This window comes from Dama dama, chromosome 10, assembly GCF_033118175.1.
Source record: "Dama dama isolate Ldn47 chromosome 10, ASM3311817v1, whole genome shotgun sequence".
NCBI lineage: Eukaryota > Metazoa > Chordata > Mammalia > Artiodactyla > Cervidae > Dama > Dama dama.
The window spans coordinates 26,618,280-26,687,974 of record NC_083690.1 but is presented as its reverse complement, the minus strand read 5'-3'; the positions used below and the strand labels follow the sequence as shown (position 1 = coordinate 26,687,974).

At 51.9% G+C, this 69,695-nt stretch overlaps 2 protein-coding genes across 6 annotated transcripts in view; one reads left to right on the top strand and one right to left on the bottom strand.

Moving 5' to 3' along the window:
• The window catches only part of LAT (linker for activation of T cells), a 4,521-nt gene extending 1,902 nt beyond the window's left edge, over window positions 1-2,619 (top strand). For all 5 annotated transcript variants that reach the window (XM_061153082.1, XM_061153081.1, XM_061153079.1 and 2 more), the window contains 4 exons: window positions 1,628-1,690; window positions 1,922-1,984; window positions 2,098-2,172; window positions 2,355-2,619. In XM_061153082.1, coding sequence (XP_061009065.1) covers window positions 1,628-1,690; window positions 1,922-1,984; window positions 2,098-2,156 — 185 coding nt within the window. In that variant the 3' untranslated portion in view covers window positions 2,157-2,172; window positions 2,355-2,619. The remainder of the gene's footprint in view (window positions 1-1,627; window positions 1,691-1,921; window positions 1,985-2,097; window positions 2,173-2,354) is intronic.
• A 38,265-nt stretch (window positions 2,620-40,884) lies between these two features.
• Window positions 40,885-64,587, bottom strand: SBK1 (SH3 domain binding kinase 1). Its single transcript, XM_061153997.1, has 4 exons — window positions 63,908-64,587; window positions 44,951-45,183; window positions 42,993-43,195; window positions 40,885-41,828 (listed from the first exon to the last, which is right to left on the bottom strand). The coding sequence occupies exons 2-4, from the start codon at window positions 45,174-45,176 to the stop codon at window positions 40,989-40,991; spliced, it is 1,269 nt and encodes a 422-aa protein (XP_061009980.1). The 5' UTR covers window positions 45,177-45,183; window positions 63,908-64,587; the 3' UTR covers window positions 40,885-40,988.
• Window positions 64,588-69,695: the final 5,108 nt, after the last annotated feature.

The following is a 69,695-nucleotide window of genomic DNA, read 5'->3' as shown; positions in this document are numbered from 1 at the left end:
GGGACTTCCGGCTCTGGTCTTCTTTTCTTTTCTCTCCTCTTCCCTCTTTGTCGTTTGCCTTTATTGTCTGCAAGATTTCCTTGACTCTATTCTTCTTTTGACTCTGAGCTTTTATTTTGTCTTTCTTGTCCAAAAGCTCTTTCTTCATCTCTGAATATTCCTTTCTCAGAGCCTCCTCTCTGGTTTCATGAAGGCAATATCATCTTGCAAGTCTCGAAGGATAGGGATGATCAGCTGTCTTTTTTAGGTTTCTTTGGAAAGTTTTCTTCTGCTTCCAGTGTTGTTTCAGTTTCCTTTGGGCTACTTTTCTCTCTTCGTTTTGGTTTCATCCTGCCTCTTGGAGGCTTTTATCAGTGTCTTGTGATCTTCAGTGTCCGTTACTCTTTTCCTTCTATGCTTGCTCTGTGCCATCATGTCCACACCCTGGCTTTATTTGCCATCCAGATCATCCCTAACTCATGGCCTCTCTCTTGGGCCCCAGACCATCTGTCTAAGTGCTTATTTTCATTCATTCATTCACTCACTCATGTTCATCCATCCACTCACGCAATTCATCCATCATACTTACTGGTTGCCCCTGAAATAATCATTGCTAATGAGATAGAGTTGTGATTAAAGCAGCTCACATTACTGAGGGCCTAGTACATGCGCTACTAAGAGTTTTATGTGTGTTCGTTGTCGTTGTCTAGTCGCTAAGTCATATCCGATTCTTTTGCAACCCCGTGGACTGTAGCCCGGCAGGCTCCTCTGTCCACGGAATTTCCCAGGCAAGAATCCTAGAGAGTGTTGCCATTTCCTTCTCTGGGGGATCTTCCCAACCAACTTATTAATATTAAACCTCGCACTTCCCAGGGGCTTTTGAGCTTCTCCCTTCCCCTCCTGCCTCTCACTTGTCCCATCTGTACAATGATTTGTGTTTTTAACAGAAGTCTTGGCAGCACTTACTATATGACAGACCTTATTTTATTTAACTCACCATTTTCACAACACCCCTCTGCGGTGAGTACCATTCCTCACCCTATCATACGAAACCTAGGGCCGGAGAGGTTAGGTAGATCGTCTGAGGTTAGTTAATGCTGAGGCTGGACTTGAACCTGGGCAGTCTGGCTCCGAAACCTGCTTGTCTCCAGCCTCATGGAGAAAATAAGTCAACCCCTGAAAGAATAAAATGGCGTCGATGGCGCGAGGGACCAGGAAGGAACGAGGACAGGAGCGGGGGTCAGGGCAGGCCTGGCTGAGGAGGAGGAGCCAGTGGGGCTGATGACACCCCAACAGCACCCAGCCTTGCGTGCTGTTTCCTTCTCCACACATGTCGCCCAGCCCCACCACCCCGAGCTGCTCCGTGTCCCTGCTCCCCTGGCCTGGGGGCCACGCTGGGGTCTGTTGCTGCTCCTCCCACAATTGTTTCCCCTCTTCAGTTCTGGTTAAGTTGCCCAGCTTCTCTCCATGGCCATGGGCATTGCAGGACCGGCCTCACTGTACCACTCTGGGCTGACGGTGGGCATGATCTCTGGGGGGGGGGTGGTCTGTGTGCAGGAGGCTCGGGCTGGTTGCGTGGGAAGTCTTGGGTGTCTGCATTTGGGGAGTCTGGGTAACAGCGCCTGGGGCGCCCATGCTTTTTCTCTAGTGGAGTCGGGGGAAGATTACGTGAATGTTCCTGAGAGTGAGGAGAGTGCCGACGCGTCTCTGAGTGAGTGGGGGGGCCTTCCTAGCGCCCTCCTGGGGTCTGCCATCCCTCCTCCCTCCCTCTTGCCCCCTCCCCCACCCCTCCTCTCACGCCATCCTGGGGTGGGTGTCTCCAGTCCCCTGACCCCCCGTGGCTCCCTCACCCTCTGCCTGGGTGTCCTCTTGCTCTCTCATCCTCCGTGTAACCTGTCCCCCTTTGGGTGTGGCTGTCCCTCCTTCTGACCTGTCCCCACAGATGGGAGCCGGGAATATGTGAACGTGTCCCAGGAGCTGCAGCCCGGGGCGAAAACCAAGCCTGGTGTGTGTGTGTGGAGGGGGTGGGGGAGGTGGGGCAGACCCTGAGGGAGCCGTCTTGGAGATGGGGGTGGGTTCGCTTTATGAGCTGAAGAGCAGCCTCCCCTTCCCTCACAGACACCCAGAATTCCCAGGAGGTGGAGGACGAGGAAGCTCCGGATTACGAAAATCTGTAGCTGAACTGAGGGCCTGGTGAGAGGGCCTGCCCACCCCAGCCCTGCCCTGGGCCTGTAGGCCCTTGACCCTTCCCTCCCCTCACCTTCCCACCCTCTCAGCCCTCTCTCTCTGACTCTGGGGACCCCCTCTGACCCCCATCGATGACCTCCCCACTGACTCACAGCCCGTCCCCATCTCCCTGTCCTCTTGTTTTTCAGCATGCGGCCGTGCCTGTTCTGGGACCAGCCTCGCCTGGGAATGCTGAGCTGGGCGGCTGGCGGTGGCTCTGCGGGGCCCCACTTGGCACCCTGCCCCGGCTGCGGCCTGACAAAAGCCTGAGAATTTTCCCCCTAACTTATTGTCACTTTGGGGTCCGGTCTCTGTGGCCCCTAAACTCTGCATCTTCTGACACAGCCTGAGAATGAACCACCCTGGCCCCAGCCCTGCTCTGTCAGAGAATAAAGGCTGGTGCGGTCTGCAGTACTCTTGGCTTTGGCTGGCCAATGGGTCGGAATCAGGGTGAGAGTGGGCTGTGTCTGAAGACTTGTGTGGTTGTGTGAATGCATGTGTGTTTCTGGATCTCCATTCTCACAGGCCCTTCGTGCTCCCAAGGGTCCCGACCAGGTATGTGTGAGTGACTGCATGAAGCCTGGGACACGTCGCCTTCTGAGTGAGGCCATTTCTGACCCCGGCTGGCACTCCTGGGGCTCGGACATGTCTCCCCACAAGATAGTCCTTGGAAGTGGCAGGCGACGGCTGTGATGATGGGAGAAGGGGGCGTGGGGAAGCACTGGGTGGGCGTCTGGAGTAAGACCTTCCCCGCTGGCTCCCAGTTTCCCCATCTTTAAAACAGAGGAGTTGACCCGCTGACCTCAGAGGACCTTCTTAATTCTTAATTTTTGTGGTTCTTAATAAAACAGAACTTTAAAAAATTGTCTAAGCGACTGAAAATGTTAACGGGCAGCACAGTCGTCTTCAGGCTTGGATGTACAAATGACTCTGGGGGTTTTGCTAAAATGCAGATTCAGATTCAGTCGATCTGGGATGGAGCCTGGATGGACTCTGCATTCCTAAGGAGCTCCCACGTGGTGGTTCTACGACTGCTGTTCTGAGACCCCATTCCGAGTCGCAGGGTCTGGTGGATACCCTGGTTGTTGTGACTGGCTTCCCTGCGCGAGCGTGTGACAACCTGGCCAGGGTGAGGCCCAGCGCTGGATGTGGGCGGGAAGCATCAGGAAGGAGAAGCTTTCTTGTTCATGGCAGTCGTGGAGCAGGGAGAACGTGGCCCTGGAGCCCCCCACCTGGAGAGTCTCTTGAGAACGAAGCCAGCGTGGAGGGGAGAGACGGCCTGGAGGTGGGCAGGGCTGGCTTCCTGGTGGCGTCAGAATGCTTGGACCCAGTCAGAGCTGAAGCAAGACGCCCCCTCTGACTGCCAGTTACTTGGGCCAATAAATGACCAGTTTCCTTCAACCGGCTTGATGGGGGGTTTCTGTCTCACACAACCAGAGTAGGCCTGAGTGAGATGCAGAGTCATTGGCATCCTCTGCAAAGCTGCAGGTTCCAAAGGTGATAGTCACAGCTCCTCTATGGAGCGCCTGTCGCATCTCCAGGCTTACTTTATCATCATCATGCCCCTGTTGTCAGTGAAAGTGCCTATCCTCTATCCCCATTTTGCAGGGGAGAAAATGCAGGCTCAGAGAGGAAAAGTGGTTTGCCCAGAGGCACATAGCCAGAATGGCAAATCTAGGGTGAGATGTTTGCCTGTTGGTCTTCAGAATCATTGCTGGCAACATCTTTGCTCTGGGTGTCATACTAGCCGCTGGCTGCCCCAGGCGGGCAGGTTGTGAGAGGCCTGTTGTAAAAGTGGGGGAAGGAGGTCTGGGGAGGGGCTTGACAAACTAGATGTCAGCAGGTGGAATTAAGTCATTTTGTTTGGAGGTAGTTAAAAGGCAGAGGGGGACTTCCCTGGCAGGCTACCGGTTAAGACTCTGGATTTCCACTGCAGGGGGTGTGGGTTTGATCCCTTGGCCTAGGGACTAAGATAACTGCAAGCTGTTTGGGAACGAACATCCCACATGCCATGTGCCACAGCCAAATAAATAAATAAATAAAACAACCCAAACCTGAAATAATTCTAAATGCCGTTAAAGGGCAGAGGCACCTTCCTGCCTGGGCACAGAAAGAGTTTACCAAAAGGTTATGTTGGTGCGGTCACCCTGAGGGTCATCTAGCAGTATCTGTCAAGCTGAAGATGGTGTGTCCCTTTGCCTAGCAAATCCCTGGGTATAAACCTGGACAAACCAGCACGTGGGCCCCAGGGGCTCAGGGCAGATTGTAATGGCCCACAGTGGACACGGCAGATGCTGTCACTGGGGGAGTGGACAGCGGAGGTGCAGTGGAAACCCACCACAGAGAAAACTGAATTGGAGTAACACCTGTCAACTCCAATGAATGTCACCAACAGGATGTGGAGTGGGCAAAGGAAAACAAATTGTTTTATTTATATAAACTTAAAAATGAAACATGGAAGATCTGTATGTGTTGTCCAGGGATACACATATATGCAAAGATACCAAGATAGGCAAACAAGGGAATTCTCAGGTTGTCCATTGGTTAAGGTTCCATACATTCACTGCTGTGGGCCTGGGTTCAATCCCTGGTCAGGGAACTGAGCTCCCACAAGCTATTCAGCCCAGTCGAAAAACAAAAGATAAGCAAAGGAATGAGGAATGCCAAACTCAGGCGAGTGGTTACCACAGGCCAGAGGGGGAGGGTGTGTGGGAAGGGGTTCAAGAAGGCCTCCATGATATGTATGACGTCTCGTTTTTAAGCAAGTTTGGATACACAGGTGTACGATGCCCTGAGGTGGCATCAGTGAGGTGGCTGCTGGATTCATCTACAAGAGAAACAGCAGGCCAGCCGAAGAAGTGGCAGGCATAGTGACGAGAGGAGGTGGTTCTACGAGAGGAAGTGTTTGAGAGGCAGAAGCAAGGGACGTGGTGATGGGTTGGCCATGGGCTGTGAGGCTCAGGAAAGTCCAAGGTGTCTCCGGTCCTTGCCTTGGTGGAATGCGGGGGGTGGGGGGTGGGTGTTCCTGGAGGGACCCAGCAGCTTCCCATTGATGTTTCTTGGATCAGCAAGAGAATGTGGCTTTGCTTCCACCAACAGGTGAGCTGGGAAGAACAGACAGTCAAGGCCAGGAGGTCTGCAGTGCTGGGGCTAGGGTTCTCACTTCACACCATGGAGGGAGTCAGGAGGTAGAGACCTGAAAGCTGGGAAGCAGAAATAATTTTTTTTTCCTTTAACTCTGTTGTTGGAGGAAAGGTAGATTTAGTGATAAGTCAGAGAATGTTTTCTGGAATTGCTGGGCAGACAACTGGGTGCTTTCAAAGGCCACTGGGGACTTCCCTGATGGTCCAGACTTCCCTGATGACTAAGACTCCACGCTCCCAATGCAGAAGGGCCTGGGTTTGATCCCTGGTCAGGGAACTAGATCCCACATGCCGCAACTAAGATTCCCCATGCCTCAACTGGAAGACCCCGAGTGCTGCAACTAGAGATCCTTCATGCCACAAGGAAGATTAACGAGCCTGCGTGCCGCAACTAAGGTCCAACACAGCCAAATAAATATAAAATAAATATAATTAAAAGTCTTCAGGGAAGTCCAGACCATCAGGGAAATAAATAAGATCCACTGGAGAAGGGAATGGCAACCCACTCCAGTATTCTTGCCTGGAGAATCCCATGGACAGAGGGGCCGGGCAGGCTACCGTCCTTGGGGTTGCAAGAGTCAGACATGACTTAGTGACTAAACCACCACCACCATAAAATTAAACATTAAAATAATAATAATAAATTAAAAGAAAAAAATGCCATCAGGAGGTAACAGCTCTCTTGATTTAGGGTCAGAAGCAGTCCTTGAGACAAGGGTCCCAGTAAAATAGTTTATTTGGGAGGTGGTCCCAAAAACAATGACAGGAAAGTGAGATAGGAAAGAGATGGCAGCTAGAAAGGGTGCATGAAAGAGCCAGCTACCCTTGCAGGCAACAGCCCAGTGAGGAGAGGAGCGGGGGCAGGCTGGGAGCCTAGTGAAGTGGGTGGGTGTGAGCCATGCTGCCCTGGGAGGGAGCTGCAGTGTTTGACAACATCTCCCACGAGTTACCACTGAGGGCAGTTTCAGGAGGAGCTGGGGCTGTTTATTCTCTGGAACTTCTGGCCTCCCACCCATACAGACACAGTGGGCTCTGTGGCCCCAGCAAGCCTGGAGCAGAGGAAGGCAGGTTCTGGCAGATGCGTGGGCAACTGCACCCCGAAATGGTGAGGAGGTGCAGACTGACAAGGCATTGTCAGTGCCTGCTACAAGAACTTGGGCTAAGATTTCCCTGGTGGTCCAGTGGTTAAGAATCCACTTGCCAATGCAGGGAACACAGGTTCAATCCCTGGTCCGGGAAGATCCCACATGCAGCAGAGTAAATAAGCCCATGCGCCACAACTATTGAACCTGTGCTCTAGAGTCCTGTGCTCTGCAACGAGAGAAGTCACTGCAGTGAGAAGCCTGCTCACCTCAACTAGGGGGTAGCCCCACTCTCTGCAACTAGAGAAAGCCTGCGTGCAGCAACAAAGACCCAGTGTAGCCATAAATAAATAAAGAGTTGGGGCAGTCCCATTTTTCTCAAAATGCACTGCATGGCCCATGAATCCTGGAAGAAGCCTCTCAAGAAAGCACTCTGCCTTCAGAAGATTTTGGGAGAAGCACCTTCTCTGAATCCTCCTGGCAGGGTCAGATGCACTTTTGATGAGTTTCTGGCTCTGAGGGCTCCTGTGACTCTTTGTCTAACTTAGTACTCCCCAAATATATTTGGCTTCAGAACCTTTAAAAAAATATTATTATTAGCATTTTGTTGGCCACCTTTTTAATGTCTACAGAAGACCTCTTTTGTTTTTCCTTGCCTGTATCCATGCCTTCTTCTTTCAATGATGCCACCTGGATTTGAAATGTCTATGTGGCTCAGGCGGAACTGAAGTCTTAGATGTGCCTATGACCCAGAACTGACCAATCATTCATTATATCCCACCTCCTGGCCACAGTCATTGGTTGATAGTAGTGTACATGCCCAAATTTAGGCCAATGAGACACATTCCTGAGACTTTGGGTAGAACTAATTGGGAAGAGTTCCTAGTAGGTTGTCCACTGGGGGTGTTAAACCCATAAGACATAGACCTAGAGCTTTTGCAGGCTTCCATTTGGCAGGAGCCTGCCTGAGAATGAAGACTCCAGAGAGAAAAGCAGAGTCAACAGAAATAAAAATAGAAAAACTGAGTTCTGCTGCTGCTGCTAAGTCACTTCAGTTGTGTCCAACTCTGTGCGACCCCGTAGACGGCAGCCCACAAGGCTCCCCCATCCCTGGGATTCTCCAGGCAAGAACACTGGAGTGGGTTGCCATTTCCTTCTCCAGCACATGAAAGTGAAAAGTGAAAGTGAAGTCGCTCAGTCGTGTCCTCTTCGCAACCCCATGGACTACAGCCTACCAGGCTCCTCCATCTGTGGGATTTTCCAGGCAAGAGTACTGGAGTGGGGTGCCGTTGCCTTCTCTGAAATTGAGTCCTAATAGCTGTATAAACTCCAGATCCAATGATCCATTGTGCCTGAAGGCATTACTCCTTGATGAGTCTTTTTTTTTTTTTCGGTTAAGCCAGTTTGAGCCAGGCTTTCTTTCACTTGCCACAAAACGATTCTTAGTGGATAGCCATGGCTCCTCTCATTTCCACCAAATCCCAGCCACAATCAGGCCAGCCTGGGCTGGTGATCAATGTGTGAAACTCACCTTTTTCTTCACCTTCTAACTACTCCTCAGAGACACCTGGGTGCACACTTTATGGCTGGTAACCCATCTGTCCTGTGCCTATCTTCCTCCTCAACCCTGTAGGGAAATACTTCTGTATTTTTCTTAACTTTTGCTTTACTTACTTGGTATTATTAGTCTTAGAGCTGATGAGCAAGAATTCCAGAAAAAGAACCAAGTTCGGTGGCAAGAGCACTGGAATACAAGTGAGGAAAATGAAGTTTGAATTCTAACTCTGCCACGAGATTTCTGGGCTTTGGGAATCTTTGAGGATGTTGAACTTACATTTTGTTTTTTTTTAAATATAAATTTATTTATTTTAATTGGATGCTAATTACTTAAAGCATGATTAAAAAAAAAAAAACTTATTTATTCATTTGGCTGTGCCAGGTCTTAGTTGTGGCATGCAGTAATCTTTTTAGCAGAATCTTTAGTTGCAGCAGGTGGGATCTATTCCCTGATCAGGGATTGAATCCAGGCCCCCTGCGATGGGAGTAAGGAGTCTTAGCCACTGGACCACCAGGGAAGTCCTGAACTTAAGTTTTAAAACCTTCTCATTCTGGGGTCCCTAGCCCCACAAGGTGTCCCTGAAAGTAAAAGAATGGAATCCCTTGTTGCTGAGAAGGTTGGAACTCAGGTATGGCTGGAGTCAGAGGCCTAAGTATCACCACCAATTTTTAGTTCCTCTTCATCTCTCCTTTCTCCACTGATTCTGTTTTCTCTCCCTTGTGGTCATGTGATGGTTCGAACAGCTGCAGGGAATATGTCCTTCCAATTTCCAGCCTTGGGGCGGTGGCAGGGTGGGGGGAGGGGAGGGATGTCCCAGCATCTCCAACAAAAGCCGTAAGCTTACTCTAATGACCTTAGCTTGTGTCACAAGGCTCCCTGGTCTTCCCAGGTGGCACGAGTGGTAAAGAACCTGCCTGACAATGCAGGAGACGTAAAAGATGTGGGTTCGATCCCTGGGTCGGGGAGATTCCCCTAGAGAAGGAAATGGCAACCCACTCTAGTATTCATGCCTGGAGAATCCCATGGACAGAGGAGCCTGGTGGGCTACAGTCCTTGGGATCTCAAAGAATCAGATATGACTGAAGCAACTTAGCACACACACACAAGACTGCCTGAACCAATCACTGGCCAGGAGAATGCCATCAGCTAACTGATTTGGGCCTGGGTCCTATGCTCCTCTCTGAGGGATTGGAAATGGGGAAGGTGCCCAAAGAAAATTAGGGCCTATTGCTGGTAGAAGGGAAGATGGTGGTTGGGATGACATCTCACATGTGGGGTTCTCACATTTTTTTGAGAACTGCACTCACGATTTCACCGAGTCTCATAACACTCTGTCTACAAGGTATGAGGAAGCCCCTCTTGTAGAAACAAGAAAGAGAAAGAGACTCAGGGAAGTTAAGTGATTTGCTTCAGGTCACACAGCAATCCCAAAGTTACTTACGGAAGCATGGCCTTCTTTGGAAGGGAGGGAGGGAGGCCATATTAGAATTTCATGTCTGAGCCACCAGGGAAGTTCCTAAAAGTTGGTGCAGAAGGTGAAAAGAGAGAGGCAAACCAAAGGAGAAATTCCACAGAGAGTAAATTCTGCTTGGCAGGACTTACCTGGTGGTCTAGTGGTTAAGGACGCACCTGCCAGTGCAGGGGACATGGGTTCAATCCCTGGTCCAGGAAGATTCCACATGCTGCAGAGCGACTAAGCCCAGGCCCCACAGCTACTGAGCCTGGTCCTGCAACTACTGAGGCCCATGTGCCTAGAACCCGTGCTCCACAACGAGAGGAGCCACCGTGATGAGAAGCCTGCGAACTGCAACCAAGAGTAGCCCCCGCTCGATGCAACTAGAGAAAACCTGCTCACAGCAAGGAAGACCAGTGCAACCTAAATAAATAAATAAAAGTAATTATAAAAGTCATTGGCATTGAGACTTCTGCTAACACTTTTGGAACTAAGGCTGTCTCTTTCTCTCTCTCTCCTGGGACCCCTTAACAGGGAGGATGTAGGCTTGGAGCTGCCAGGGACCACCATGTGAAGGGCGCCTGTGAGGGAGAAGGCAGTACAGAGATAAGCAGCCAGGTAGGGGAAAAAAGGCTTCTGAGACTGTGGGTTGAGGTCCTGGATCCATTCGTTCCTGAAGCTGGCGCCACCCGTGAACTGCTCAGCTACATGAGCTAATAACCACCCCTCATTTGGCTCAGCTCGAGCTGCGTTTCTGTCATTTGCAAATGAAAGGGCCCTGACTCATCTAGACAGGATGCTGTGGATCATCGACCTTCAACAATGCCCGCCTGCAGGCACTGACATTGGCCACGCAAGATGCCACACACTTCACATATGTTTGGTGGCTTCTGTGACCCTGAGCAAGTTCTGTTCATTATCACCCTTTTACAAATGAGGAGACTGAAGCTCAGAGAAGGCAGGTGGCCAGACCAAGCAGGGGATTGGCCGAGTGGTCCAAGCAGCCCCTGTTCCCGAGTGCTTCCATCTGTACCCACCAAATCCCCCCTCAGCCTCTCTGTCCACCTCTGTCGCTCAGCGGGTAGACGAGGATACTCAGAACTCACTCCCTGGCAGGACTTCAAATGGGCTGCTAGCTCTGGGGCTGTGAGCAGCTGGGCCTGAGCTGAGTCCCTCTTCTCGAGGACACAGTGACTACGTGAGCCTGAGGCGTGGATGCCTGGAGCATCTGTGGCCCTGTGGGGGCTGGGAGTCCTCTGAATTCTGCGAGAGAGGGGGACTCGGAGCCCCTCCTGCCTCCAGGCTAGGGGACCCTGCCTGCCTCCTCGTGCGCCCTGGCGGGGCCTCTGAGCACTTCCCACCCTCTCCCACTGGCTCTCAGGCCTGCCTTGTCTTTCTATTTCCGGATCCCCCCCAACACCCTGCACCCCAGGCTCTGACTCCAGCCCCCATCTCCCTGTGCCACTTTCCATTTTTGCCCTCCCGTCTCCCTTCGTCTTGGGTGCCTCTGGGTCCCTGTGTCCCGAGTCTGACTCTGTCTCCATCTCTGCGGGCCTCAATCTGTTTTTCTGTCTTGAAGCTATTCTCTCTCGTCTGTCTCTCTGCCCTGTCTCTCTCTCTCTCTGGTTCTCTGTCTCCCTCCTCCTCTCCCTGCCCCTCCCTCCCCACATCCTGAGCTGTCTTTGGGGAACCGGAAATTTGGGGGATCAGAGAGATACCCGGAGGCTCAGCTGCTGCCGCCTAGAGATAAAGTGCGTGTGGGGGGCGAGGGCTGGATGGGGGGTGGGGGAGCCCAGAATCCACCGCGTCTTCCTCCCGGCCCTGCTGCACGAAGAGACTGAAGGAATTATGTCACCCCTTTGGGGCTCAGCCCTACCCTCAGGGGCCTGGGCCTGATGAACCCGCCTCCCTCTCGGGGTTCCTGTGAGAATTCAACCAAGTCTCCTGGCTGGAGCAAGGGCTTGGGCTTGGGGGGCGGGAAATGGGGTGAGTGAGGGGCAGAGGGAGGGTGCAGGGTGGGGTGAGACTGGCTGGGGCTGGTGAGGAGCTGAGGGAAGGGGGGCTCCCAGATGCTCTGAGCTCCTCCATTCCCCTACTTGCGCCTCAGGAGTTCCACCTGTGACGTGGTGGGCTTATCTATTTCACAGGGATTTCTCAGCCCTGTCTCTATCGCAGGTTTCCTATTCCCGGCTTTAATCCTCACAGCACCCTGAGGAAGTGGGTTCTGTTATTTATCCTATTCTAGCGAGGGGGAAACTGAGGCACAGAGAAGTTGAGTGACCTGCCCAAGGTCACTCTGAAGGAACCGTCGATGTGACAGGACTCTGGTTGAATCAGACTGGTCGTTGCCAATGTCTAGGTGCACTGTATATGCACCTGTTTTAAATAGTGTCCTTGTTTAGTCGCTAAGTCATGTCCAGTTCTTTTGCAACCCCATGGACTGTAGCCTACCAGTCTCGTCTGTCCATGGGATTTCCCAGGCAAGGATACTGGAGTGGGCTGCCATGCCCTCCTTTAGTAGCATCACTAACTCGCCTTAAATCCTGGGGAAAGAGAAGTAATTTTCTTCTCAATTCTGATTATGGTTATGGAGAAATGCTCTCTGGGTGCTATTAATTACCCTTAGACACTTGCTTTGTTCAGTCATGTCGGATTCTTTGTGGACCCCTGGCTTCCCTGTTCTTTACTGTCTCCCAGAATTTGCTCAGACCCATGTCCAGAGTCGATGATGCCATCCAACATAGACACTTGCTAATCTCCCTTTTTGCAGTGAGAGGAAGCCTCAAGCTCTATGCCCTGTGAAGACAGCTGGATAGAATTTAATCATTTTGATTTTGCTGGATTTTTTTTTTTATGGTTTCCTTTTGTTTGAGGAAATTAATGCAGGTTTTCCATTTAGGAATATAGCATGTAGTTGCCTTTTAAACGAATTTGAGTTTTTTGTTTTGTTTGGGTTGTGTTGTGAAACTTGTGGGATCTTAGTTCCCCAATCAGGGAATGAACCTGTACCCCTTGCAGTGGAGGCATGGAGTCCTAACCACTGGGCCACCAGGGAAGTCCCTGAATTTAAGTTTTAAAGGGAAGTCATTTCAAAGAAAAATGGGAAGACTGAGTCCAGGCCGTTCTGGATATGGTAAAGATCCTGAATGTGGGTTCAGAACTGAATTTTAGGAAATCCTAAAAAAAGCCAGTCGGTGACTGAGAGCCCTTAACTTGCTCTGCCGATGTCCCTCCCAGCCTGGCAGAGCCCGAGGTTGCCTCTCCCAGACCACATAGCCAGTCAGTAACAGAGCTGAGACCCAAGCAGCTGTCGAAAGGGCTACAGGACTGACGATGGAAGCCCTGCAGCTTGGGAGACCCTCCACGTCCTGCAGAGTTCCTGACAGCAAGCAACAGAAACGAAGGGGGACTCTTGGCTTCAAAGAGCTGCGCTAGACAGGGAGCCAGGCCCAGAGGATCATGGGAGAGGGCCGAGGCGGGCTTGGAAAACCGGCAGGAAGTGAGGGGAAGGTCTGAGCACAAGTGGCTGTGCTCAGACCCTCCCGGCCCTGCCAGCAGGCCACTAGCTTGACCCTCAGCTGTTCCTCCCAGGCCCCACACTCATGCCCAGACTGCGGGGGTAGGTGAGGGAGAGGCTTCTCCCCATGCTGGAAGTGGGTTCAGGGCCCTCCAGTGTCCCACCACTCATGGCTCCTACCACGAAAGTAAGGGTCATGGGCTGTGGCCTGCTTCCTCTCCCATGCCCACCAAGCCCACACTGGGGAGAGGCGGGCCTCACCTGCAGGCCTAACTCCTGCTCTCCCCTGGCCTTACTTGGAGCTCCTTCTCTGCTCCGGGCCTCAGTACACCCAGCGGCTGAGTAGGGGTGATGGGACCCACGCAGATCAGTGGTTTTTAAATTATCCCAAGGAACTGGTTCAGAGATTCGGCAGACAGTGGATGTATTGAGGTAAATAGCAGACTTTGAGGGGTGTCTGTTGACCCAGTCTTTCTCTAAGACAAAATTATTGTTATAACTTATTTATTTTTGCCTGGTATTTTTCTTGTTGTTTCAAATTTATTTTTCATTGAAGGATAATGGTTTTACAATATCTATTTTTACCATAAAATCTAATGATATATCTGAACTCCCAAACCAAGTTTATGCTGATTTTAAAAAAAGAGTTTATGCTGATAAAACACTGCTTTTTCTCTGTTTCGGATATGTGGGCTTGCTGCCAGTACTTTAACCATTCACCTCCGCCTTGCTCTCTGAGTCAGTCACGCAGCCTTCCTGCCTCATCCTCCCCAAACAGGCCAGGCTCATTTCTGCCCCTGGGTCTTGGCACTTGCCCTCCCTTTCTGCCAGGAGCCCTTCTCCCATGTCCTCACATGGCCCCCTCCTTCCATCATTCGATCTTCAAGTAATCATGTCCCCCCTCAAAGTCACCCTGGATCCCGTCATCCCCCTGAATTGGCTGAAAAGTCAATAACACTGATCTTTTTATGCATTTGGTGTTTATCATTTGTCCCCTCTCTAGACTGTGAGCTACTTCATCTCTGTCACTCTAGGGCCTGGCATAGATATTGGCACAGAGTAAGTGCTCAATTAGTACTGTTGAATGAATGAATTAAAAGGGAGCTTAAGGGCTTTCCCTGGTGGTCCAGCAGTTAAGACTTCCTCTTCTCACGCAGGAGGTGTGGCTTCAATCCCTGGTCAGGGAGCGAAGATCCCACATGCCTTGTGACCAAAAAACCAAAATATGAAACAGAAGCAATATTATAACAAATTCAATCAAGACAGACAGAGAGAGCCTCAGAAAAGCATATGAGCCTCTAAGAGACAAGCTCCCCATTGCTCTTGCTGTCCTCATACATCCAGCCTCGGGGAAGCACTGTCTAAGAGGATGGCAACCTGGTGACTGACTTCAGTGTTTAATTTTTTTTTAAACTTGTGGTTTAAAAAAAAAAAAACACATGTAACAGAAGGTTCACCATCCTAACCATTTCTAAGTGTACAGTTGAGTAGTGTTAAGTAAATTCACATTGTTGTACAACAGGTCCCCTGAGCATTTTCACCTTGCAAAACCGAAATTAGGCCCATCAAAAACTCCCCATTCCCATTCCCCCAGCCCCTGGCAACCACCAGTTTACTTTCTGTTTCTATGCATTTGACTTGAGCAATCTTCTGTCAGTGGAGTCATACAGTATTTGTCCCTCTGTGATGGTCTTATTTTACTTAGCATATTGTCCTTGAGGTTCATCCTTGTTGTAGCATGAGACATGATTTCCTTCCTTTTTTTTTTTCTTTCAATAATTTATTTTTGGCTGTGCTGGGTCTTGCTTGCTGTGAGGTCTTTTCTGTAGCTGTGGCGAGCAGGGTCTGCTTCTCCGTGTGGTGTTCGGGCTTCTCACTGCGGTGGCTCCTCTGTGCTGCGGAGCCCACAGCACAGGCTCTAGGGCGCATGGACTTCAGTGGTTGCAGCACAGGGGCTCAACAGTTGCAGCTCCTGGGCTCTAGAGCATAGGTTCAATAACTGGGCCTACAGGCTTAGTTGCTTGAGGCGTGTGGGATCTTCCCAGACCAGGGATCAAATCTATGTCTCCTGTATGGCAGGAGGATTGGCAGGTGGATTCTTTACCCCTGAGCCACCACGGAAGCCCTTGATTTCCTTCCTTTTAAAGGCTGAATCATATTACATTGTATGTATACACCACATTTTGCTCATCCATTCATCTGTTGATGGACACAGGTTGCTTCCCCCTCTTGGCTATTGGGAATTGATGGATCATATGCTATTTTTTAAAGAACTGCAATATTGTTTTCTATAATGGCTGCACCATTTTGCATTCCTACCAACAGTGCACAAGGGTTCCAATTTCTCTACATCCTCCCCAACTCTTACTATTATTATTTTTTGTTTATTTGTTTGCTTTCTGGCTGTGCTACGTGGCTTGTAGGAACTTAGTTCCCCAACCAGGAATCGAACTGAGGCCCACAGGCAGTGAAAGCGCCAAGTCCTAACCACTTGGACTGCCAGGGAATTCCCTATTTTCTGATTAAAAAAAAAAATCTTCTTTATAGCAGCCATCTTAATAATTGTGAGCTGATATCTCATTGTGATTTTTCTGCATTCCCCTAATGATTAATGATGTGTATTGGCCATTTGTGTATCATCTTTGGAGAAATGTCTATTCAAGGCTTTGGTCCATTTTTAAAATCTGGCTATTTGTTTTTTGTTGTTGAGTTGTGGGATTCTTTATATATTTTTTCCCATTCTGTAGGTTGCCTTTTCACTCTGTTGATTATGTCTTTTGAGACGCTGAAGCTTTTAAGTTTGATGTAGTCCCTTTTATCTTTTTTTTTGCTTTTGTTGCTGTGCTTTTCGTGTCATATTCAAGAATTCATTGTCAGATCCGATTCATGAAGCTTTTCCCCTATGTTTTTTTTTTTTCTAGGAGTTTTTACAGTGTTAGGTGTTTAATCCAGTTTGAATTAATTTTTGTATATGGTATTATGTAGAGGCCTAACTTTAGTCTAATTCTTAAAAGATTTGTATTTATTTATTTTTGGCTAAGCTGGATTTTCACTGTGGTAGCTTCTCATTGTGGTGGCTTCTCTTGTTGCAGAGCATGCACTCTAGGCACATGGGTTTAGTTGCCCCTTGGCTTGTGGAATCTTCCTGGCCCAGGGATAAAACCTGTGCCTCCTGGATTGGCAGGCATATTCTTAACCACTGGACCACTAGGGAAGTCCCCAGTTTTATTCTTTTGCATGTGGATATCCACCTTTCTTAATACCATTTGTTGAAGAGACTATCCATTTCCCATTGAATGGTCTTAGCAACTTTGCTGAAAATCATTTGACCATATATGTGAGGATTCATTTTATTTCATTGGTCTATATGTCTGTCTTTATGGCAGTGCCACACTCTTTTGATTACTGTAGCTTTGTAATAAATTTTGAAATCAGAAAGTATGAGTCTTCTAAATTCATTCTTCATCAAGATTGTTTTGGCTATTCAGGGTTCCTTGAGATTTCATATGAATTTTAGGGTGGATTTTTTTCTATTTAATTTTTAAAAATTAGTTGCTGGGTTAGTTGAATTTACATTTGATTGAGACCTGACTATAGTAGCTTAGGCAAATAACAATCTAATTCTCTGTGCAAATTAGAGAAAGATACCCTATTCTCCAAGACTTTTGTCCACTTGTTGAAAAAAATTGTTGTGATTATGCTGATTTTGTTCAAACAAGACTTTCCACTATTGTAGTCTAGGAAATGGTCGCATACACATGTAAGCTATGTCACATGTCTACTATGTGAATGTGCCCTACAAGGCAAGTAGGCCCAGTCCAAGGAGGTGTGCCAGCTCCACAGTATTACCAAGGACCCAGCTTCCTTCTGTATTTCTGTGTTACCATCCTCAGCTCTTAGTTCCATCCTCAGAGTCACAAAATGGCAGCCAGTGCTCACATCTGTGCTTCAGCAGGAAGAAGAAGAGCTGGGTGAGGCAAAATGGGCTCTCCCACCAGCTCAAAGCCCCCATTCCAGATTTTGTGTATCTCCACTCAGGGAGACCACAGATTCTATTTCACTAGCCAATCCTAATGGCAAAGGAGGCCAGGAAATACTTTTTTTTTTTTTTTTTTTAATGTGATCATGTTGAGACTTCAAATCAGAGTTCTGTAACTAAGGGAGGAGCAAGTAATGAGCGTGCCACGGTGGGCGCTGCATTGTCGCCACCATGAACACAGGTGATTTCCATATGAAATTCAGTTCCAACTTCTTCTGGAAGCATGACAGGTCTAGCAAGACTGGTTTTGCGTTACCATGTGGCCATCACAGGCCAGAGTTGGGGAGAGCCTGCCCTGTTTTATTTTAATATCAAAGTTTTAAAATAAAAATGTAATATGTTTTTAAAAATAGGTATTAGATACACACATATGTAGGGCTGAGTCCCTTCACTGTTCACCCGAAACAGTCACAACATTGTTAATCAGGTGTACCCTAATACAAAATAAAAAGTTAAAAATAAGGTATTAGATTTCTGTGCTTCAAAATCCCAAAAGCACTAAAGGATTGTGTGGAAAGTCACAGTGGAAAGTGGAAAGTCACAGTGGAAAGTCTTCCTCTTTCACTCCATACCCTGCCACTAAGTTCCTGACGCAAGGCATCGTAGGTGTTATGTGACCTGGAGATCTTTCATACATATATAAGCAAATACATGTATGTGCATATTATCCACCCATCCTTTTTTAAATAAAGGGTATAATTCTATATGTTCTTTGTATGCTGCTTTTTTCATGCAACAGTGTATTAGAGATTGTTTTGTGCATATCCCCAAATTTTGCTCCTTCTTTGTTTTTTTTTTTTTTTATCAGATCCATAGTTTGTCACTATATGGATGTACTTTAGTTCTTTAGCGATAGCCACTTAGATTGTTTCCAGTAATTTACTTCATACACATTGAGAGGCAATAACGATCTTATTCGTGGGAGTATCTCTGTATAACAAATCCCTAGAAGTGGAGTCATTTGATCAAAGTGAACGAGCAAGTGTGATTTTGATAGATATTGCCAAATTCCCCTTTGGGGGAGGAGGGCAGTTGACACTCCCACAAGCGGTATCCACAACGCCTATCTCCCCACATCCTTGTCAGCTCAGTGCGATAGAACCCTTTCATCTTCTGCCAGACTGTCAGTTAAAAATTGGCATCTAACTGTAGCTGTAGTCTGCATTTCTCTTATTATAAGAAAAAGTTGAGCATCTTTTCATGTGTTTAAGAGTCATTTGTGAACTCTTCTGTGACTTGTCCATGGCCAGATTTTTGAGTAGTCTTTCTTGTTTATTTCTCAGAACATTTTACATATTGGGAAAAGACACTTCATCTATGATATGAGGAGCAAACATGTTGTCCCAATTTGTCATTTCCCTTTTTTTCAAAATAAAAACGTACAGGTTGTGCTGTGCTGTGCTTGGTCACTCAGCTGTGTCCGACTCTTTGGGTCCCCGTGGACTGTAGCCCACTAGGCTCCTCTGTCCATGGGGATTCTCCAGGCAAGAATACTGGGGTGGGTTGCCATGCCCTTCTCAATATATAAAATACTTGGTGTTAAATCAGAAGTGTGCAGCTTGATGAACCTTCACAAAATGGACCACCTGTGTCCCCAGTTGTTTATGACATTTATCATCATTTATCCTAGGCTTTGCCATGAGAAGTTTCTTACTGTTACACAGGTGAGTTTATCCATCTCCTATTTTATGACCGCTAGGTTCTGTGTCATAGCAAGACCTTTCCGACACTGAGATTAAAAACATTTTTTCTGACGATATATTTTAGTGTTGTTGCTGTTTTATTGTCTCCACTTAAATCGTGAATGTAATTTATGCTAGTGTAAGGTATGAAGTATGGAGCAGTCTCATAATTTTTTTCCTGGTGGCTAAATCTTGTCCCCATGCCATTTATGAAATAATCTATTTTTTCTGTCTATGGATTATACATATAACCTGACATTGTGCCATATCTTATACTAAATTCCCTGGGCCTGTTTCTGGATTTTTAGTCCACTTATTAGCATCTTTCTTTTCCTGGGCCATTTCAGTTGGTGATTCCTGATGTGGAGGTTTTTTGAGCACCTCTGTGCTGGGCAGTTTCCACATAAGAGCCTTGAGCCCCGAGAATTCCTGTGACCTCAGTGACCTTGAGTGAGTGACTTCATCTGTCTGCCTCACTTTGTTTGTTTCTTTTTCTTCCAACCATGCTGCACAGCTAACAGAATCTTCGTTCCTCGACCACGGATTGAATTCAAGCCCACAGCAGTGGAAGTGATGAGTCCTAGCCACCGGACCACCAGGAATTCCCTCTGCCTCAGTTTCTTCCCAGACCCCGATGCTGGGAAAGATGGAAGGCAGGAGGAGAAGGGGACGAATCCGCATCCCCTGCTTTGGAAGTGTGGGGTCTTAACCACGGGACCGACAGAAAAGTCTCTATTTATATTATTTAAGGCCATTTTTAACCCTTCCTTCAGGTCTGTGATGTAGCAAGTGTTGCTGATCCTATTGGGGGTGAGAAAACTGAGACTTGGAGTCATGAAATGACTTTCCTGGGACCTTGCTGAGTGGCGGCACTGGTTCCGAAAGGGGGCTTGTCCACTCCTGAGCCCCACGCACAGATTTCTCCAAGTTCCCATGGGTGCGAGGGGCCCCTCCTCCTCCCTCTCCCCTAGCCCCAAGGCAGTGGCTGATCCTCTGAGAGGAAATGTCACTCGAGGCCCCAGCTGCAGGGGGTGGGATGAGGCTTCACCAGGTGGCTGCAGCACCAGCTCCTGTGTGAACAGACGTCGAGGGCTGAGGGGCTGGGAGCCTCAGCCGCTCAGCCCCTCCCCGCAGGGCTTGATCACCTCTGTGGGGAGCCCAGCTCTCCGAGGAAGCGCGAGCTCGCTCTGGGCAACCCTGAAGTCCTTGAAAGAGACCTCGGCTCACCACTCACCAGCTGTGTGGCCTGGGTTGAGGCTGCCCTGACTTCTCTGAGCCTCAGTGTCCTCATCTGTTAAATGGGCAGGTTGTAGGGAGACTCAAAGGGGAGGACGTGTGCAGAGCAGGATGGTGTGCAGGGGTTGCAGGGGTTGATTTGTGGTGGCCTGCTCATGTGAGACTTCAAACAATGTGTTGTTTTCTACCACCCCCCACAAAGGCAGCTGGGAATGGAGACTGAGAGCCCGAACTGCCAGTTCGAAGGATTGTGCCAGGTGTGACCCAGAAGGGATGGGGAGGGGAGGCCAAGTGGGAGAAAAGGTTTTTTCCTTACCAGCAAGTGAGGAGATGTATCCGATCCAGAAAGGGGATAGACAGGGAGAGTTTGAGGTGATGGGACCTGTCCAGGGGCGAGGATGGGGTGGGAAGAAGGCAGAAGGAAGGGAAGGAAAGGCAGAAAAAGAGCCCCCCAAGGAGTTTGGGGTCTTTGAGGAAGAAGGAAACCAACAACCTTCTCAACTGGATTTGCTAGGCTGGGTACTTCCAGACAAATCCGGTCCCCTCCCTCTGAGTTGTGCTGCCAGGTTTGGCAAATAAAAATATAATATTTGGGCCATACTGACACAAAAACATTGATTTTTCTGAACTTTGAATTATTTAACTGAGTGTCCTATATTTTATCCAACAAGTCTACCGTGGGCTTGAAAGGAACAGGAGGGCATTTCTGGAGGGAGGGCGTATCCCACGGCCTATGCCTAGAGAAAAGGCTCCCAGGGGGACAGAGGAAGCTGGGATGAACAGCTGGGAGGCTCATGCCTCTTGGTGGTGATGTGACCGTGTAGCTGAGGGCTGGTACCAACCAGGCATCGAGCAGAGGGTTGAGAAGCCTCAGCAACAGTGAACCCAAAGAAGAAAGCCTTGAAGTTGTAGGGGAAACCACAGCGTTCCTGCTCATCCTCTCCCCAGGGCAGGTGGGAGGGGGTGGGGCAGAAGCACCAGCCAGGCCCCAGCTCAGTCCGACCAGTCCTCTCCCCTTGCTTCATCGGGCCTCCTACCCACCCCTCACCGGCCCTGTTGCCATGGCCCAGCCTAGAGGCAGGTGATGGGGGAAGAATCTCGTGATCCCTGTCATAAAATGGCTGGGACTCAGTCTTCACCGTGATTGAAAGTCACCAGTCTACGCTGGATTTCCCTGTACCCGTCTCCATTGTGGTGTCAGAGGTGATACGGAGGGTGGGGCATGGGAGGGTGGGAAGGGTCCAAGTCAAGAAAATTAGGTCCAGAAAACAAAGTTATACTTTTTTCGTCTGCTCCGGGATTCTGTGATTTTTGCTCCTGCAGGGAGCGCCTGGCATGGAACAGGACACCCAGCCCCGGATGTGGGGTGGAGGGTCAGCTGGGAGCAGGGCCTTGAGGGTGATGGATCAACCAGGGCGTGGCGTGAAGGAGTAAGGGGCCCGGGAAGTAAGGGCCTTGTGACCTAGACCTTGAGGTCGCGGGACAGGAAGTGAGAGCTGGCCAAGTGTGGACCCTTGAAGGGGATGTAGTGGCTTATTTTTATTCCAACAGCCCTCAGGCAGCATTGCTGTGGCCAGCCCTGCCTTAAGTGCTTTATAAATAGCCATTTGTTAATCCTGGTTGGAGCCCTTGGAGGTAGGACGACTGTTATCCCTACATGGCCAGTGGAGACACTGAGTAACTGAAAGATTAATTTAAGTGACTTGCCTGAGGCCCAGAAAGAGATAGACCTCCTCTCCTTGCAACGTAAGCCCAGCCTGCCTGTTCAGGCAGCTCTGGGCCCCAGCCTCTAAATGCTGTTCACCACCAGGGAGCTGGACCTCGGTCATTCATCCAATAAATCAGATAAGTGTTGAGATGGCCTCCAGCAAGGGCCTTGTGCTGGGCTGTGGAACTTCTGCTCTTGCGGTGCACTCAGCCCAGTGGGAGAGACAGGCATAAACACAACCCAGTATCCACAAATCAGTGCCATAAAAATGAGCCCGCTGTAACGAACATTCACCGCGGGCCAGGCCGTGTCATTAAGCCGGTTACCCAGCTTATCTTTTCATCTTTGAACAACCCCTTGAGATGTTGTTGGCCCCATTTTGTATATGAGTAAACTGAGACTTCGATTCAGTAATTTGCCGAAGGTCACAGCAATAACGTGACAAATTTGGGACTCACTAGGGGCAGTTTAGAGTTCTATAAGGGCATATCCCAGAGGGCTTCCCAGAGGAGGTGTCCTGCTCTTGAGATGTACCAGAGAGGGAACTGGTCCAGTGGAGAGAAGGAGGCAGGTGATTCAAATTAAGGAAAACCCCTACAAAGGCCTGGAGGCTGAGCAGCCTGGCATTGAGGGGAAGCTGCAGGCCATTCTCAGGGGCTCTGGCTGGTCTGAGCTGAAAGAACCGGATGAGGCCCCAGGGCAAAGACCCAGCCTTGCTGGGCCCTTGGGCAGTGTTGGTGCTGATACTGATCATGGAGGGGAGGGCCAGGGGAAGTCAGCAGGCCAAAGAGGCAGGATCATATAGTGAGTCTGTGCCCGGACTCAGGCCACGACCGCCTGAGTTGGAATCCCTCCTGTGTCCTTGTCTGGCCCTGTGACTTTGGGCAAGTCGCTTCCCCTCTCTGGTCCTAGCTGCCTCGTCTATCAAACAGGGACCATAGTACCTCGTGGGCTTATATGAGGACTAAATGTCTTCATGGATGCAAAGGGCTTGGAACAGAGCCTGGCTGCAGTCAGCACTCCCAAGGCCTCAGCTGTTGTGAACCCTGAGGCTGCGTTTGCCTGGCCGGTTCACTGCTTTTACTAAGATGGAAGGAAGTGAGGAGTGGTTAGAGAGCCAGGTGCACCCCAACCCCGCCAGCCACCCTGCCCACCACTCAGGTCCTGGCCTCACCAGCTCCACCACCACGCCCCCACCACACTTGGGACCAGAACCCACAGGGGCTGCCTCCCGGGGCTGGGGAAGCAGAGGTTCCTGGCTGTCGGGGGAGGGGTGGGAACCAGAGACCTGGTGACTAAGACAGAACCCGAAATGCACTCCTCTGTGGGGGGGTGGGGGGAGGGGGTGGCTTCTTTCACTCTGGCTTGGGGCGAGTGACTCATGCGGGGGCAGGTACGGGAGGTGCCAGGGCACAAGGGTGATGCGTGTGCCTCCCAAGAAGCTGGGGGTTCAGTGGGCTCTGGAGGGCCGGGGTTTCTCCCAGATTCTGGGGTTTGGAGGCTGGATAGATCCTGTGACTGAGAGGCCTGGAGTTGGAGAGGCCTAGGTTTGCATTTGGGCTGTTGCTTTGTGGCCAGGTGAACTTGAGCGAGGGATTTCCCCTCTCTGTGCCTCAGTTTCCTCATCTGTAACATCACGCTAATTAAATCCACTTCCCAGCATTAAGCCCTTTCTGCTGTGCTTTTATTGGGGACTTCCCACCTCAGAGCCCTGCAAAGGCTCCCTGGTCCCCACACAGCAAAGTGCAGACAGGGCAGAAGTGCAGCCTTCCGTCAGGGGGAGCTTGGGACAAGGGGGAAAGGAAGAGGCACATTTTGGAACGTCTGCAGACACTCACAGCCTTTGTCTTAGCTAAACCTTGCACACATCTATTCACAGCTCAGAAACCCACCGCCAAATGTGCACACGCTGAACCTTTGGGACACCGATGAGTAATTTATAAATGTACCTTAACTTGGCTCTTGGGTCTTCGTTCTGTCTCCGAACTTAACATTTATGTTACATTCCCTTTTTCGTATGTGTAAAATTGTTTGTAAAGGCACCAGGCCCTGGCGATTTCAAAGATGAGTCATCAGACAGTTTAAATTGATGAAATTAAAGGTAATTTCAATGTTACTTAAACTATTCTAGGTCATAGAAAAAGATGGAAACTCTCCATTTATTTTATGAAGGGAGCATGACATTAATATGAAAATCTGATAAACATAGTAAACCAGTAAACAGATTACAATAATAAAAACAGAAAGACAAAACTCAAGACAATAAATTGTAGACCAATCTCTCCACGATTTGGATGCAAACCTTATAAATAAAATGCTAACAAGCAAAATAAAATTGTATATCAAAAGAATAACATAATTTGAGCAGATAGAACTTTATTTCAGGAATGTATGACACATTTAATATCAATAACTCAGTTGGTAAAGAACCTGCCTTCAGTGCAGGAGACCCCAGTTTGATTCCTGGGTCAGGAAGACCCAGTGGAGAAGGGAAAGGCTAGCCACTTCAGTGTTCTTGGGCTTCCCTTGTGGCTCAGCTGGTAAAGAATCCACCTGCAATGCAGGAGACCTGGGTTCGAGACCTGGGTTCAATCCCTGGGTTGGGAAGATCCCCTGAAGAAGGGAAAGGCTACCCACTCCAGTATTCTGGTGTGGAGAATTCAGACACGACTGAGTGACTTTCACTCAAGCCAGTAGATCAATGTAATTCTTTACATTACATTAAAGGTAAGTAACAATGTGATCATATCAACTGATGTAGAAAAGCCAGTTGAAGAAATTCAACAGCTTCTTCAAAAATTACTAAAAAAATAAAGAAATTAAAAGAAATAAATTACTTAAATATGATAAGTTTTCTTTGCCAAACATTGACAGCAAACATCATTCTAAATATGAAAGCCATTCCCTTGAAATCAAAATAAAACAGTATTTTGGAGAGTCTATCAAATACACCAGAATTTTAAAAAATGAAATGCTCACTGTGGAAGAGGTAGTTCAATATTATAAAAAATTATTGGTTGAAATAGAAAAAGGAAAATATTTCATTCACAGTTATATTATCAGAGGATGAAGGATCTCTATGAAGGAAAAAAATGTCTTGAAGGAAAAATAAAGAGGCAACATCAGAAAATAGGATGATTTTTTTTTAAAGAAAATAAGGTTATTTATTTCAGAAGATATTAATGCTCCCACATGCAGCTCCCATTAAAATACAAATGGGGTCTTTTCAAAATTAGATAATATGATATAGTGAATTTTAATATAGAAGTTCACGTGGAACATGTCAAAATCTGCAACCAGAACAACTAAATAGACAACATAGAAATGGCCTATAATAATCATCACAAAAGTGGAACTTCACATTAGTCAGAGAGGGCAGTTTATTTATTTTTAACTTTATTTTTGGCCCACACTGGTGGTCTGTGGGATCCTAATTCCCTGACCAGGGATCAGGAATCGAAACTGTGCCCCCTGCAGTAGCACCTTGGAGCCCTAACCACTGGGCACCAAGGATGTACCAGAAGAGGGCAGTTTATATAGTAATATGTTCCAGCACAACTGGCTATCTGTTTGGAAGAAATAAAGAAAATTGAATCAATAACCCCTCATATCATAGGCAAAAGTAAATTAGAGATGAATTAAAATCTTAGTAATAGTCTTAGAAGAGGGACTTCCTTGGTGGTCCAGGGGTTGAGAATCCTCCTGCCGATGCAGGGGACATGAGATTGAGCCCTGGTCCTGGAAGATTCCATGCGCTGTGGGACAGGTAAGCCACAACCACTGGGGCCTGCATGCCCCAGAGCCAGTGCTCTTAAACAAGAGAAGCCACTGCAATGAGAAACCCGAGGACTGCAACTAGAGAGTGGCCTCTGCTTACCATAGCTAGAGAAGGCCTGTGGGCAGCAACAAAGACCCAGTGTAGCCAGAAAAAAGTCTTACAGGAAAATTCAGGAAATTAGATTTACAATCTAGGACTTGGGGGAAACTTTTTTAAACCAAGTCAAAAAGCCCAGAGGCTGCCAAAAATCTTTAGATGATTCTATGTTAAAATTAGAGGGAAAGGTATGGGAAGATACCTTGAGCAGAGTTAAAAGAATAACTAGGGACTTCTCTGATTGCTCCAGGGTAAAGAATCTGCCTGCCAATGCAGGAGACAGGGGTTTAATCCCTGATGTGGGAAGATTCCACATGCCTCAGAGCATCTAAGCCTGTGCACCCTAACTAGTGAACCCCAAGTGCCCTAGAGCCTGTGCTCTGCAACAAGAGAAGCCACCGCAATAAGCCTGCACACCGCAACTAGAGAGTAGCCCCCCACTCATCACAACTAGGGAAAAGCCTGAGCAGCAATGAAGACCCAGCACAGCCAAAAATAAATAAATAAAAAATTTTTCTTTTTCAAAAAGGGATGATTTGTATTTGCAAAGATGGTCCAGGCTTGTTCCGCACAGACAGTCCTTATAGGTAGACAGCAAATGCAAATGGCAAATCCATAAACTAAAAATGCTCAATCTCATAGGCAACAGGGAAAGGCAAATTAAAGCTCCAATGAGCTGGCAATTTATACCCAGCAGGTATGCAAAAATGAAAGAACTGGAGGGGTCTGGGGTTCATATATTGCTGATGGAAATGCAAACTGTTAACAGCTCTTTTAGAAAGCAATTTGGCAACATCTCATAACAATTTTTTTCATAACAATTTTTGCAAGATTTTAGGCACACTTTATTGAGCAATTGCAAAAGAATGTGCTCCACCAAAACAAGAGAGGAAATCAAGGAGGATAAACATAATTTAATATAGAAATAGGAGCTCCAACACAGAAAAGAGGGAAGGGACTCCTCCGGGAAATGTTGAGAGACAGACCCCAGGATGCCACGGCAACTGGTTCATCGAGGGGTCAGTCCACATTGGAGCAGGGGGAGGGGCTCCAGCAGAGATTTTCTTCAAGAAGATTAGATATGCAAACCAGTTAATCCAACCAAACATCTTGAGAAACAATTTAAACAACTGGTGGAGAGTCTGAAGTTGAATTAACACATGCATAGCTTTTTCTAAGCAAATGGGGAGAAAGGAAAGAAAATTACTAACACCAGGAAAACCAAAAGTGCAGAAAGGGAAGGTAATTGTAATTTACTACTTAGCTCAGCACTGAGAAAAGTTTACATGTCTTAGCAACGTCAGCTGAGATTGTTGGATGGACAGATTAATCTCTTTCATCAAGTTTAGGAAGTTTTCAGCCACATTTCCCACCCCACCCCATGCCCCAATATGTTTTTCTGTTTTTCCACTATTTGTTTATTTATTTTTGACTGCACAGGGTCTTCGCTGTTGCTCTTGGGTTTTCTCTAGTTGTTGTGCTCAGGCTTCTCATTGCAGCGGCTTCTCTCGTTGTTGCGGAGCATGGGCTCTAGAGTGTGCGGGTTTCAGTAGTTGTGGCGCAGGGGCTTGCTTGCTCCATGGTGAAGAAGGAATTCATAGGGCCTGGACTCCATCTCAGGCCTGTCCGTGCTGGTTGTGCGCGGCCACCTCTCCAGTGGACTCTGAACTCTGTGCTTAGCGCCTGTGGGAATGACAATGGAAGGATAAGACCCCCTCTGGGCAGGGGAGTCTTGAAGATCACAGCCAGGTTACTCATTGCCTAAGAGAAAACAGACACTAATCACCCCTGCCTCCCGACAGTATCTATCGGGATGTGACCATAGGCTTATAGGTTATTAACTGGTTGGAATATAACCTTGGGCTTATTGATTACTAACTGTTTGAACACAAAACACGTGAATGATGGGGTTATTGTGATTGTATTTACCCTTCCTTTGTAAGCCTAAAGGGATTTGGGCTGGTGGGTTTGGACTCATACACATGGGGTATAAAAGATTTTCACATAATGCTGGTCGGGGTCCTTGGCTAAGAGGAGATTCTGCCTTGGGCCTGCCGGTGTAATAAACTGCACTCCACTATCTGCATTGTCCTTCTGAGTGAGTTTGTTTCCCAGAAAGCATGGCTATAACAACGGCTGGTGGGATCTTCCCGCACCAGGGTTTGAACCTGTGTCTCCTGCATTGGCAGGCAGATTCCTTACCACTGAAACCACCAGGGAAGTCCCATCTTTAGTTTTTGGCTGTGTTGCATGACATGTTAGTTCCTTGACCACAGATTGAACTGGCACTCTCAGAGGTGAGGCACCAGTCTTAACCACTGGACCCCCAGGGAAGCCCCTGTGTTATTAATAATAAGTTATCTGTAAGTGATTATGAGATTTTGTTTTCCTGCAGCCTTGGGGAACCCAAACCCTAAACTCAATTTGGTTTTATTCAGAATGATGAACACATGCGGTGTCTTCTGGTTTATAATTTGATAATTATGCTTTCCTGGTGCAGACCAGCAGCTCTCTGGGGCTTGGCCATGAACCATTTTCTAGGTCATCCATTTTGCCAAGCCTCAAAAGGAAAACATCTTTTTTTAAAACTATAAATTAAAAAAAAAAATCAGATCATGTCACACCCTGCTTAAAACCTTCCAGGGCTTCCTCACACACTCAGGATAGAATCCAAGGTCCTTAAATGACCCAGAAGGGCTGACAAGAGCAGCCTCCACTCAATTAGGCAGCAGCCATACCTTCTCCCCAGCTTTTTATTTTTCAAATGTTCAGACACAGAGGAACTGAAGGAATGGTATAATCACTCATCATCTGATTCAATAATTACCAATAATTGCTTTATTGCTTGGGCCATGTGTGTGTATTTTGCTAAAACATGATGTGCGTGAATGCTAAGTCGATTCAGTCATGTCGGTCTCTTTGTGACCCTATGGATTGTAGCTCGCCAGTCTCCTCCGTCCATGGGCTTCTTCAGGCAAAAATACTGGAGTGGGTTGCCATGCCCTCTTCCAGGGATCTTTCCAACTCAGGGATTGAACACAAGTCTCTTACATCCCCTTCATTGGCAGGCAGGTTCTTCACCACTAGTGTCACCTGGGGAGCCCAGAGCTCATGACACTTTACCCTTAAAGACCTCAGCATGAATCTGCTAAAAATAGGGACATCTTCCTTCACAGTCCCATGCCCTCATCATATCCAAGAAAATTAACAGTAATCCTCAAATATCTTCTAATACTGAAGGAGGAATCAGAACAGGCTCTATCTGGAAACAGAACAGACTTCATCTTGGACCGGACTGTGGACTGAACTATATGCCCAGTATCTATGGAAACGATATACTGACTGGAAAACCAGGCCCCCGGAAGGAAGAGCCCCAGGGCTCTCCATCACCTAAAAGAATACCCTAATTATCTGTGTAACAGAATACAATCATACATTCTATTATGCTTATTGGGGGTATGACCACAGGCCTATTGATAATTGTCCACTGTTAACTACCTAGGCTTAAGGCATATGATTGGGGGTTAACTTTGTATCTTTCTCCTTTGTTCAGACTAGTTTAAGGGAACCTTATACACTTAGGGTATATAAAGTTTTCACATAAACTGGTTGGGGTCCTTGACTAAGAAGAGACACTCTCTTGGGCCCACCGGTGTAAAAAACTACACTCCATTATCTGCATTGTCCTTCTGAGTGAGTTTGTTTCCCGGAATGCATGGCTACGACGATACTGAGTCCACATTCAAATGAACCCAGTTATTCCCCAAATGAGTTTATAGATGTTTATTTCCTAAATCAGGACCCAGTAAGATTTATAGGTTGCATTTTTTTTTCAGTCTCTGGTAGTCTAGAACAGCTGCACATGGTGAGGTTTGGGACTGCAGCATCAGAGCACCTAGAACCTGTTAGAGCTGCAGCTTCTTTGGCCCTGCTCCTGATCTCCTGTCTCCAGCCTCTGGGGGTGGAGCCTGGGAGTCTGTTTCAACCAGCCATGTGATTCTTATTCATGCGCAAGTTTGCGAATCACTGATAGACCAGCCCAACTATTCTTCCCCCTGCTTTCTTGTCCTTCACCATCTCCTGGAGATTGCTCAGACTCGTGTCCATCGAGTCGGTGAAGCCATCCAACCGTCTTGTCCTCTATTGTCCCCTTCTCCTCCTGCCTTCAATCTTTCCCAGCATCAGGGTCTTTTCCGATGAGTCGGCTCTTCGCATCTGGTGGCCCAAGTGTTAGCGTGTAGGAATTTAGAACCAGAAAACTGGTAAGTACCCAGCCAGTTACCTTCATGATCATTTCTGGCCATTCCTCTCTGCTTTACGCTATCAGTTTCCTCCCTCTTTCTCTCTCTCTCCAGTCCTTCTGTAGCAATGTGGCTCCTTTCCTCTTGGGCATCTATTTCCCAGCCTCCCTTATGTTTTTTTGTTGTTTAGTCGTTCAGTCATGTCTGACTCTTTGCGACCCTATGGACTATAGCCCACCAGGCTCCTCTGCCCGTGGAATTTTCCAGGCAAGAATCCTGGAGTGAGTTACCATTTCCTTTTCCAGGGGATCTTTAGGTGTGGTCATATGACCAGTTCCAGCCAATGGGATGTGAGTGGAAGGTGTGTTCCACTTCTGGGACAGAGAGAGAATTTATCTTCTCTCTATATTGTTTGCCATCTCCCAACTGAGGCCCCGGGGGGAACAGAACCACAGACAGAGGTCCCCAAATCACCATGTGGAAGACTAGCCTCAGACTGTTTGGTGAGGCAGTTATAATGTTTGTGATGTTAAGCCGCAGAGATTTCGAGTTTCATGTGTTACAGCATCAGTTTAACCAACACATTGACTGTTCCTGCTTCTCTAGGCTCAGATTAAACACAGCTGCCCCGTGAGTTCTACACACTCATATTTTATTGATATATTGAAGCAGGTATTGATTGGCTTCTCAGTTTCAATTCTACACCGCTGGGAGAAAGACTCAAACTGGCCCAACTTGGGACAGCTTGAGACTACCCATAAAGTTACCAGCTATGGCACAAACATGGCAGTGGACCCCTCCATGCCAGTGGAGGGACAGGGCCATTCTTAAAGAAGATAACTATTTCAATACTTTCTAGTCCTTAAAAACACATACGTATGCAGATAAGGAGTAACGAAAAATAGGCGGGGCGGGGGGGGGGGGGGCGGGGGGACTCCCTGGTGGTCTGGCAGTTAGGACTCTGTGCTTTCATTGGGTTTGATCTGTGATAGGGTAATTACCATCCTGCAAGCCATGTGGCATAGCCGAAAGATAAAATAGAAATAAAAGATGACATTCTGATGTTAGTTTGCAGGCTTCCATGTGTTGTGCCGTTCTTAGTCGCTGAGTTGTGTCCAACTCTTTGCAACCACAAGGATTGTGAAGTAGTACTTTAAAAAAAAAAAAGAAAAACAGGGAATAATACAAAGGCAGTTAACCCCTGGTCCATGAAAAAGAAACAAACATGGTTTCACTGCAATGGGAGAAGGTAAGAGACATTGAGCACCCAGGAGTAAACCCCCTTTCAAGCCTCAGGGTCACTCCTGGGCTCACACTGGGCTAATACCGGTTGACTGCAAGTCATGTGCTTTGACCCCAGATTCAAGAGAATGGGCAGGTCGTCCTGCCCGTGGTTGGAGGGCACTGCAAAATAATCTGGCAAAGGACGTGGGTGGAGAGAAGGGAGAAGAATTGGAGCCAAAGGATACATCTCCCACAACTCATCTGAATTTTCCCGGGAGAATACACCCTCTCTGTCAGTTCCTTGAGTGAGGTTCCACCTCCTGCTCAGGGGTGGAGTAGCTGAAAAGGCGTCAGCCAATCAGAGAACTGCATTGCCCTGGCTACTGGTGATTGGCTCATCCATGATACAGGATCCATTCAGGACCAACCAAACAACGCAAACCCCAGCCAGGACAAGACTGAGAGGAAGGGGACTCGCACACTTTCCTGCTGGGAATCACTCTGAGATGACGCCGGTTGGGGGGACTGCCAGCCATTCTACACCACCGGTAGAGAGGAAGAAGTCCCGGAATAAGTTGACACAGAGGGGGCCGAGCTGGTGGAGAGGGAAATCCATCGCGGTGTTGAAACTGAAGCCTCTGCATAAGCTGCCCCTGATTTGTGCTTCACTTTTACAAACCAGTTTCAAATCAGCCAATCTGCAGAAATCTATTCCTGCTGCTGCTGCTTAGTCACTTCAGTTGTGTCCGACTCTGTGGGATCCTATGGACTGTAGGCCACACCAGGCTCCTCTGTCCATTGGATTCTCCAGGCAAGAATACTGGAGTGGGTCGCCATGCCCTCCTCCAGGGGATCCTCCCAACCCAGGGGTTGAACCTGGGTCTCCTGCATTGCATGCAGATTCTTTACCACTAAGCCACCAGGGAAGCCAGGTTTATCTGTTATTCAGGATCAAATGGGTCCTGATGAACACTCAGGTAATCTCAGCCTGAGAAGTGAGAATCTAGACCCAGAAGGGCTCAGTGACTTCTAGAGATCAATGTTACCTATTTTGATCAGCAGCTGCTGTGGGACAGGACCCCATAGATACTGGTGGTTTCAGGGGTCTTACAGATTAGGTTTCTCTGCCTACCAGTCACAGCGCGTGCTCTCTCTCTCTTTAAACTTATTTGGCTGCATTGGGGTTAGTTGCAGCATGCTGACTTAGTTGCCCTGTGGCATATGGAATCTTCCCAGACCAAGGATGGAACCTGTGCCTCTTGCATTGCAAGACGGGTTCTTTACCACTGGGCCCGCAGGGAAGTCCAGTTAGAGCTCTTTTATTTGCAAGGGACAGACAACGAACTCAAATAGATTTGTGAGAATATGTTGGCTCATGTAACTGCAAAACCCATTCCAGTTAAGGAAGCATGCTAAATTGCTTCAGTTGTATCCGAGTCTTTGCAACCCTATGGACCGCAGCCTGCCAGGCTCCTCCGACCGACTCTTTGTGAGCCTATGGACGATAACCCGCCAGGCTTCTCTGACTATGAGATTCTCCAGTCAAGAATACTGGAGTGGGTTTCCATTTCCTCCTCCAGGGGATCTTCCCAACCCAGTATTGAACCCGGGTCTCTTATGTCTCCTGCATTGGCAGGCAGGTTCTTTACCACTAGCGCCACCTGGGAAGCCCATGGATCAGTCATGGATCCTTGTATTCAAATAATGTCATCAGAGTCCATCACTCCTTGTCTCAGCTCCGCTTCATTCACTGTGTTGGTTTCATGCTTAACCAGAATCTCCCCAAGTGGTGGCAATGATGGCCACCAGGCTTATGTCTCACAGGTTACAGCTCTAAGGAAAAGAGTGTCCTTTTTCCCCTAATAGGTGTAAAGAAGGGCCAGGAGCTGCCTAAACCTAGTTATACAACCTGGGCTGTATAACCCAGTTCTGTAAACCTGAGCCAATTGCCGTGGCTCATGGGTAGGAAGATGTTGCTTGACCAGACCTGGGTCATGTGATCACCTCATGGAGCCAAGGGATGGAGTTAGCCCCACCGGAACCACATGGATCAAGAACATGCAAGGGAAACTTGGGTTGCTGTCACCCAGAGAGGGGCGAATGGGTGCTGACCAGGAAATAGCAGATGTCCACTAAGTCTTCTGTTTTTCTTAGCATCCCATGGTCCTTATCACAGCTGTAATTAATTATAACCCCCAGTCTTCTATTTTCTGCAGTTGCCCCCATTTTCCTTTAACATCAGAATAAAATGTTGTGAGCCCCTCACCACATGCTAAGGATAACCAGGCCCCTCCATGATCTTTCTGAGGATTCCCAACTTGGGGCTCACTCTTTTTTTTTTTTTTTTTTGGTTGAACCACCTGGCATGTGGGATTTTAGTTGCCTGACCAAGGATTGAACCCACATACCCTGTAGTGGAAGCCCAAAGTCCTAACCACAGGACCACCAGGGAAGTCCCAGGGCTCACAGTCTCTTGAGTTAGGCCATCCTAGCCTACTAATTTTTTTTCTTAGCTTTATTGATGTTTAACTGACAAAATAAAATTCTTATATTTAGGGTGTACAGTGGGGCTTCCCAGGTGGTGCTAGTGGTAAAGAATCTGCTTGCCAATGCAGGAGATGCAGGAGACATGGGTTTGATCCCTGAGTCGGGAAGATCCCCTCGAGGAGGAAATGGCAAACCCACTCCAGTATTCTTGCCTGGGAAATCCCACGGACAGAGGAGCCTGGAGAGCTGCAATCCATGGGGGTCGCAAAGAGTCGGACACCACTGAGCATGCACACACACCATGTAGGGTGTACAACTTGATGTTTTGATATATGTGTATATTACAAAGTGATCACCACCATCATTAGCTAATTAATATATCCTTCAATTCCCATAGTTCAAATTTTGTGTGGTGAGAGCACAAGATATACCTTTGTGGCAAATGTCATGTATACAATACAGTATGTTAATTATACAGCCTACTCCATGGCTGTCTCCATAAGGTCCTGGCCTCTGAAGCCATCATCCTCTTTCTGCCCTTTTGGTTCCACATGGAAACCCCTGAATTCCTCCATTGCCCCAAAACTCTGTTAACCCAAGGCTGGGTGATGAATATTCTCCTCCCCTCCACTTCTAGTAAATACCTCAAATTTACTTTTCTTACACCCACATTTCCACCCCAATGCAGGCACTAGATGGCTGGGTGGGGCTTGACATTTTTGAGACAGAGATGCTGTGTGGGGACTGTCTTCCTGAGTGATGTAAGTTGAGTAGGCATCCACTGTCTGGCATGTAGGATATACTGGGAGCTTTGAGGTTGCCCCCCCCTCCAGTGCTGCTTGTCTTGGCAGCTTTAGCTGTCACTGGCAAGGAGTGGGGAAAATTTTGCCTGGGGTTCAAGGAGCACCTTGGGGAAAAAGGAACCAAAGAATAAAATCTCTTCTGAAGTTCAGTGTCATAGGAAATCTCTTGAGGGACTAAGTTAATCTAGATTGAAAACTATGGGCAGGAAAGGACACTAAATGCTCTGGAGAAGAAACTTTCCATGATCAAGGGGAGGTGTCCTGGGCTAAACAGAAGGATCCAAGGGATTCTGGGCGTTGGTTGGGTTCTGAAACAGTGTATGTGTTTATGGAAGCCCTTCTTGTCAAGCCCCTTTGACCTGGCAGGACGATGACTTTTATCACCTAGAAGATGCCTGGTTTCAGCAGTGATACTGAGTGGCCGACAGAAGTAACAGCGCAGAAAACCAAGGCCCCCTAGTGGTAAGCCCTGGCATTCTCTGACACATTGTTCAGAAGCTAAGCTGTGTCCGACTCCTTGCACCCCCATGAACTGCAGCATGCCAGGCTTGACACATTGGGTGTTACAAGAGGGGATATTTGTACATTTGTAGATTTCCCTCCATCCCCTTGTCATTTAGTTTCTAAGTCATGTCCAACTCTTTTGCAATCCCATGGACTGTAGCCTGCCAGATTCCTCTGTCCATGGGATTTCCCAGACAAGAATATGGGAGTGGGTTGCCATTTCCTTCAGGGGATCTTCCTGACCCAGGGATCAGACCCATGTCTCCTGTATTAGCAGCAGATTCTTTACCACTGATTCACCAAAGTGTTCTTTACATAGTAATGGGACTATTGCCCCCAGGTATCCACCCTTATCAGTTCAGTTCAGTTCAGTCGCTCAGCTGTGTCTGACTCTTTGCGACCCCATGAATTGCAGCACACCAGGCCTCCCTGTCCATCACCAACTCCTGGAGTTTACCCAAACTCATGTCCATCGAGTTGATGATGCCATCCAGCCATCTCAACCTCTGTCGTCCCCTTCTCCTCCTGCCCCCAATCCCTCCCAGCAGCAGGGTCTTTTCCAATGAGTCAACTCTTCGCCTGAGGTGGCCAAAGTATTGGAGTTTCAGCTTCAGCATTAGTCCTTCCAATGAACACCCAGGACTGACCTTTAGGATGGACTGGTTGGATCTCCTTGCAGTCCAAGGGACTCTCAAGAGTCTTCTCCAACACCACAGTTCAAAAGCATCAATTCTTCGGCGCTCAGCTTTCTTCACAGTCCAACTCTCACATCCATACATGACCACTGGAAAAACCATAGCCTTGACTAGATGGACCTTTGATGGCAAAGTAATGTCTCTGCTTTTTAATATGCTATCTAGGTTGGTCATAACTTTCCTTCCAAGGAGTAAGCGTCTTTTAATTTCATGGCTGCTGTCACCATCTGCAGTGATTTTGGAGCCCCCAAAAATAGTCTGACACTATTTCCACTGTTTCCCCATCTATTTCCCATGAAGTGATGGGGCCAGATGCCATCCTTTTCTGAATGTTGACCTTTAAGCCAACTTTTTCACTCTCCTCCTACACTTTCATCAAGAGGCTTTTTAGTTCCTCTTCCCTTTCTACCATAAGGGTGGTGTCATCTGCATCTGCATATCTGCATATCTGAGGTTATTGATATTTCTCCTGGCAATCTTGATTCCAGCTTGTACTTCTTGCAACCCAGCGTTTCTCATAATGTACTCTGCATATAAGTTAAATAAGCAGGGTGACAATATACAGCCTTGCCATACTCCTTTTCCTATTTGGAACCAGTCTGTTGTTCCATGTCCATGTTCTACCTGTTGCTTCCCTTATCATTACAGACAAATGGCAGACATTTAAAAAAAATTCTTGGGTAGGAATCCTTCCCCATCTGATCTAGTCTGGGTGGATTTATTTTTTCCTCGCTTGCCCTCTCTTTTTTTAAATTTGTTTTTATTTATTTATTTGCCTCTGTCAGGTCTTAGTTGTGGCATCTTAGTTGCGGGATCTTCCATTTTTGCTGTGTCTTGTGGAATCTTTAGTTGTAGCATGCAAACTCTTTAGTTGTGGCATTTGGGATCTAGTTCCCCAACCAGGGACTGAACCCAGACCCCCTGCATTGGGAGTGTGGAGTCTTAGCCACTGGACCACTAAAGAAGTCTTTTTTTCTACTTATTTCCCCCCTCTCTCTTTTACCTCCATGCCTCTAAATTTCACAGATAGCTTTGTAACCTACTTAATACCTGTTTTTAGGAGGTAAGCTTCAGGAGATATGGATTGTATATCTTGTTTATTGTTGTATCCTCGGCCCCTAAAACAGTATTAGGCATTCATTCATTCAGTTGACAAATTCTTACAGAGTGTCATGTGCCACGCCCTGTACTAGGCATCAGGTGGGGGTGGGAGGGGAGTAGCGGTTTGCCAAATACTGACTCTGCTCTTATGGAACTTATGTTCTAGTGGGGAGAGATGGAGAACAAACCAATGCCTGGTATCGGGAATGGTGGTGAGTGAAGCAGGGTGAGGAGCATCTGCTCCAGAAAGTAGACTCTGATCATTGACCTTGGAGCAGGGACCTGAAGGAGGGGAAAGGGGAGCTGCAGGGAGATTTGGGAGAGTCCAAGGCAAGGATTCAAGCCCTGAGGGTAGGGTGTACTTGGCTGACCTAGAGGCCAACAGGGCCTGGAGGCAGCACAGGAGTGGAGTAGGGAGTGGCACCTTTGAAGGCCACTGTAAGGACTTCAGATTTGATTTGGAGTGAAATAGGGAGATTTTCTGGGGCTTCCCAGGTGGCACTGGTGGTAAAGAATCCCCTGCTAATGCAGGAGATGCAGGAGACACAGGTTCGATTCTTGGGTCAGGAAGATCCTCCAGAGGAAGGCACGGCAACCCGCTCCAGTATTCTTGCCTGAAGAATCCCATGGACAGAAGAGTCTGGTGGGCTGCAGTTCACAAGTTGGACATGACTGAAGCAACTTAGCATTCATGCATGCAGGGAGCTTTTGTAAGCTTTCCAACAGAATGACAGGTGTCATCTATGCGCAGACTCACTCTGGCTGCTGTCCTGATAAGACCCTGAAGAGGCTCAGGAGAGGAAGCTGGGAGTGAGTGAGGGGTACCAGGCAGACGAGGATTGCCAACTTCCTTGCTGGCGGTGCACGCACTCAGATTCTGGGTAGAGCTGTGACTGAAGGCAGAGCCAACAGAACTGTTCTGTTGTCACGGGTACGTAATTAATAAATATTTGCTGAATGAATGTTGAATCATGAAACTCCTCATCACCCGCCTGACTCCCCTGCATTAGAACGTCCATTTGCCTGCTGCCTTGAGTCTGCAGCCTCAGCCAATCAGCTTTTTTGCACCCGCTGTGCCCGCCACCCAGACAACTCCCGAAGCCTCTGGTCTCCGTCTTTGGGGAGTTCCTGCCGCCTCCAAACTTGACCAGCTTCCCAGTTACGTAATTTCCTGGCCCCCAGGCTTCCACGTGGGTGATGTCTGCTGCATCATTAGATCACTGGCTGCCCAAGGACGGGGCCCCATCTGTCCTGTTTACTGGCACATCCCCAGGCCCCGCTAGGAAGCCAGGTGCACAAAACGCGCACGGTAAACATTTGCTGCTGGGTGGCTGGATGAGTCGCTTACTCTGTTCCTCTGGGCTTTTTGGCTGCTGTTTCCTGCCCAGTCTGAAGGGCTCCACGCTGAGGCTGGAGTCCAGTTCAGGGAAAGCTCCCTACTTCTCCCCCACAGAACCTGGGTCCTTGTTCCTTTCATGCTCCATCATCCCTGGCTGGGGTCTCCTCTAGCTCACGCAAGAGGTCACAGGAGGCCTGGGGTAGCTGCCTTTGGACTCTGCAGACCCCACCTTAAACCATGTGTTGTTTTCACTTTCCAGAGTTAATTCTGTGTACCTCCCTCTCTAGGCCCTATCTGAGACAAGACAAGACACCCAGTGGTAATTTTTCTAAACTTTTGTTTATTTTATAGCAATTGTCATGATTAGAGAAGTAAATAACACATTTAAAAACCTTCTCAGGGCCAAAGGATGCCAGAGTATTTACAAACACATGGTGGAGGACGGTGGCAACATGAGGGTCTGGAGCTGCGGGGCTGGGATCCCACCCAGGCCCCGAGTCAGGCTGGAATGCTGACACCAGCCACCAGGATGGTCCCACCGGCCACAGCGTGGGCCCGGGGAGCATTGGCAGCCTTAGGGCTCTGCTCAGCTGGCCTGGTGGCAGACCGCTTAGCTAACCTGTGGCCCAGCCTCCTGCCCAGGGGCTCGCCACACCCCACAGGCCAGCTCCGAGGGGCCTCTGGGAAGCACCGAAGGACAGGGGGCAGTGTAGGGGGCGTGGGGCTGGGACAGAGGTCGAGGATGACCCGGCTGGCCCCGGGTGGGACAGAGACACGCGCGCGTGTGCGCACACACAAACACCTGCACAGAAGAATCGCGAGGGTTTTTTTTCCTAAGTCTTCAGGTCTACGGTGTGATTCTTTTTTTTGCTATTTACTTGTTCTTTGACAGTGACATAAACTGAGGTAAACATCTGTGACCAACACCTCTCCTAAGGGGCAAAGGGTCCCAGCCCCCCCAGCAGAGGTGGTGGCGGTGGCGGCGGCAAGGCCCCGACGGGGAGGGCGGGTGCAGAACCGGTTCCAGTCCTGCTTCCCTGTCGGCTGCCGCTGCCCCCTCCCTGTGCCTCTGAAAACAGGGGCTGGGCTACAGAACTACGGTCCCTTCCCAACTCTAACATCCTAGATACTACGACAAGGGAGAGACTCTCAAACAGGATCTTAACAGAGAGAGAGAGAGAAAAGAGGGCGCACGCGAGGGGTGTCTACTTGGAATCTCGCTTCCGTGTTATTGCAGGAGAGACGGGATGTCAAGAGGCCTAAGGCAAAAGGAGAAGTCGCGGCTGGGAGAGGTGCCCAGATGGGCTCCAGGTGGGCTGGGGGGGGCGGGGCAGTGATGGGGAGGCAGGCCCTGCTCCAAGACTTGGCCCTTGGGGAGGGGTTTGCTACTTACCTGGCATGTGTTGGGCCCCCATGCCCGCCGGGGAGGTGGGTCTCTAGACGGGCGGGCATACTGAGGAGGGAGGGGGACCAGGCCCTGGGGCAACCGCACACTGTAAACTGGACCCGGGCAGGGCGGGGGGACCTATAGCCCTTTTGCGTGGTGGGAATGCGGGTGAATGGAGAAGTGGGGGCTCTCGGCCAGAGGGTCCCCTCTGGTTAGCCTGGCCCACTAGGGAGCTCCCTCAAATGGCCGAGAACCCCAGGAGGGACCCTGGAAGGTGCGGCCCGGGACAGCCGGCAGGGTGCTGCCAGGCAGAGGGAGCAGCCTCTCCCGGGATGAGGTTATTGCGGGGTCCCAGGCCTCCATGGACAGGGCTGGAGTCGTGAGGGTGGGCTTTGTGAGGCTGCGCTCCTCTGGCCTGTCGGGCTGCCTCGGGGCCTTAATGGGCCTGCAGGTGCCTCCTTGCCGGGCTCCCTGAGGGGTGTGCTGAGCCGTGGGCCTGGGCGCCCTCTGGCAGCTGCCCGCTGAGAATTCTGGGGCGGAGTGACTGGGGTGTCTGGATGCAGCCACTGAACAGACAGGGCTAAACGCACATAGGTGCCTTCTGCATGTGCTCACACTGCGCACGTACCTGTTCACACTCACCCCCTCCTATTTCCAGGGCACCTTATTCTCACACCCCAGTACCAGAAACTTGGGAGACGCCGGGATGGAGTCAGCCCCAGGCTCAGATGTTGTTGGACTCCAGCAGAAACCCGGGAGAAATTCCTGGCACAAGTAACCTCGCCACCTGCTCAAAGTCCAGGCCACTCAGTCTGGGCTGGGGCAGCGAGGATTGAGAGGATCTGAGCAAGGTTTCCCTGGCCGGGGGAAGGCGCCCGTGGTCAGGCCGAGCTGGGTCGCGCCCGGGCTCTGAACTCATTCCCCGGGCCGGGCCTGGGGATGCAGGGGCTTGAGGTCCATGGCCACGGAGACCTTCAGTTGTCCTGAAATCCCTGTGGGGGGAAGGGGAGGGCTGCGGCCTCTCTGGCTCTGTCTGGTCTTGGCCGGCCGCTCTCCTTTTGGGCTCTGTGTCCTCATCGGGGTGGGGGGGACTGGGTGGTGGGAGAGTCACTGGATTCTTGGGGCCTGTTTACACACACTGCTGCGACATCCAGACGTTTGCTACATTTTTGCAGGGGGCGTGGTCCCTCCCCTCTAACCCTCCCTGGAAAGGGGCCGGTCTCAGATGAGCAACGCCTCTGCCCTCGGCTCTCCGCCCTCCTCCCAGCCAGTGCCTAGACGCCCTAAGCCCCTTCTCGGCCCCAACACTTCGGTTCCCTTACGTTCCCAGGGTGGGGGTGGGGGCGGGACGGTGGGGAGGGGCACGGGACCAGGGGTGGGGCTGCGGGATTATCTGCCAGGGGGGTGCAAAGGGCCCGGAGCAACTAGTTCAGGGTCCCAGGGTTCAGGGAGGTGTAGGGGAGTCTGCCGGCAAGCTCCCTTGCTCCTGGTGTCGGGGGTGGGGGGTGGGGGGCCTCTGAATCCTCGGGTCTGTGGGGCTGGGCTCCTTTGGTGGCATCTCACCGGCCCGCCGCTGGGCCGGGCGCCTGCCTCGCCTACCACTAATCCCTCCTGCCGCCGCGGGGGGCTGGCCGCTTAGGCCAGGGCGGCTCCCCGCGCCCCGGCCTGGCTGCTGCTCGGCGCCCGGGCCCCGAGGGCGGCGGGGGCGGCTCAGACGCAGATCTCGATGGCCGTGGCCAGCACCACCTGCCCTTTGCTCTTGTCCGGGCGGCCGTCGGTCCTGCCGGGAGGCCCCGGGGGGGCCAGGCCGGGCTCGGGCACGGGGACCGGCACGGGCACGGGGACGGGGACCGGCACAGGTCCGGGCCCGACGGCGGGAGGCGCGGGCCGGGAGCCGCTGCCGCTCTCGGTCAGCACCGTCCGCTTGAGCGGCCCGGGCGCCTCGAGGCGCAGCGGCCCGGCGGCCGGCGGTCGGTCCCCGGCGGGCTTGCGCGCGCGGTGCGAGGGTCGGCGCCGCAGCTCGGACGTGAGCTCGTGCTTGAGGAAGCGGAAGACCTCCTTGGCCGGCCCGCGGCGCTCGGGCTCCAGCGCCAGGAGCCGCTGGAACATGCGCAGCGCTGGCTCAGTGAAGCGGCGCCACTGCGACGGCAGCCCCGGCAGGCGGCCCCGCTGCCAGCGTACGAACTCCTCGAAGAAGGCGTCGGCGCCCGACGCCGCCTCCCACGGGAAGTTGCCGGTGAGCACGCAGAAGATGAGCACGCCGAAGGCCCACACATCCACGCCCGTGTCCACCGCGAAGCCGTCGGCGCGGCCCGCCTGGCACACCTCGGGCGCTGTGTACGGGATGGTGCCGCTCACCCGCTTCACGCGGCAGCCCACGCGGCGCGTCATGCCGAAGTCGGCCAGCTTCACGCGCCGGCACTCGCGGTCGAACAGCAGCACGTTCTCCGGCTTGATGTCGCGGTGCACCAGCTGCCGACCGTGCATGAAGTCCAGCGCCAGGCCCAGCTGCTGCACGCAGCGCTTCACGGTGTCCTCGGGGAGCCCCACCTGCGGCCGGAGGGGAGGGCGGGAGAGCGGCTCAGGAGCGCGGGCAGGTCCCACCGCGGCCTCTCCTTCCATCCGCGCCCCGCTCCACTCCGCCCCCTCCTTCCCATCCCGGCCCCGCCCCCTCCTTCCCATCCCGGCCCCGCCCCCTCCTTCCCATCCCGGCCCCGCCCCCTCCTTCCCATCCCGCCCCGCCCCGCCCCCTCCTTCCGATCCCGCCCCGCCCCGCCCCTCCTTCCCATCCCGGCCCCGCCCCCTCCTTCCCATCCCGCCCCGCCCCCTCCTTCCCATCCCGCCCCGCCCCGCCCCCTCCTTCCCATCCCCGCCCCGTCCCGCCCCCGCCCCCGCCCTACCCCCCAACTACCCGAACTCCTTCCCGGGCCCCTTTCCTCAGCAGATCCAGGGCCAGCCGCCCTTCCTTATCCTACTTGGGCATCCCCGGCTCCCTCCCTGGCCCCCGGGTTTTCACGGACCCCTCGAACTTTGCCCACCTTTTCCCCCAGTGCCTGTACGGAGCGCCTGCTTTGGGCCAAGTACTGGGCTAATAAGGACCCCAGCCCGCACGGTCTGCTGCATGCCCATCTCCCTTAAACGGCGGCTCTGAGAGGCCTTGTCAGTTATCCGGCGGCAGGGCAGTTTCATCCTGGCCGACTGCAAAGCCAGGTGCGGGGAATCCCCGGGGGCAGTCTCCCCATCGCGGGCACCTCCTCTGGGAAGACTGGTGGCCCTGCCACCTCCTCTCTTGGGTCCCCACCTGTTCTTATGCGGCGGTGGAGGAGGGGGCTGCTGGACTTTACCCCACCCACCTGGTCCTCATCGCAGTGCTGTGCCTAAGTCACTTCAGTCGTGTCTGCCTCTCTGTGCCCCTGTGAACTGTAGCAGGCCAGGCTCCTCTGTCCCTGGGATTCTCCAGGCAGGAATACTGGAGTAGGTTGCCATTCCCTTCTCCATCATCTCAGTGCCTCATCTGGCTGTGGAGTGTCTGTTTCCCCTACTAGGACCATAGCGGGACCTTTTGTTCACTGTGTATCCACAACCCTCCAAACAGTGACTGATATACAGTAGGCGCCTAATAAATGATTTAAGCGAGTGGCCTGACTCCTCCTCAGCTCTCACACTCGGGGACCCAGAAGACCCTCTCCCCGCCCTCAGCCACCACCCAGGTACCTGAGGAGGAATAATGTCGAATAGGTCCCCGGCGGGCGCGTACTCCTGGGCGAAGACATAGCAGTCCTCGGTCTCAAACACGACGTCGAAGACCTTGATGATGAAGGGGCTGGAGGAGAGGCTGTTGGTGATGCTCACCTCCCGCAGGAAGTTCTTCAGCTTGGTCTTGCTCTTGTTCACAAACTTCAGCGCCATCTTCGTGCCTAGCCGGGCGACAGTGAGAGCAGTGAGGAGCCCCCTCCCTGCGCCCCTGCGCCCCACACAGCTGTGCCTGTCTGCGCAGCCTGTCCGGGCCACCGTGCCCCAGTGGGCGGGCTGTCTTCGTCTCACAGGTAGGAAACTGAGGCCCAAGAGGGGAAGGCCATGCAGCAAGTCAGGGGTCAGCCTGGGTCCTCTCTGCCCCGCCTGCAGCCCCCCAGGAGGCGGGCCTGCTGCTTCCTCCACCCTCATTTTCCTCCTGATACACTGTGTACTTACCTATCCTGTCTGTCTGCCCTTGAGCACAGGAAACTGTCTTTTTTTTTTTTTTAAGATTTTTTTGTTGTTGTTGTGGACCATTTTTTTCAAGTCTTTCATCAATTTGTTACACTATTGCTTTTGTTCCTTGGCTGTGAGGCATGTGCCATCCCAGTTCCCTGACCAGGGATGGAATCGGCACTCCCCTGCCCTGGAAGGTGAAGTCCCAACCACGGGACCACCAGGGAAGTCCCAGGAATCTGTATCTTGTTTGCTGTTGTATTTCCAGTGCTCACAGAACAGCCTGGTGCATAGCAGGTGCTCCAAAAATGTTTGTTAAGCAGATGAATAAATAAGAAGGCATTAGACACACAGCGGTGAGGGCCTGCAAGGCACAGGTCCCTAACTCTGAGCTTGAGCAGCCATCTATACCCAGCTGGGTACACAGCTGTGTGACACACATGTGTGTTCACAGAGCGCTCATACATCGCGGGTCCTGCCTTCTGCACTTCACTTTCACAACTCACTCTTTTATTAATTATTAATGCCCTATCAGCTGGGCATTAATGCTCCTCTGTTTTACAAAGGAGGAAACCTAGGCACAGAGACGTTAAGTCAAGTGCCCCAGGTCACACAGCAAGCAAGCAGCAAAGCTCAGGTGACCCCATGTCCAGGGCTCCTCCTTCTGGCCCGGTCCCCTCTGAGTGCAGCTCTGGGCACCTATGCAGCCCCCCGTCCCTGGCTGGCTGATGGGCACTGCAGTGAGCTTACACTGTGGCGAAGGTGTCACGTTCAGTGGTTAAGCAAGAAGGCCCCGGAGCTGATGACTAGAGGCTCATCCTAGCTCACACTTTCTGTAGCTGCGTGACCTGGGCTGAGTGACTGCATCTTTCTGGGTCTCAGTGTCCTTGGGATCTGAGGAAAGGAGATGCCACACGGACCTCACAGGGCCCTCTCCCACCTGCTGTTAAGCATGGTGCTCTGTTCTTGAGCACCCCAGTTCAGTTTGGTCCACCCTCCCGAGGGCAGCTATCACATATATGCTGGTCAGCCCCCAAACACCACTGCCAGCCCTGACCTTTCCCCTGATTCCACATGTCCCCGGGCGCATCTCCTTGGTTGTCCTGAGGGCACTTTCGTTCAGTTGCTGAGTTGTGTCTGACTCTTGGCGACCCCATGGATTGCAGTACGCCAGGCTTCCCTGTCCTTCACTATCTCCTGGAGTTTGCCCAAACTCATGTCCATTGAGTGATGCCATCCAGCCATCTCGTCCTCTTTGGCTGTCCTCAGGGCACTGTGGATGGCCCCAGAGCAGCCCACCCTCCAGTGCGGGCACTCTACCCAGAGATTCTTCCCTTGTCCCCTCCTTCCCCGGCCGCTTTGCCCCACACTCTCTCCACAGGTACTGGACTCTGCCTCCCTGCTGGCCTCCTGGCCCCCACAGAGAGCCCCCGCCAGGTCCCCACTCTTGTCTTACAGCGGGCCGCCCTGCAGACACTCACCTGTGCCCTTGTAGGCCACCAGGTCGACCTTCCCATAGGTGCCCTTGCCCAGCTCCCGGACGAGTTCGTAGTGTTTGGTGACATCGCTCGCGGCCACTGTGCGGAGGGTCAGCGCCTGCATGTCTTCGGTGAGGAGGGGCACGCCGGCACCCAGCCCGGGGGCGGTCCCTGGCCCGCAGCAGGGCAGGGAGTGGGGAGGCTCGGGCTCTGGGCAGCCCACGCTCATCTTCTCCCTGGTGTGAGGGTGGGGAGAGGGATGGAGTGTGACATCAGGCCCCCCCCTCCACCACCCACCTTCTCCCTGTCCAGGGCCCAGGATCTCTGGGGCTGGGCCCGATGCCAGGCCTCAGATGACCACGAGGGGGCGACGAGCATCTTTGCTGCGAATGGTTGTTTAGTTGCTAAGGCGTGTCCAAACTCAAAAGACCCCCGGACTTGTAGCCCACGAGGCTCCCCTGTCCATGGGATTCTCCAGGCAAGAATATTGGAGGGGGTTGCCATGGCCTCCGCCAGGGGATCTTCCTGACCCAGGGTTCAAACCTGCGTCTCTTACGCCTCCAGCATTGGTAGGCGGGTTCTTTACCACTGAGTCACCTGGTTCAGTGGTAAAGAAGAATCACCTGGGAAGTTCCCCATCCTTTCCTGGAAGCTTCAGGGTCAGGCCTGAGCCAGCGTTCCCCAGAGACACGGCCACTGCCCCACCGCTCCCTACTTGGGTGTCTCATGCTATCATCCAGACACAGTGTCAGGCAAGGCACATGTGTTTATGTCACATAAAGACATACCACATACTGAGTTCACATGGGTGCTCCCATTCACAAGTATTATCAGAACCCGCTGTTTGCCAGGTGCTGTTTGGAGCCCTGGGGACACAGCCCTGAACACACAGGACTTATGTTCAAGGTGGGGAAATGGACAATACACAGTGAGCCCACAAATTATGTACTGTGATAAAAGGTGACATGGGCTGCAGAGAAAATAAGGCTGGGGAGGGGAAGGTGGGGTGTGAGGGGAGGTTGTTCAGTCGCTCAGTTGTTTCGGCTCTTTACAACCCCATGGACTGCAGCACGCCAGGCTCCGCTGTCCATGGGTTTCTCAGGCAAGAATACTGGACTGGGTTACCATTTCCTTCTCCAGGGGATCTTCCCGACCCAGGGATGGAACCCAGGTGTCCTGCATTGTAGGTGGATTCTTCACCGACTGAGCCACCAGGGAAGCCATAACAGGGTGCAGAAGTCTCAGACAAAATCGTGGCAGGGCGGTGCAGGCTGGCCACATCCCCACCACGGCCTTAGCCTTATAATCCGTCCCCGACCTCAGATGACCACACACAGCCCAGCTCAAGTACACAACTGCAGCTGTAGCTCCTGGGTGTCCGCCCAGGCTCCCCGGATACAAGGACAGAACGCCTGTTCTACCACGACCCATCCTCCACATTCACCGCTGGCCCCTTCTGTGTTCACATGGACTGGGGGAGGGGGCTTCCTGGACACACCCACCCCTTCGGGGGTACTGAGTGTGCCTCTCGATGGTGCTGGGGGTGCAGAGAGCTGCAGTGGGGAGTGTTCAGGGGTGGGTGACAGCAAATGCTTATCTGGGGTCTGCATTTCTCATCCCGTCTAATGGAGGGAGGCTTAGACCAGGGAGCCGAGCATATGGGAGCAAGTGTCTGTGTCCATGTCTGTCTATGCACCAGTGAGGGAGGCTGGCGGTGAACCCCCTTTGGTGCTGAGCCTCAGCACCAGCTCCCTCCAGTCCCAGGTGGACCACCAGCGTTCTCGGTACCCACAGCCCGCCCCTCAGCCCCCACCCCTGCCCTTGCGGTTCAGAGTGAAAGTACAGACTTGGGGCCAGACTGCCCAGTTGGAAGCCGGGCTTGACGACTTGCTAGCTGGGTGTCCTTGCGCAAGTTACTTCCTGTCTTTGTGCCTTGGTTTCCCCATCTTATAAAAAGAATACAATAGTGTCTTTTCCCTGAGGGTTACAGGACGTGAAGTGGTTGGTCCCTGGTGCACAGTAAGCGCCACCCCCCACCCCCCAAGAGGCAGGTTTGGTTGGGTTCTCATTCTGATGATGGTTGCCCACTGAGCTGGGCTGGAGGCTGGGATCTGGGGTGAGCCCAGCCTGGGAGCCTGGCATCTTTACCCTGGCCGGGCCAGCCGCTCCCCTCCCAGGCCCAAACCCTCTTCTCCTCCTCTGCTTTCCCCTTCCCCCTCGGCACGACCCAGCCTCCCACTTCACGCGGAGAAGAGGAACATCAGGAGGGAACTTCCTGCCTCCCACCCAGCCCCAAACGGAGCTCCATCTGCACGTCCTCCCGGCTGGCTGCGGGGGGTGGGGGGGGGGTGCAGCGAGCCGTCCTCCCCTCCTCTGGCTCCCACCCCCTGCTCCTTCCTCAGTATCCTGCTCCCCCACACAGGCCCCTCCCCTCCCCTCCATTCATGAAGTCCCATACGGGGCCCTCCCCTCGGAGCATCTCCAGCGAGAACCTAGGACCCCCAGCCCTGCTTCCTCCACCAGCGACAGTGTGTCGAACCCAGCCCTACCTGGCACGGCCACCGAGTCTACGCAGTGCCTGCTCAGGGCAGGACAGCACTGGGCATCTCCCCGCTGCAGGGCTAAAGTAGGGTGACATCTCCCCATGGCAGTCTCAGGGCTAGAAGGGGTCAGCTCTCCCGACCCCAGTCACATGTCCGCCCACTGCCTGGGTGGACAGGACTCCGAGAGGGAACAGCCAGGCCGTGGGCTCTGATGCAGCCTGGGGAGGGGGGGTCAGGCTGTTCCTGTGGAGCGTGTGGGGCTCCCCCCCGCCCCCCGGGTGCTGATGAGAGCGAATCCTCTTGACCTGGAGCTCTTCCCCCCTGCCCATCAAGAGGAGACCCTGGGCTGCTCTGCTGACCTACTTCTGATATGCGCGTGGACTCCCCAAGGGCTGCCTCGTGTGTGCAGGCACCTGTGTGCACACGTGTGGCGATGCTCCCACTTCGGGCTCTGGTCCTGTCAGGTCCCTCTGGGGCTGTTTTCTGCATCCCCTGGGAGCTTGACTGGCAGCTGCAAGTTGCTAGAAGCCCTTCTTCCCTCCCCCAGGGACTGTGGGGTGCCTGCTTCTCTCTGCCACTTTGGCCTCAAGAGTTGCCCTGGGCAGGCTCTGCGGGCTGGGTGGGGGGCACACCGGCTTCCTCATCCCCAGGCTCAGCCCAGGCTCTGACCACTGCCCAGCAATGCCGCTCATCAGCTTGAATGTGCCTCTGCAGCACCCTCCGCCATTCCTGCTGGCCTGCCCTCCCCGCCCCCTGCCCCTTCCCCTTATCTCATTATCCTCAGGTCCCACTCTTCCAGGAAGCCTTCCCTGCTGCCCCACGTGTCAATTCCTGTCTCTGAGGGGCCCCAGGGTTCAGGCAGGGTCTGTATGCCTCTCTCTTACAGTCCCTGTTGTATATCTTGGGTAGTCTCAGCTTTATCCTGTCAGTCCCCATCAACAGGCCAAGACTACCCTGGGGGCTAGTGCTACATCAAATCCAACTCTCCATGGCCCCTTCCCTTGGTTCTGAGGGTCCAGGTTGTGGGTCTTCCATTTCTTCCCCCCACTCACTTCTTCAATCCCCCTCTTCCTCCAGGCCTGTTCTCTGCAAGGTGTCAGCAGGAGACAAGGGATTGACCTGCACCCGTCCCTGATTGATGCTGCCGCGTCATCCCCCAGGTACGCTGCCTCTGACCCAGTTACTACGCACGTGACTTCAGAGGCGCAGTGGGGAAGGGATGGAAACAGCACGGGCCTTGGGGCTCAGTAGGTTTGGCCTTGATCCTAAGGTGTGCCACTTTTTAGCTGGGTGACCTTGAGTAAGTCACATCCCCTCTCTAGGTCTCAGCTTCCTCATCCGTAAGATGAAGAAAATAACTGTAGTAGCAGCGGTGACGGCTACTCACTGCATATCAAGCCCTGTTGGGAGGCTGACCTCATCTCTCATCTCGTTTTCACAATTCCAGGCATGTGTGTATGCTAAGTCCCTCCAGTCGTGTCTGACTCTTTGTGACCCTGTGGACTGTAGCCTGCCAGGGTCCTTTGTCCATGGGATTCTCCAGGCAAGAATACTGGAGTGGGTTGCTATTTCCACCTCCAGGGGATCTTCCTGACACAGGGACTGAACCTGTGTCTCTTATGACTCCTGCATTGGCACGTGGGTTCTTTACCACTAGCACCACCTGGGAAACCTACAATTCCATGAAGTGGCTGGTATTATCATTATCATCACTATTACTATTATTATTTTTGGCTGCATGGCGCAGCTTGTGGGATCTTAGTTCCCTGACCAGGGATTGAACCCATGCCTTCTGCAGTGGAAGCATGAAGTCTTAATCTCTGGTCCATCAGGGAAGTCTTCAAGGTAGGTATTATTAGTATCCCCACTTTAGGGGTGATGAGCACAAGACACGGAAACTTTATAACTCGCCCAGAGTCATCTTGCTAGTGCTGGCACTGGCTCCAAAGTTGGTGCCTTTAACCACCTCTATTTTTTTCCCAAGCCAGAATGTGGGAAGATCACCTCCAGACCCCTCAGTATCCGAGTGGGGAAACGGAGGCCCAGAAGAGGGCACTGTCTCAGCCAGGGATGCACATGCCCTCCCGGAGCTCCTGTGGCGAGTCAACTGGGGGCCAGGCACTGGTCCAGGTATTAACTCACTGAGTTCTCACAACAGTCCCTGCGGCAGGTGTGCGTGCGTGCTCAGTCACTAAGTGTGTCCAACTCCTTGCGACCCCATGGACTGTGGTCCTCCAGGCTCCTCTGTCCATGGGATTTCCCAGGCAAGAACACTGGAGTGGGTTACCGTTCCCTTCTCCAGGGGATCTACTCGACTCAGGAGGTTGAACCATGCATCTCCTGCATTGGCAGGCAGGTTCTTTACCTCGGAGCCACCTGGGAAGCCGAGGTATACCAGTTCCTTTTTTCAGGTGGAGACTTGAGCCCAAAGAGTGAAGTCAGACCCTTCAGCCTCACTGGGTGGTTGAAGGCATAGATGTCTGGTATCAAGGGGAACTTGACTTTAAGGTATTTCACCTTCAGCATCATCACTTCCTCCACTTGGAGGAGCAGCTGAGAACTTGGTGGCCGTGAACTTCCCAGCACCAGTGTGGAGGCCCTGGCTGACCTCCGTTCACCCTGTGTGGTTGGTACTGCATCCGTGCACACTCGAGGGCACGCTGCCCCTGGGGACCCCATGTGACTGCACCTCCAGTGTGTGTCCTCACTGACCCCAAGGGAGGCCGTAGATTCCCCATCTGTGCTGAAGGCAGGAGGGCCTCACCCAGTCTTCATGGCAGCGGTCGTGGCCCTGACCACAAAGGCTCCGGCCCCGTGGGCTGGCTCTTCCGCCACAGGCTGGGAGGGCCACGGTGGTGGGGGAAGAATTTCCTAAGCAAGACCGAACCACCTACCACTTCCTGTTGGCAGGTGGCTCGAGCTGGGTCCCACCTTTGTGAAAACAACACCCAATGTGTAACCCAAGTCAGGTCTACATTGGGACCCCCTTCCCCGCCACACACACACACAGTGCCAGACTGGCAAAATTTCACTACTGGGTCCTCATAAGTGCCCTGAGAAGGGGGCAAGGTGCCTCCTATTTTAAAAAAATCTGCTTAACTGAGGTGTAAGTGGTATATCTAGGCTTCCCTGGTGGCTCAACGGTAAATAATCCACCTGCCAATGCAGGAGTCATGGGTTTGATCCCTGGGTCGGGAAGATCCCCTGGAGAAGGAAATGGCAACCCATACCAGTATTCTTGCCTGGGGAATCCCAAGGACAGAGAAGCCTGGTGGGCTATAGTCCATGGGGCCGCAAAGAGTCAGACATGAATTAGTGACTGAATGACGGCAACAACTGGTATATCACAAAACTCCCCAATAGCAAGTGTACAATCCAATGATTTCAGTAAATGTACAGAGCTGTGCAACCACTGCCTCCGTCAAGTGATGCTGTCTACTTCGCGGATGAAGAGTAGAGCCCCAAGAGGTTGATGACTTACTGTGGTTATGACAAAGATGACCATCTAGTCGTCATGGCTGTGTTCCCGCTTCTGTGATACAGAGCTGTCCTGGAGGGTAGCGGTCAACAGGGAACTACATCCCTCCCCTCCCTTGCATCCAGGTGTGGTCACCTGGTGTGGACACCTGTGGCAGGTTTCCCCCAGTGGCATGTCAACAGAAACGAGGTGTCACTTCTAGGCTGGGGCTTTTAAGAGTGGCTATAGTGTCTCTCTTCTTCTGTGGCTTGATGCAGAGGATCCCAAGACTCTAAAAGATGGTGGTGGAACTAAGGATGGGAGGAACCTGGGTCCCCAGGTGTTGGAGGCCTCCCACTGACCAGTATTACCTGCTCTGGTATTTTGGGAACTGGAAGTAAAATGCTGTTCTATTAGGCTGCTGACATATATGGGATTTATTTGTTAGAGCAGCTGACATCACCCTGATTCAAGGGTTATGCTGCAGGTAAGCAAAAGAGCTGAGATTTGAACCTCAGTGTTTGGACTCCTGGGATGTGGCCAGAGGAGGGAACCCGGATGGTGGTAACACTGGCAACTGAGTGATAAGAATTCAGTTACTGGATTAGGTGGAGGGTGACCAACCTGTGAAGGTAAGGGAATCTGCTCTTCTCCGGTCTTGTGGGAGAATAATCATCCCGGCAAATATTTACCGAGTGTTGACTGTATGCCAGGTGGTATGCAAACAGTGGATTAAATCATTTAATCCCAACAAGCCTGGGAGGTGGGTGCTACTATTCTTATCCCCATTTTACAGAAAGGGATACTGAGGCACATGGGTTGAGTAACTTGCCCCAGAGCTAATAAACAGCAGAGTGGGATCTGATCTCAGGCTATGCGGTTTTAGATCCCATGCTCTCATGCGCTGTGTCCTGCGAGGCTCCTGTAGGCAGACAGCAACTCAAAAATGAGACAGTTCTCACAGTCTCACAGTCTCCCAGCAGGGAGGAAGTGCGTTCTTCGTCGCTGGGAGCAGAGAAGCAGACACTGGGAGCCCATCTGTTGGGGGGAATCGGTGGGGGGGTGAGATTGGACCGAGTCAGCCAGCCCTCTCTGTCACTCTGGGATTCTAAGATTCTCGGTCCCCATGCCGGGGCCCCTTCCCTCAGGTCACTGGACCCATGCTCTGCCCTTGGCACAGGCAAACCCCAAGGGTGTCCTTACAAAGCCCTGGCCTGGAAGGATGCCATCAAACAGTGATTGTGCCTTGGGGGAGGGTCCCCTCTCTGCGTCTGCAGTGTCACTAAAAGTCCCCATGAAAAAGCAGCCATGATGTGGAATTTCAGGTAATGAATCGGGATGGAATTTGGCCTCTCTTCACTTCACCTGCTTCACTTTGCTTCTGTGTCAAATGAGAGGCTGGGCTTCCCTGGTGGCTCAGTGGTAAAGAACCTGCCTGCCAATTGACATGGGTTTGATCCCTGGGTCGGGAAGTTCCCCTGGAGAAGGAAATAGCAACCCACTCCAGTATTCTTGCCTGGAAGACCCCATAGAAAGAGGAGTCTGGCAGGATATAGCCTTGGCTTAGCGACTAAACAATAACACAATTGAGAGGTTGTCACTTCATTCCTTCAGCTGTGGCTGAAGCCAGCTGAGCCAGCTCTCCGCATCCCACATTCTCCCCTAGCCTGTCTCCAGGTTTCTCCCCTCTAGTCCTCCCCACCTATGGGGGCAGATAAATTGTCTCAAGGCCAGAGTTGACCTGATCCTTGCCTTGTTCGCATTTTTGGTGGTTTCTTGTATTGGCCTATAGTGTTTTCTCCTGTTCAGCATCACTTTCCCTTTCTCTGGGGAATGGTGCCCTCGTTCAGTCCACTGGTTCAGTAGGGCTGTCCCCACCCTGACTCTCAGCGCAGACCTGATCCAGGGCCAGCCAACCAGGGGATCTATCCCATCCGCCAGGTCACTCTGGCTGGTTCAGAGATGAACATGTGATCCAAGGTGACCCACTGAGATCTCACTTTAGGACTCTTGCTGAAGTTATGAGTAAAGAGATAGCTCTGACCCCTGGCCTACAAAGCTGAAGAACACAGGCCTGGAGCTGCTGGGGGCTGGCTTGGCCAGCATGAGGGTAGCCCGAGAAAGAAGCAACAAAGAGATACGCAGTGCTGAAAGATGGAGAGATTTCTGATGACTCTGAGCACCTGGCTCCAGATATGCCTAAAGTCAGTCATACTCCTGAATGTTTGTTTCCTGAATCAATACATTTCCTTTCGGCTTAAGCCAATTTGAGTTGAATTTATGTAGCTTACAGCCTAAGGCCTCCAGACAATCATATCTATTCAAGCCCAGGCACAGTGCTGGGTACTGGCACGGGGTGAGTAAGTTAGATAGAGGGTATGAGCCTACAAATCAAGGAGGCAAACCAAAGAAGGACTCAGATAATCATGAGGCCAGGAAGGCCATGATCAGTGCTCTGCCATTTCCAAGAAGAACACTGGCAGTGGGGATCAGGGTGCCTTCCCGGAGGAAATGACACCCGAATGGGCCTTGAAGAGGATTGACAATCTAGCAAGAAACCCAAGAGCTCCTTGAAAGCAAGCCCCATGCCTTAATCATCTTGCTATTCCTAGCTCTTAGCCAGGGTGTAACAAATGCCGGGTGAATAATTCTTTACGTGTTTGGGAAGCTGTAACTTTTTATATCTTGGCTTTCCTGAATGTGACCCTGCAGGCACATAGCTATTTTCCCAAGGGTCTGCATGAGATATCATTAGCCCCATTTTACAGATGCAGAGACTGATGGCCAGAAGGGAACAATGATTTGCTCAAAAATCACAGAGAGTCAGTGGCAGGGCTGGACTAGAAGCCAGGGCATCTGCAGGACAAGGTGCTACCCCAGCCCCAAACACAGCAGAGATGGGAGTGGCAGTGAGTGACGCTGGTCACCATGAACAGAGGCTGGGGTGCCATGATCAGAATGCTGAATACAACGGAGAGGAAGTTGACAGCAACAACTAACACTTAAGGAAACCCTGTCCTGTGCCAAGTCCCTCATGTAAATGAACTCATCTAATCTGTTATTCACTCCAGTTTACAGACAAGGAAACTGAAGCATACAGCAAGTCATGTCACTTGATCAAGACCATCCATCCAGTAAGTGGCGGGGCCAGGATTACAATCTAGGCATTACAGTCTCTAAAATGATACATTAATAGTCAAAATGACTATTTATTTTCTCAATTGCCAATGCTTTACATTGCTGCTGTCATTCAATCTTTACAGCAACCCCATTTTACAAATAAGGACCCTGAGGCTCACAGGGGTTAATCAGTTTGCCCAAGGTCACCTAGATGCTAAGAGGCAGAGCTGGGAGTTGAACCTGGAAAGCTTCCTGCTCTGTCTCCCTTTTCCTATCTTTGGTCTCTGGTTTGCAGCCCAGACCTCCCTCCAGCTCCATCTTCAGCACCACAGGTGTGGACAGCACCCGGGCTGGCTGGCATTAAATGCTTGGCTAGGGGAGGTCCGAGGAGACTGGGCAGCAGGTCAGAGGAACTGCTGACAGACCAACCAAGGCCCCCAGGGCGTGAAAAGGTATGTCTGGTATAGGTTGTTGTTCAGTTGCTAAGTCATGTCCAAGTCTAATGCGACCCCACTGACTGTAGCCTGCCAGGCTCCTCTGTCCGTGAGATTTCCTAGGCAAGAATATTGGAGTGGGTAGCCATCTCCTTCTCCAGGGGATCTCCCCGACCCAGGGATCAAACCCATGTTTCCTGGATTGCAGGTGGATTCTTTACCATTGATTCACCTGGGAAGTCCATGGATATAGACACTGCCATTTATTTAACCAACTGATAGATGTTGACTGTGTTCATTCAACCTTTTGCTGCCACAGACAATGAGCAGCCTTGTATGTAAGTCTGTGGCAGTGTGCAGGTGTGTCTGTAGGATCAATTCTAGAAGTGTGTTGCCAGCTTAAAGGATGAGTGCACCTGGGACTTCTATACAGAGGCCGATGTCCCCCAGGGGGCTGTACCACTGGCCCACCCGTCATCAGGAGAGGGCTGTTCTTGGTGGGACACAGCAGCTGCCACCAGCTTCCTGGCTCTCTCCCAGCCTCTGTATCACTTTGTTTAGTATGTTATTTTGAAGTGAGGGGGAAAACAGGAATAAGTCTCTTATTTGCTTGCATTTGCATAAAGTAACTCGGGATGCAACCAGACACTAATGAAGGTGCTTGACCATCCTCAGCACTCTCTCCCACTGTTCTGAGCCATCATCAGGGCTCAGCTACTGCTCCCTACCCTCCTCAACCTCTCCTTGACACAGCAGCCAGGGAGCCCATCAAACCCCAATCAGACCACATTACTCCCCAGCTCATCACCCTCCAGGGGCTCCCGTCTCAGTCCAAGTCCTTACAACAGCCCTTGATTGACCCCTCTGACCTGTCTCGTCCCTCCTGCTGCTCCAGACACACCGGTCTCCCTGCTGTTCCCTGAACACGCCAGCTCCCCACTCGGGAGCTGTTCCCTCTGCCCCCAGACATCCACATGGCTCATTTCCTCTAAGTTCTGTTCCAACAGCACCTTCTCAACTAGGGCTATCCTACCGCACTCCCCTTTTCCTGTTTTACTTTTTCCCCCAGCGGAGGGTAGCCCTGTCTAACATAACCCTGTCTATTGTGGATGTCTCTCTTCCCCATGAGAATGTAAGCATCAGGAGGGGAGGGACTGTCAGGCTGGTCTGGTTCACTGTGTATCCCCAGCTAGCACAGTGCTTGGCACATAGTAGGAAACTTAAATACTGGTGATTGAATGAATGAAAGAAGTGGGAACTCAATGACCAGGGGCAGGGTGAGAATTAAATTTTCACTGCGTACAGTACTGTTGGATCTGGGGTGGGGTGGGGTATAAGGAACCAGGCATGGTTAGGGGACCAGACAATCCCAAGGGAGAGTGTGAGGGGAGATTATGCCCACTCATCCAGGCTCAGCAGCCTGGGGTGGGTGTCCCCAGAGAGGGGCCTGGGGGGAAGGAGTGGCCCAGCTTGGTTGCCCTGAATTACCACATGGAGCTGGCCCAGGCTCAGGAAGGTGGGGGAGCTGGGAACCCCCCTGACACTCACCCCTGAGGAGAGCTCTCCCCTTCCACCCCCACAGCCAGTGCCCAAGTCTGGTTCTCTGCCACTTAACACCTTCTCAGAAGGGTGTCCCTGACCCTCCTGGTTTTTACCCCAGGGCGGAAATCAGTTCACACGTGAGCTCTCCCATCCACTGTGAGAGAGTTGGCGGGGGGGGGGGGGGGGGCGTCCAGAGCTGGGTCCTCTCTCCCCAAAAAGAGAAGTGTGAATTGCCTGGGAAAGCTCCGGCCTTTGCTGCTCATGCTCAAGGAGCCTTGTGCAGCCCTGCCCCTAAACCCTTCTCTGCACAAGTTTCCAATCTATAAAATGAGCTATTTCATATCCCTTCATGGGTCACCAAAGTCTTGGTTCTCTTTCCCCTGAAAAATGTCCCCAGCCACCACCTACACACTTCTGCATACAACATCTGGGCCCCGAGGAGCCCATAAGAGAGGCCAAATAAGTCCTCTCCCTCTCCTTGGTTCTTTTAAACACAGACTCCACCAAACATCCCGTCTTGCTCAAAAGGAAAAGGAGAATATTCTCAGGTCTTTTCATCTTCCCCTCGTGGTGCATATTCTGGCTGTATCCCCTGCCTAAGCCTCAGTTTGTCCATCAGTAAAATGGGATGAAAATGCCTATTTAATATGATGGGCTTCTGTGAGAATTAAAGGGGCACTTCCCACAGTGCTTGGCATGGAGCAGATGCTTGGTAAGAATTTGTTTCACAGAGGGGACGGAGACCTTGGTTCTATCCTGGACCCTGAAGACACTGTAGTGTCTTGAGTGTCTTGGTTTTCTAGGCTGGACATGGGGGCCAAACTGGCTCTACTAAATCTCACCCCCCAGACCTGCCTGAGTCAGGAGGGACATTGAAGATCATGCAGCCCACCCCCACATCTCCCAGGTGAGGAGACTGAGAGGGAGAGCTGAGACTGACCCGAGATCAAGCAGCAGAAGCTGGAAACCACTTGCTTCCCGCTGCCCTCCCCACCAGGGGCGGCCTGGGGTTCCCTGCGCTGCCAGGTTCTGCTTCTGGCTCCAGCCTCTGCCTCAGCCTCCTGCCCAGCTGGCGCAGTCTGCCCCTTCCCCAGGGCACAGGCTTGCTGGTTATTAATAGTCTGTGCTACGCCTGCCTGCAGCTGGTGCCCAGAACTGGGATAGGCGCTCCAGCCAGGCCCGGAGGGGAGGTGGGAGCCCTGGGCCTCCTTGTTCCCAACGTACCTGTGGCAGCCCCTACGGGTGCGGGAGGAGGCAGGAGCCTTGTTGCTGGGTGACGCGGGCAGCCTGGCCCTCAGGGTCCTTGGCTGATCGGCCACCAGTGGAAGGGAGCGGTCACTGGGTGGGCAAGCAAGAGGCTCCTTGAAGAGCTGAGCCCTTCCCCAGCCCTCTCTGCGCCCCCCTGCCCTGACCCCTAGTGAGGGATGGAAGGGGAGATGCAGCCTAGCTTGGGAGCCTGGAGCCTAGATTCAGCACTCCCCCGGGTGGAACCAGGTCACCACCACGTCTAGCCATGAAGTCAAGTGGGTAAATCACTTGCTTTCTCTGTGCCTCCATTTCTTTGTCAGGAAATAGGGTTAATAGTGGTCTGGGTTAAAGTGTTATTAATAATAGCTGACATTTATGAACCACCTAAAGTACTTTAGACATATTGACTCATTCATACTTCACAACCATTTTAGGAGAAGCTGCTCTTGCTGTTCCCATTATATCCCTCACTGTGCAGGAGACTTGAGACTCAGAGAAGGGGCGATTAAGTGATGTGTCCAGTGGCACGCAGTTCGGGTGTGGCTTACAGAGCTCTGCCTGGCTCCAGAACATTCAGTAGATGTTTGCTGAGCACCTACTATGTGCTTGGAGTTGGAATACATTCACAAACCAGACGAACAGCCCTGTCCTTAAGGACCTTCGTTCTCATTTGGAGTCAGACAATGATAAAGGTAAGTAAGAGATGGAAGTCAGATAGTGGGATGTTCTAAACGAAAAGCAAAGCAGGGAGGCAAGGAAATGCTGGGGGTAGGGAATGAAATTGTAGAAGGGCAGGGGACGAGGGGGTCCGGAAAGGCCCTACTGAGAAGGTTGTAAGCCTGTGGAGGAGTGTGGGTCTGTGAGTCTTTTTTCTTTTTAATATTTATTTATTTGGCTGTGCTGGGTCTCAGTTGTAGCACACGGGATCTTTAGTTGCAGCCTGCGGGATCTAGTTCCCTGACCAGGGATCGAACCCTGGGCCCCCTGCATTGGAAGCTTGGCATCTTAGCCACTGGACACCCAGGCAAGTCCTATGGAGACTGGATCTTGTAGGGGAAGAGTCGTCCTGGCCGAGGCTTGTGCTTGGTGTGCTCAGGGAACTGTAAGGAGGTTGGCATGGCTTGAAGTGGAGGGTAAGGGACAAGGGCCAGAGGGGAGGGTGGAGGTAAGGGGTGGGGGGCAGTGGACAGGGCCTCAGAGGCCTCAGTGAAGACCTGCCTTTCACTCCGAGGAAGATGCACGCCAGTCTCTGGACCTGAGCAAACCTTTTCTGAAGCCAGCCTGTGCGCCAGGCCCCCAGAGGCCAAGAAACAGCAGGAACCCGCCCTGCTGCACTCAGAGACCCCTCCGGGCCAGCAGCATCCCACCACTGTCCTCGGAGGGGCCGAGAGAGGAAGGAGTGGGGAGCACTTCAGGCCCGGTGCTGCAGCTCTCAGCTGCCGTGGCCCCAGGTGAGGTGTGAGGGCAGTCTGTTCAGGAACACGGCCAGAGCCCAAGTTAGTTTCTGCCCATTCCTTCTGTCTGGCCATGCCCTGTCAGCTGTGTGTGAATGATGGAAGAAAGAACAGAATCCTCTGTGAATCCCAAATACCGACGCTTGAGTAAAGACCTTTGCCCCAGTCCTCTTTTCTTTTTTTACCTGTAAAAGTCGGGCTAACATTCCCTTTCTGCTCAGGGCTTCAGGGGGCTGACATTAACAGCAAAGCATAGAGGATACTTGATGCCATTCACAGCACTTTACACACCTTCATCACTATGACACTGCAAGTCAGGGACTGGTCTCATCCCTCTTTTGTAGCTGAGGGATCTGAGGCACAGAGAGGCTAAGCATCTTGCCCAAGGTCACACAGCGGGTCGAGAAGTTGTGCTTTTGGCCACTAACCCCTCTTAACTGCGGGTCCCACAGCACTTCCTGGATACATGTAGGATCAGGGCTAGCAGGTACTCGAGCTTTCAGGGTGGGATGATCTGATCTGCCTTAGGACTGTGGGCCTCCAATTCGAGAGAGCAAGACGCCTTCTTGCTATGTTGCGGGGCCCATCAGATGAGGAGCTATCCTGGGGCGGGGATCTGTACTGCCTCTACAGGGCCTGACCAGGATGAGGCTCTCTCCTGTCCTCTATCCAGTCCCCATCCCTGCCCCTCAGGGTCATCCCAGCACACAGAGGCAGCTGGAACATTCTCTGCCTCTCCCAGGACTGGCTAAGGCCACAAAGAAGGGAGTCACAGTGTCTGGACCCACTCATCACAGACCCTGCAGCAGGTGGCAGAAGTCATAAGCAAATACTAAAGTAGCAGGCACCACTAAAAGTGCTCGATCATGTAAACCTCCCCACACTAGGAAGGAGCTAGGACTATTCCCATTCTTCATCAGAAGAAACAGGATGGAGGAAACTGCCTCATCCAAGGTCACACGGCTGGAGAGGGGTAGAGACAGGTCTGATGTTAGTTTCACACGAACCTTTGGGAGTTCATGGGGCTGGGCTCAAATCCCTACACTGGGTTAATGAGGTGCTGTTCTTCGTGCTCTGGGAGAGGGGATGTCCAGAGACCGGCGTGGGACATTTTGACACTGAAAAATGCTTCCCTGAACCCTGATATTACATGGCTCCCCAAATGGGGGCTGAGCTGGGAGTCTAGATATCCCCTCTCAGGCTGTGGCCAAGGTATATAGTGAGGGGAGGGGAGGATGGGGAGAAGGACAGGACAGGAGAGGTGTTCTTAGGGCCCCACCAGGCTTTATGCCACAGCTTTGTGAGGCCGGAAGGGGGACCGAGGGAGTTGGGGAGGGAGGGGGAAGCCTGGAGCAGAACAGATCTGTTGGAGATGCTGGTCTGGCTCTGGCCAGAGGCCCATCTGCCTGGACAGGAAGTCTGGGGACACAAGCCTGGCAGGTATCTCACCTGGAAAGCCGCTCTGGGCAGGAAGAGGACCTCAGCTACAGCTAACACAGATCCCACCCCTCAGGCTTGACTCTCACCCCACCCCACCCATAGCAGGGGCAAGTTCCTTAAGCATCACACAGAACTGCTTCTCAAACACCCACCTCCCCTTTCCTGAGGAGAGTACCAAAAGCCCTGTGGCTTCCCCAGTGGGAAAATCAAGAATACTTTCTGAGCACAATTAGCTCCTATTGGAAAGGGCATTGGCAAGTGGATGAGGAACCCTTGGCAGTAATGCCACCTGCCCGATCCTGTCCAAGGCCCTTCTCACGCTTTAGCTCACTTAATCCCCCTGCTGACTCTGAGATAGATATTATCCTTGTTTTCCACATAAGTAAGATGAAGCTCAGAGAAGTTAAGTGACTTGCCCAAGGTCACACAGCGGTGACTCAAACCCCAGAAGTCCAGAGCTCAACTACAGATCTCTGCTGATTCCTTTGGCCTCGGGATGCTGTTGACCTTCACCCAGGAAGACGGCACACCCCCTCCCAGGGACATGCCCTATGCCTGGGGCCCACTGCTGACTCCTGACCCCTGTGCAGCTGATCTGTGATACTCAGTAGTATCACCCCTTGGTTTCCTCAATATTTAGGGTTGGTTAATATTTTTGCATGACTTTGGCATCAAGGCCCCCCCCACCTCTCCTGCCTGACCAAAACTTAGAGCACTTTGGATTCAGTCCTAGAGAGTTAGAACAAGGAGGACGATTACAGCTGACAGAACCTCTAGTCCAATTCCTCCCTGACATGTGGGGAAACTGAGGCCCGGAGGGCGGTCCTCCCCCACGAGGCCTCAGCAAGACCTTGGTCTAGAACCTGGGACTTTTGCTCCTGGGGCAAGTGGGACAGTTAAAACAAGATTTTGCTGGCTGAATCCTTCTAGAAGAGAGGAAGGGGCATAAGATGGGGCCTAGAGTGTAAAGTGAGACCAGAGTGAAGATGCTTCTGGCTGTTGAAGGAATTCAGGCTCACTGCATCACCTGGCCTTAAAGACCTTGGAGAGCTGCTGCTCTGGGGTTGTTCTGACCTGGCCATGGGGGAGGCAGGGAAGACCTGAGTGCACAGATCTACAGAGACAAAGGTCACCCTCTGAGCAAACATTTTCTGGCCTCTACCTTAGGCCTGCAAAGCTAGATGCTACATGAGGGACCAGCAGGTCATGTAAATGAGTGAACAGGCCAGGTGGGGCCTGGGGCGAGCTAGAGGATGACAGCTGATCTAAAGGAGGTCATCATTCTTCGGCTCTGGTCTAGGCTTGTCACAGCATTCAATTTTTCAAGAGGACCCCCAAATCAATATTTGTATGTGACACTGCATGTTTGTTTAGCATTGGCAACAAACAGGAGAAAAACACTGTTTGGATCAACAAAATGTGTCGAGAAGTTGTGTTTGACAACATGTGCTGTACAATATGCTGGGCTCTGGGTTAGGCAAAGCCAACGCTGCAGAGAGTGGGGGACAGATCTGGTCCTGTCTCCTGGAGCTTGGAGTCTCGAGGTGGAAATACACTCTCACAGCCACCAGCCATCACCCAGCCCAACTCTACTCTCCATTCTGTGCCAGCCCAGGTCAGAGCAAAAGGGGAGGGTGGAGACAGAGAACTGCCCGTGAGCCATCCTGCAGTGGGGCTTTTCAGGTCGAGGGAACAACACATGGTGGAAGGAAGGAGCCGGGGGACACAGAGATGAGCCCAAAGTAGAGGATGGAGAGTGAGGAACGGGAGGTGATGCTTCGGGGGTGGTTTCAGGTCACACTGCAAAGGGCTCTGATGGCGCTCATTCCAGACTCAATGGGGAGCCATCGCAGGTGAGCCTGGAGGGGAGAGCTTACTCTCTGTCTCCCTCTGGCCTCTTGGTGGTTTTCCCTAGTCACAGTGACTCAAATCTCCACTCATTTAGCCGCCGACTCCACTCCTTTGTCGGTGGGTTGTCTGACAAGGCCCCGGGCTCTTGGGAACCCAGTGGGGGAAGAGGAGCTCCTTTAGAGATGGAGAGGGCACACCTGGATACTTCTGCGGGCCCAGGTGCGATCCACATTCACCCCGATCCACATTCACCCCGCCGGCTGCAGAGTGAGTAGCTCGCTGTCGTTCTCTCTGGGAGATGCCACATGCTTGCCCAAGGTCACCCAGTCTTCAGAGCAGTTGGCTCCCCCAGAGCCTGAGCTGAGGCGGGGGGCTGTCTCAATTGCCCTTGAATTTGAAGGCAGGGCTGCCAGGGGTCTGACCTGGAGCCCCCAAGCCTCTTCTCCTGCTGGCCACATCCTACCCCTTAAGTAAACACCAAAAGCACGGAGGGGTGGGGGCACTTGGTACTGGGAAGCAGGGAGAAGAGGAATCTGCTACCCAGGCTCAGGTGCTTCCTTCAGGTGTGGGATCAGAACTGACCAGACCCATCTCAACTGGTCCAACCAAGTACGGGCAAATGGAGAACAGCCCAGAGATGTGATGAACAGGAAAGATCAGGAAAGGGGATGAAGTGGGGAAAAGGACCTTGACTGGAGTACCTGGTACCTCACAGACACTAGCTAAAGGTTTGTTGAATGAACAAGTGAACAAAGAAACTCCCGGTGGGGCTACCTGTACCTTCTTCAGCATCAGTGCTCGCCTGCAGAGGGCTGAGAGAGGAGGCTGGCGGAAACCCCAGCGGCTCCGTGTGTTCCCTCGCACGGCCCTGTCCCTCTTCAGGACCTCTGATCCCGAAGTCCAGGATAAAACATCCCCTGGGCCTCTCATCCTCCCATGAGCTGCAGGGGCTGGGGTTCAGGACCTCACTGATGGCCGGGCGGGGATACTGCTTTGTACACCACCTGTAAAGCTGAAGCCGGAATCTAGAACGGCTCCTTGGTTGTCCAGGACACACTGACCCCACCTGAGGTTTGGCCCTCGGTGTCCCAGAGGTCAGGAGGACAAGGGAGAGCCTTGGCTTTGCTGCCCCTGGGGCAAATGGGGACAGAAAGGTGCCCTGACCTGAAATGGCTCCTTGATCCAGGCTTCCTCCCCTCCCCAGAAACCAGAGCCTCACTTTAGAAAGGGCTTGTCCCCCCACTTGTCCTGCAGGGAGCACAAAGTATGGCCTCGGTGAAGACCCCCACGCCCCCTGCAGTTTGGGTTGGGGGGGGCAATGGGATCACAGAGAAAAGAAGGGGATCCCACTCATTCTCTCAAACACACCCCTTCCTTGACTTTCACAGACAAAGACACACACCCAAAGCCCCAGCCATCACCCCAGGGCCACCCACTGCAGGCCCCCTCACCTGTGGACACCCCAAATCTTCTCTTCCCAGGGGAGGACTTCACTTGAGAACTCAGCCTGGTCTTGGGGGGAAGGGTGTATATCCTCCAAGGACCAAGGGTCCCAACAGCTCCAGGCTCGCGATTTTGGGGGTGGACTCCCCACCCTCTTCTCCCTTCTTCGCGGCCGAAGGGTCTCTGCCACCACTCCCCCGCGGTCTGGGGAGCTGTGCCCGAACCCCAGGGCTAGGGTGGGGGGTGGGGGAAGGGAGAGGAGGAGGGGGCGGCTCCTCCAAGCGAGACACAAAGAGACGTCCTTCAGCCTCGGCTCCATGGCGACGCTGGGGAGGGGGCCGTGCGCACCCCATACTTCCTTCCCGACCTGCAGGGCTAGGGACCTCGGCGGCCACTCACCTGCTGCCCCTTACCTGGGCCCGGCTTACCTGAGCTGGGGCCGCGGGGACGCCGCGGCAGGGGGCCTGGGCGCCGTCTCGGTTTCCGTCGTTAGCCCGGCCCGGGGGGCTCAGGGCGCCAGGATCATGGGCCGGGATGAGAAGGGGGCCGCCAGAGGCTCAGTCGCCCCGGTCCTGGAGCTTTCAGTGGGGGTCCCCAAAGCCTCTTGCTGGTGAGGGATAGCTCTTGCTGTCCTCGGGTCCCTAGATTTGGGGTTTCTGTGCGCCGGAATCGGGGGATCTAAGACCCCTGATCTAGGGGCGTTCTGAGCTGGATTTTCGTGTCTTGAGGTGTGGAGTTGTAATGGCCAGGATCTTGAGAAGGGGTCCCCACAATCCCAGACAGGGGGTCACTGCGTTCTAGGTCTTGTGGGGGCCCAGACTGAAGAGGGGGAGTCCGCGGAACCGCAGGGAGGTCGCTGTCTTCTGAATACGGAGGTAGTCTCCGCTTTCCCCGGCTGGGGAGTCGATCTCTGTTGGATCTGGGGGGCCACTCGCTTTCCTAAAGGTCTCTGGGTCCTGGATGTGGTGGTGGGGGGGGTCCCCGCGTTCCCCGGCTGCGGGGGCTTGCTGAGTCCCGGCCACCAGCAAGAGCTGGGAGGAAGCCCCTCAGCCGCTGGGGGGCTCCGTCGCCGCCGCTACGAGCAGCCCGGCCCTGCGGTGCCGGACCCCGGCCTGGTCCGGGCTCCGGCTGCGGCTCCGGCTCGCGCTCCGCCTGGTGCTCGGGCCCCGGCCCCGGCGCCCGCCCGGGCAGCGCTCCATCGCGGCATCGCGGCTCCGCCCTCCGGCCTGCGCGCACCTGCCCGCCTAGCCCGCGGCTCCGCCCTCCGGCTCGCGCGCCACCGCCCGCCCCTTTGTCCGCCCCACTTGGCGCGCGCCCTCGCGCACGCGCACTAACCCCGGCGCGCGCTCGCCCTCCCGCCGCGCCCTCCTGCCGCGCGCCGCGGGGCGCAGATTTTCCCCGCGCGGAGGGAGTGGCGCGCGGCGCCCCCACCCCGCCTTCCGGCCGCGCTGGGTCCTAGCGCCCGTGGGCTGCTGCTCTCTCCTCCCGTCCCTGTCTTTTCTAGGTCAGAGCCCACAAGGGGGCGAGAATGAGGTTAGAGAGGACTCGGGGGAGTCTGAGAGGGTCACCTGGTCCAGCCTCCAGGCCCCTGCGGGACCAGACTGTCTCAGACTGTCCCAGTCTGTTCTTGTGCGGCGGAGCCTGTGTCTTTTTCAAGGAGGGAAACATCTAAGCTCTGCAATCCGATATAAATTCATCCATCCATCCATCCATCCATCCGTCCATCCATCCATCCATCCAAGCAGGACCTCAGAGAACTAACTCAGGAGAGCCTACTTAGGAAAGAGGTCGTAAACTGGGGCTTTCAGGGTCAAGTCAGCTCAGGTTGCATTTTCGACCCCTATTGTAAACAAGCAGTAGCCAGTCATGAGATGCAGCTGGGATTCACAGAGTTCACCAGATAGAAGGGAGGGAAGGGGATTCCAGGCAGCAGCATGTGCAAAGGCACTACCCAGGTATGAAGAACCACTGTCTGGTAACTGGAAATTGATGACCTGGAAGGAAGTGGGGTGGGTGAGGATGGAGATGAGATGGGAACAGCTCACCCTCCCAGGCTCTGTTTTCCTTTCTATCTCAGCGTCATCCATGCAGCCTCACCCACACTGTTTCCCTAAGGAGAAAACCCCTAACACACCCCGCACCTTTCCTATTTGTCCACCCAGCACACTCTTTCCAACCATACCTCTCCACTCTTCTAGAAGCTTGAGTTAGTTTGTTTCTGGCTGTGCCACACAGTCTGTGGGATCTTAGTTCCTTGACCAGGGATTGAACCCTCCTAATCACTAGTCTGCCTAGGAATTCCCCATTTCTAGAAGTTTGAGAGCCATTGACTGCAAACTGGCTAGGGTCAGGTGTAACAACATAGGGAATGGTGGAGATGAAGCAAACTGAAGCATCATGGGCCCTGTGTGGACAGATGATTTTTCAAGCAGGGAATCCATATTCTAAAATAAAATTTTGGCCACACCACACAACTTGTGGGATTTTAATTTCCCAATCAGGGATTGAGCCCAGGCCCTCAGCAGTGGGAGTGTGGAGTCCTAACCACTAGACCACCAGGGAATTCCCCAATTGTCCACCTTTTAAATGTTTGAAACGAATTCCCCAAATTCAGAAATACTGAATGGGCCAAATGAAACGTTGGTGTTTTAGTTGCTAAGTCATGTCTGACTCTTTGCGACCCCATGGATTGTAGCCCACAGGGCTACTCTGTCCATGGGATTTCCCAGGCAAGAATACTGGAGTCGATTGCCATTTCCATCTCCAAGAAATCTTCCCGACCCAGGGATCGAACTCTGGGCTCCTGCATTGGCAGATGGGTTCTTTACCACTGAGCCACCAAACATTCTTTGGGACCAAATCTGGCCCAGGGCCATCAAACCTCTTCCGGGAAGAATATTGTCTTACTTCCTACCTTGTCTCCCTCCAGCCTCTATCAAAACTTTTAAAAAAGAATCCAAGTCTATGTGACCATCAGCTCCGTAAAGTACAAAGTAGATTGGGTTAGTCCCCTACATAAAATTGCAAGTAACTTCCGGTTACTTCTGAAAATACTTCCGAATTGTGATGCTGGAGAAGATGCTTGAGAGTCCCTTGGACTTGGAGGAGGTCAAACCAGTCAACCCTAAAGGAAATCAACCTTGAATAATCTTTGGAAGAACTGATGCTGAAGCTGAAGCTCCAATACCTCGGCAAAGAGATAATTCACTGGAAAAGACCCTGATGCTGGGAAAGATTAAGGGCAAAAGGAGAAGGGGGCAGCAGAAGACGAGATGATTAGAGAGCATCACAGACTCAATGGACATGAGTTTGAGCAAACTCTTGGAGATAGTGAAGGACAGGGAAGCCTGGTTGCAAAGAGTCCATGGGGTTGCCAAGAGTCAGACACGACTTAGCAATTGTACAACTACCACCTCTGAAAAATCTAACCTTATCCTGACATTCAAGCCCTTAGCCTTTCAGGTCTCCTACTTTTGCCTGTTCTCCGTGCGGCCTTGACCTCAGCTGGTGCTCCTAGAACGTCCTAGAACCCCTCTCTTTTTTTCTGTCTCCTCTGTCTAGAACATCTTCTCTTCCTTGTACTTCAAACAGCTTTCCTCCAGGCTACCTCCTCTGTGGGGACTTCCCTGGTGGTCCAGTGGTTAGGACTTCGTGCTCCCACTGCAGGGGCACTGATTCGATCCCCGGTCAGGGAACTAAGATGATCACATACATTGTGTGGTTGGGGGGCATGGGGATTGAAGATACCTTCTCTATGTCTGTCTGCCTTTCCTTTCTCCTCCCTGTCCTGCCATTGTTTCAGATTTCATCCTAACTATGTTCTAATCCTCTCCACCTGAGGCCTTATTGCCCAGAATAAATGAATGGAGGGGTTTGAGTTACTGGGCAGCTCGTAGAGGGAGACTAGAGAGGGAGGAAGGGGGAAGGGAATATCTTCCTGAGTCTAACACCTGAGCCCCAGAACATTAGCTTTTAGAGAATACTTCCTCTTTTTGCAGATGAGGAAACTGAGGCCCAGAGAAGGGCAGAGGTGGAATTGAAATGTTCCCAGCCATAGTTATCAAGGGTAGTGCTGTTCAAGGCCACTTTCAGCAGAAGCCTTCCCTGATCTTCAACTGGGGATTTGATTTCTACCACTGTGATTAGTGGGCTTTCTGGGTGGTGCTAGTGGTAAAGAACCCACCTGCCAATGCAGGAGACATAAGAGACATGGGTTCGATCCCTGGGTCAGGAAGATCCCCTGGAGGAAATGGCAACCTGCTCCAGTGTTCTTGCCTGGAAAATTCTATGGGCAGAGGAGTCTGGCAGGCTACGTTCCTTGGGGTTCCAAAGAATTAGACACGACTGAGTGCTGTGATTAGTAAGTTTGCCAAAATGCACTGTGGGTAATCAGCCTCCCCACCCCCCAGCTCTGCAGGGTTGGAAGTCCTGGTCCCCAAAGGGGGCAAACTCTTACCAGGGGACACAGCATGGGTCTCATTAAAACTTAAGCAGCTATGGTTGCTGCCAGGACACTCTGGAAACTCTGTGTTCTGGGACCAACAGGTAAGAAGAGAAGTCACTGTTCTGGTGGTAGACACCGACCCTGATTGTTTATTAGAAGTTACTAGAAGTACCCTGGTCAATTATTAAAATTGGTAATTCTAGTACCAATTAGGTAAAAGCAGGGCTGCTTTTACAAAGTGGGAGCAGGAAGATATACAGGTGGAACCCAGTGAGCCGTCAGAGTGATCTATTGGTTATGATAACCAAGAATTTGGCTTTTTAAAAATTTTTTTGTAAAAAAAAATTTTTTTGTGATTTTTATTTTTGGTTGTGCTGGGTTGCTGCACGCGGGCTTTCCATAGCTGTGGTGCATGGGCTTCTCATTGCGGTGACTTCTCTTGTTGCTGAACATGGGCTCTAGGGCACACAGGCTCGGTAGATGCAGCTAGCGGACTCCAGAGCATGGGCTCAGTATTTGTGGCACACGGGCTTAGTTGCCCCATGGGATGTGAGATCTTCCCAGACCAGGGATCAAACCTGTGTCCGCTGCATTGCAGTGTGGATTCTTAACCACTGGACCACCAGAGAAGCCCTTAACCTGCCTGGGCTTCCCAGGTGGCGCTGGTGGTAAAGAACCCACCTGCCAAAAAAACAAACAAACAAACAAAAAGAACCCACCTGCCAATGCAGGAGATGTAAGAGACCTGGGTTCGATCCCTAGGTAGGGAAGATCCCCTGGAAGAGGGCATGGCAACCCACTCCAACATTCTTGCCTGGAGAATCCCATGGACAGAGGAAGCCTGGTGGGCTACAGTCCATAGAGTCGGACATGACGGAAGCGGTTTTGCATGCAACCCAGAGTTGAGACCCTTCAGGACTAAAGGTCACACCACCAGGTAACCTACCAAGATCTTCCCAGGTGACAGCTGAGTGTTCGGATAATTGAGAATGGATGGTGGTGGGGGTAGGGGAGATGAGTACCACTTACGTCCTCAGGTCAAGGGCAGCTGAGGGGAGGGGAGCTGTAGTTCGTTCCACTATTCTCCCTCTTGAAAGTTTCTGCTTGGAAAGAGAGGCTCATGGCACCCACGGAAGAGCCCTGTGGCACAAGGCGTGGGATGGGGCAGTCCTGGAAACGCACCACCTGGAGCTCTGACTGCGGGCTGCTGACTTTGGGGGCAGCAGTCGTGGGGTCTGCAGAGTTCACACAGGAGGTGCCTTTGATCCCCTCCAGCCCATCCCAGCCAATGACTGAGTGCGGCAGGGACTCTAAAACATCTAATTCCTGGGAGACACAGGGCTTCTCTGATGGGCGACTTGAGATCAAGGACTCTCCATTGGCTTTGCGGGAACCTTCTTAACCTTGCCCTGCAGTTGAAGACTCTTCCTATCTCCTATTCCTTCCTTCTTTCTCTTTGCCAAATATCAGCTGTCTTGCAGTCTGATGGTTCTCCCAGCCTCCTCTGGCTCCTTCTGTATGTTCCTTCTCAAGCATTCCACACACACACACACACACACCCAATATTGTAAATCCCTTGCACATCTGACCCCATCTTGGCTCACTTCTTGGAAGGCCGAACCAATACAGTGTATCTGAAGAGAAGAACTAGAGCATCTGTTTGAATGCTGCAAACATTTTTTGACATTCAGAGACAACCCACCCTGGCCGACTCACAGTTTTGTATCCACAGCAAATGCTGCCTTTGCAAGAGAGGGTCTTGATGGCTGTGG

Bases quoted from the DNA above. Each gene is read 5' to 3' on its own strand.
- SBK1 (XM_061153997.1), bottom strand. From the start codon at position 45,176: ATGAGCGTGGGCTGCCCAGAGCCCGAGCCTCCCCACTCCCTGCCCTGC. The intron at 43,196-44,950 runs GTGAGTGTCTGC...TCGCCCGGCTAG, and splicing joins GGTGGCCTACAAGGGCACAG to GCACGAAGATGGCGCTGAAG. The intron at 41,829-42,992 runs GTACCTGGGTGG...CTCCGGCCGCAG, and splicing joins TCGACATTATTCCTCCTCAG to GTGGGGCTCCCCGAGGACAC.